At 38.3% G+C, this 72,089-nt stretch overlaps 1 protein-coding gene across 3 annotated transcripts; it reads left to right on the forward strand.

Annotated features, from left to right (window-relative positions):
* Positions 1 to 32,655: 32,655 nt before the first annotated feature.
* On the forward strand, positions 32,656 to 51,987 carry LOC149024262 (alpha/beta-Hydrolases superfamily protein). 3 transcript variants are annotated; one of them, XM_089144569.1, is made up of 7 exons: positions 32,656 to 33,288; positions 33,578 to 34,064; positions 34,786 to 35,125; positions 36,065 to 36,163; positions 36,265 to 36,385; positions 46,879 to 46,906; positions 50,801 to 50,921. In XM_089144569.1, the coding sequence occupies exons 1-7, from the start codon at positions 33,045 to 33,047 to the stop codon at positions 50,817 to 50,819; spliced, it is 1,338 nt and encodes a 445-aa protein (XP_089000695.1). In that variant the 5' UTR covers positions 32,656 to 33,044; the 3' UTR covers positions 50,820 to 50,921. The 3 variants fall into 3 exon arrangements, with proteins under 3 accessions (XP_089000695.1, XP_089000696.1, XP_089000694.1); XM_089144568.1 differs by lacking the exon at positions 46,879 to 46,906 and having other exon boundaries at positions 32,662 to 33,288; positions 50,801 to 51,987; XM_089144570.1 differs by lacking the exons at positions 36,265 to 36,385; positions 46,879 to 46,906 and having other exon boundaries at positions 32,657 to 33,288; positions 50,801 to 50,984.
* The last annotated feature ends 20,102 nt before the right edge of the window (positions 51,988 to 72,089 follow it).

Raw genomic sequence — 72,089 nt, forward strand, 5'->3', positions numbered from 1 at the left:
CAGTCATCCTTCCTTTAGCCAACTGCCTTAACTTCTGATTGATGTTGGCCAATTCCTGACCAATCTGGGTCGGGTGATCTTCAGCGATATGACCACGACCTCGATTAACATGATCATCACGTGCTATTTGATCATCACGAACAGCCCGTCCTTCCCGAACATTCCGCTCGTCGCAAACTGCTCGATCATCGGGACCGGTTCTTCTAACAGTTGGTGAGTGAGTTCTCACCCCTGTGTCCAACCTTGTATTTGAATCGGTTGTACTTTCTTGCGGTCTGTCGAACCGATCTTCTCGCCTAGGTTGATCGTCAATTCTCCTAGGTCCTCGGTCACCTTCACGAAAGTTCTGACCGATATTCCGGTCTTCAGCCAATCTTTGATCACGCGGTAATACGCGCCTCCCTGGATCGCGATGGTCAGGTTCTTGTGGTAACACCACTTGTCTGGTGAGCATGCGGAGTGCTTGGCTCACCTCCAAGAGTTGAATCTTTACTTGATTCAAATGATCTTGGAATGTACTAGGAGGATTACGTCCTCCCTGACCACCATCTACTTCGATAGGATTTTGGCTTCCCTGGGGAACATCTGGATTATTCACTCTAGGGATCTGAACATCGGAATCGCGCTGTGCAGCGGCTGTTGCTGATCTAGTCACCATGGCTTTACAAGTCGTTTCCCATAGACGGCACCAAATGATGCGTCCAAAATCTGCTCAACCATTAGATCTCCTCGTGATGACTTGCAAAAACGAAAGCGTCAGATGTGGTCCGACCGCGGGGGTCGGGAGTCCACCTCCGAAGGCTAAGTCAGTTGATGAACTTAATCACAAACGGCTCTGCTAGAAGCACAGAGCTAAGGAATAAAGAACTGGGAAAGGTGATCTAGATCGTAAGCCTCTGATAGTTTACGTCTATCAGTATGTATCTGAATCTGAGTCTGAGTCTCAGATTGTATCCTCCTCACCTCGTATGGCAGTGAGGTTTATATAGAGTGTACCTTCGAATCTCCTTCATTGGATGCACTTGAGCCTTCTTCGAGTAGTCGTTGGATCTTAACAGTTAGATCCGTTGAGCGATAGACTTCTACTAGTTTGGACTAGTAGAGGACTCCTGAGATAACCTTTAGGTTATGCGATGATTATCCCTTTGATAATGATTAGCCGCAACCGTCAATTTGAATCTGCCATCATTAGGGTAATTAACCTAATTCATCAGTTGAATTAGGGCGTGCTCGTAGCTGAATAAGTTTTCTTCCTCAACAAGCCATCTTCTGGATCTGGTTCGCTCGGGAGCGAGTCGGTTCCCTCTGTCTCGATCGGGGTCGAGGGTCGAACCAGGTATGAACCCAGTCCGATCATAATTTCTCCATATCACTAGTATATGTATTTTGTAAGTTTGGGTGACTATTACTAAAATGTCCTGTGTTACCGCATGTATAACATTTTAATTGTTTACTTTATATTCTTTTTGGATCATATCTCCTAACATGTTTATCTTTATCTAAAAATGGTTTTTTAGACATAGATTTTCTTATAGAGCAATTAGATTTTCTAGGGTTATTTTAACTATTATAGCTTCTTTGTGATCTTAATTCATATTGAGTGTTTCTCATTTGTTTATATCTTTTTGCTTGTTTCCGATGAAAATGTATATTTCTGTTGTATTGTTGTGGTACATACATTATATCACAATAACTATTTTCTCCTTTTAATTGTTTTTGTGCTAATTGATCCACACATTTTGCTTTTCATATTTCCATTATATATTCAATTTTTATTCCTAGACCTCGTATATCAGATCTATTTTTTCTTTGTTCATCTAAACCGTCATAGAATTTATTCCATTCTTCTAATATTTGTTGGCCTAATACGCCTGGTCGTTAAGAAATAATTTTGTGCTAATGTCCTTGTCAAAATATAATCCTGCTTTTACAATATGATACATATAATTATTTAATATATTTATAATATGTTAATAACATTTGTTCTATTGTTTTTAGGGCATCTGCTTGTTCAGCAATATTTCCTATATTTGGATCTTTTCCAGTTATAATCTGTCCTATATAATTTAGGAAATTAAATGGATTATTTCCCATTGTTAGTAAATGTTAGTATTCAGGTTGAAATTGTTGTTTATATTTTTCCTAAATTGCTTTTGCTGAATCGCCTAAATAAGTTTCTAAGCGTGCAAACAATTCTTCAGAGGATAAGCGTTCTATGTCAAAAATTTTATAAAGATCATTTACTACTAATTGTTTCCATACATTAATTACTGAGTTCCATTTTTGTGGATCATGATATGTTAAATTTAATATTGTTCCTTTTCCCATATTTTGGAATTGTATTGGTTCATCTGTTGGGTATCTTATTCCTCTAGATTTCCATTGTAATGATGTGGGGTTACTATTTTTATATGCTGGTGACCAATATACATATGTGGGTTTAGCAGATGGTCTAGGTAAATTTGTTCCCAATGTTCCTTGTTGGGAATCATAGGTTTGGTTTTGTCTTACTCTACTTTGAGTTTCTTGTTGGTCCATATATTCATTATCATGTTGTACATTATTTAAGATGTCTTGTATGTATTCGACTTCAATGTCAATAACATATTCATTATATGGTTCTAGAACAGACTCTGTTTCTATGTTTGTTTCTATCATTTTTTCTTTTTGTAATCTTTTAATTCTATCTTGTTCTATTTTTCTATTTTTTTTTCTATAATTTTAATACATATTGCTAAATTTTCTTTTATATTAGAAAAGTAATTATCCATTTTTTCCATGTATTCATCAAAGTTTTCCATTATGTCTACTTATTTATTCACTAACGGATTCTGTATCTGTATCGGTTTTAAAATGTGATACGGTTTTATAATTAGTGAATTTGATTATTGTGTCTCCTTTAGCTGTTTGATATGTAGAATGTTCTGAAGGAGTTAATGTTGTTTGAGTTTCATTTTGTATTATTTGTGAAATATTCCAAGGTAATCCTGCATATTCGAATGAATCTATTTTGGGTGGTGTTATGGCTTTAACACCTTTACTCGCCATACTTTCAACTATATCTTGTGTATTTATTTTATAATTAGTTGTCGAGTTTTGCATTCCTGCTCTTAAAAATTCTGTGCAAATTATGAGATTATTTCCTGTAAATCCTTCATATCCTTTAGTTTGTATTCTAATTTGTATATTATTTATAAATGTTTATTTATCTATTAGCATATCAGGTGTGAAGAATACTAATCCTACATTGTTGTTCATATCTACTTCCATTAATTGTATTATTGAATTTCAGTATTTTTCCATCTTGAATCGTATATTGTTATTAAGGCTTTTGTTCCTAAATGTTTTCTTGTAAGAGATTTTATTCTAACCACAAATATTCCAGTGTGTATTAGTTTAATATTCTTTGATTTTAATAATGTTTTTAGTTATTTGTCTACTAATGGTAGTCTAACTGTTTGTCCTTCAAAACAACTTATAATTTCTTCATTTTTATGTTTTATGAATACTGTATCTCTTGAAAATTTAGCCGTGTTATATAATGTTTTGGGATTTAATAGATTTAATGCATTATTCCTAAAGATTTCTATATTTACATTTATGCCTATTATTTCAGTTATTTTCTTTTCTTGCGGACTTTCATATGTTTTAAATGATTGTCCAATCATATTATTTTTTATGGAAAATGTTTTTAGCATTTTGCTCATCTTTTTACTATTAAGAAAGTTGCTAATTTATTTATTTGTTGGCGTCTAGATTCTCCTATGGATTTATTAATATTTAAATTTTGCATTTTTGTAAGTATTTCATTTATATCTTTTTTTTTTTTTTTTTTTTTTGTACGGAGTGTAATTGGAGAATGTCTTATTGAAGTTGATCTATTTCTTTTAATATTCATATCTATCATTATCTTCATTATGAATATGTGTATTAAATTCATTTTGTTCAGGCTCTATATATTTTTGAATATTTTCATAAATATTTATTAAATTATTAATTTGTTCAAATAATTTTTGATTACTTCTTTCAATTTTATTCATATGTTTTCTATCTTTTTCAACTATTAATTCATGACCTTTATTCATAATATTATATATTATGCTGTAATTTTGTTGAATTCTTATTCTTAACAAAACAAGTTCATTACCAATATTTTTCTGGTTTTAGATTTCTATTTTGAGTTCATGTTTTTTTATTTCTAATGTTTCAGACATGTTTAATATTTTATCATAAGGATCAAATCCTATTGATGAGGGGCTTTTATTTATCATTCCTTTTATAAGATCATACCAAGGTAATTCTGTTTCTTTTTTATCAAAATGATTTATTGATATATGCATCCAATATATATGTCTTTGTCTTTTAAACTTATTCCTTAATTGTTCTTTTTGTTCAATAATATTGGTTGGTCGGATAGAAGATGCTAACTTATCAAAGATAAGTTCGCGGATTTCTATTGGAAGAGTTAGTCCTTGTTCAACATATGGTTGTGGGAGTTCTAAAATATTCACAATAGACTTATAATATTCCAATAAACTACAAAATACATCCCTTATATGTGAAAATGTATTACAATTATGCAAAAAATAAATACAAACAGTAAAATTATCAACTACGTCCTTCATTATGTAAAATGTAAATGTTTTCTAGAAAAACTTGTAAAAAAGACTATGCATGATTATGACAAGTCAAAGGTGAATAGTAAGGTGAATAGTGATCATGAATAGTAACTTTTACTAAAACACGTATAATAGAAATATCAAAATATCTATTTTGTGAATAGTAAAGTGTCTATTATGTGAATAGTAAAGTGTCTATTGTGTGAATAGTAAAGTGTCTATTATATGAATAGTAACAATTGAATTGTAAAGCAACTATGATCAAAAGTCTAACTATGAATAGTGACAAGTGAATAGTGAAAGAGAATAGTACCTTAATAGTGAGTGAATAGTGAGCAGAGAAATTTTATCGTGAACAATAATTTGTGTATTCCTACTCAGTACTACCGTCATAATTGAGATGAGATTTCATTGGCCTTGAGTAAATGCAAATTTACTTTATATGAATGCAAAGATATTGAATGAGTGACTTTCTCATGGTCATTACTGGCGTTTTAAAATAAAATTCCATTATAACGCTGTATACCAAGTAATTCTCAAAGATCCACACTTATTGCTGCGAACAGCTGGAGGTGCTACCGCTCTTTGAAGCTTTATGCTTGGAATCTAGTGATTTACTTTCGGACTGCATTCTAAATGGAATATAAACCATAATTTCCAGAGTTTGATTTTAAGAGAAATATTACCTTCATAATATCCGGATGCAAATAGATGCATGAAATGATCGATAAAAACCACGCTCTGATATAATACCCTATCCACATGGTCTTTATCAAATATGACATGCCCTCTCATATTGATATGCTTCTTGGACTACAATTTATCCTCCTTAAGATCTGGTATACTTCTTACCAAAGAAACTCTTCTTTTCTTTGACAGTTCCACCCTTACTCCCACAATTTCTGATAAAGAATTTCTTGCATCAAAGTCCGCAGCTCTTTGTGGTGGAATAGTAACAACAACAACCAAACGTCAAAAACCCATACCACAAAACACTCAAACTCCAAACTGTGCATGTTCTCGAAACCAATGTGGATTGCCTCCACTACAACTACAATCTAATGAACACATTGAAGAAACCTTAGAAAAAGGAACAATTGATGATTTTTGTATAATAGAGCTTGAACACTTTGAAAATTTAATTACTGGAAAATCCTTATACTATAGTATAGAATCAAATAATGAAATACAACAGATAATTAGAAATTTAGAAAAAATAGAAATCATAGGAAATGAGAATCCTTTAAAACATTGGAATATATCAAAACCAATATGTAAGTTAGATATAATTAATAATGAAATGAGAATAGATACAAGACAAGATAAATATACCCCAAAAGATAATGAAGAATTTGAATTACACATGAAGGAATTAATAAAACTTAAATTAATTCAAAAATCAAACTCTAGACATTCTAATGCCGCTTTTATAGTAAATAATCATGCGGAACAAATTAGGGGAAGAACTAGAATGATTTTAAATTATAAAAGATTAAATGACAATACTCATGAAGATTCGTATAAAATACCTGAACGAGATTATTTGCTAAGTTACATACAAGACTATACAATTTTTAGCAAATTTGATTGTAAATCAGGTTTTCACCAAATAAAGATGCATAATGAATCAATTGAATGGACAGTTTTCTCAACAACCTTAGGTCATTTCGAATGGTTAGTTATGCCATTTGGATTGAAAAATGCTCCATCTGTCTTTCAAAGACAAATGGACGAAATATTTCTTAAACACAGGAAATTTGCTATAGTATGTATAGATGACATCTTAGTCTATAGCAAAACTCCCCAAGAACACATAAGCCATCTGAAAATAATTTTTGCTGAATTTATGAATAATGGCATAATCATTTCTAAAAAGAAAATGGAAATAAGAAAACAATATATAAAATTTTTAGGAATGGAATTAGGCAATGGAACAATAAAATTACAACCACATATTGCCACAAAAATAATAGAAATTTCCGGACAAGTTAACTTCCATGACACAAACTAGGTCATTTTTAGGACTAGCAAATCAAGCTAGACCTTTCATTCAAAATTTAGGAAAATATTTAGGACCTTTATATCATAAAACATCATCAAATGGAGAATATAGATGGAATAATCAAGACATACTCTTAGTGCAAAAGATTAAAAATCTTTTTACTAATATATCATCCTTACGTTTACCCACAGATAAAGACTATAGAATAATTGAAATTGATGGTTGTGAAAATGGTTGGGGTGTCATTCTGAAGATTAAATCATCTGAACAACATCCTAAGTCTACTGAAGAAATCAGTAGGTATAATTCTGGGAAGTTTAGTGTGAAGACATTAACTTCTATTGAATATGAAATTGAGGCCTTATTAAAAGGACTTGATTGTTTTGAAATATTTTTAACAAATAGATCTTTTACAATTCGAACAGACTGTGAAGCCATAGTCAAAGCATACCAAAATTTGAATGAGCGAAAAATACAGCATAGGAGATGGGTGATTTTACGAAATCACTTTTACAACAGAGGATATAAAATTACAATAGAACATATAAAGGGAGCAGATAATAAAACAACTGATTTACTATCCAGGATACACCAAATTTTACAGGATCTTGGTTAACTTTCTCTATTTTATGATTACAGGAAGACGACATGATCCGTGCTATTGTAGAACGGAGTAATATAACCCCTGAACAATCTCCTACAGCATCTCATATAGCTGAAACAGAAAATCCTCAACCTTCTCTTGTTACCCCATCTCAGTTAGTGAACAATTCACAAATTTTTGCTCCACAAACTCCTTCTCAAACCAGAAGACTACCTGCTAGCATAATGGGCACTTTCAACAATATCAGTGCCAATAGAACATTCCCCTCTTTTTCTCCACAAAGAACACCATCACCACTTGAAACCATTAATTTTGGACATCATGTTTTGTTTCGAAATGCAAACATGAAATTCGACAATCGGAACAATTATTTGATAAACGATGAAAACAGATTTGTCTTGATAATATTTGGTACACAGCCAACGGAAACATTTCTCAACAAAAGCCCATTCCTGGATTACCCAATGCAATCCATGCTGCTGCCTTTCTCTTTGCACAACTTCGAACAAAGAAAGGTAAATTCAAATTCTACGTCGTCTCTCAAGGGAACAAAACAGGAATATTCCTTGACTGGGAAGATGTCATAAATGCTTTGAAAGGACATCCTCACCCCCTCTACAAGGGATACGAGACACTTGAACAAGCTCAAATATTTGCAAGATCCATATTGGGAACAAACTACTATGTAGATCCTAAACTACGTGGTGCACCTCCCCAACAACCATCTTTCTCAAATATGGCTCAAAGGAATTTATCGTGTCAATAGTGTGCAGCCAAAGACAGAGCCAATCAACAATTGGAGGCACAAAACAAAAGCCAAGTGGCTGAAATACAATTTCTCAAAGCACAAGTTGCTTCATCATCTAGAATACAGAAAAACAATAATATTCCGACTACACAAGAAGCATCTCAAGTTGCAAACACATCTATGACAGAATTCAAGAATGAAATATTGGGAGATGTTCAAAAGCTCCAACAACAACAGTTTGCACAGTTCAATGAAATTCTTCAACAACAATTAGCACAGTTTAGCGGAAGCCATCATGGGCCCATAAACTCACAGGCTATACTTGAAAGAACAATGAATCCATTGAGTCAATTAGAAGAGATTGATTCTGATTTGAATTAGTTTGTTGAAGAAACGGAAAGGCTTCTTCTTCATCTCATAATGAAAAGTGAACAAAGGGGTGATTCCTTCACCATCCGTCTCACAGCCATATGACGTAAAACTAAGGCATGGTTTTAGTGGACCTTAGCAAAACCACTAAGATTTTGGCCCAATCTATAAAGGACCACATGGTTCATCAGACGACCATGTAAAACCACATCTCTGTCTGTAACCCCGTGAGGTGGGAAAGAATAGACTCCATGGTAGTACCAACCATGAAAAATATTTGGTAAACTTTGTTGGATAGTAAAAACCAACCCAGTAAAAACCCTGCTGGATAAAATCGAGTTAACCCACTGAATCAAATCAATGAGGAAAACAATGAATTTAATATTCACATGGAATGCCTTGATGAGACTCTAGAAGAATGATGCTACAACAATAGAATATTCCACGCATAATGGTCTCTACATCATCACCTGCGTCAGCACAATTAGTGACAAGATGAACAGTCACAGGACATATTGGGATATTCTCTCAAAAAGAAGAAATCCAAACAGGAACAAGGAATCAAGATAGAAGTCCCGCCACTTATGTACTAAAGGAATAGTAAAAGTCTTTTGAATAGTCAAAAGATACTTTGTCTCTTATGAATAGTTTCAATAAGGAAAAGGATTACGTATATTGTTTGAAGATTGAACAAGAAAAAGAAAAAGAGGACTTTTGTCAAACAAGAAAAAGATAAAGATGACTTTTTGTCAAACAAAAAAAAAAAAAAAAAAAAAAGATGACTTTTGTCTCTTCTAAGGAAATATTCTCCTTTATCTATAAAAGAGGCTTGTAACTCTCACACAACATATGGAGATAGAGAAAGAGAAGCCTTGAGAGAGAAAAGATCTTACGTCTTGAGAACAAGCCTTGAGAGAAGAGAGAGAAAAAGAAAGATCAAGAGAGAAGTAACCCTATGTAACCTTCTGTAACCTTATGTAACCTTCTATAAGAGTGAAGTTTTAGTTTTAGTTTTCTGTAATGGTTAGCGAGGAACCTCCACCTCTGCTTTTGTAATATCTTTGCTTATGATATAGTGAACAATCTTCTTGACAATAGTTAGTACTTCTTTTCCTACTTAGTTTATTTACAGTTTTCGGGAACCCGAAAGGGAACCCTGAGTAATTGAGATGTAGATTCTTGGCCTGTTTCTGTTCTTTTTATTTTATTCTTTAATTTAGTAGAGGAAGGATTTGAGGATGAAAGCCTACAGTCGTGCTTCTATCATCTCTATTAGGCCCCTCTGCGAATTTTTGCACTTCATGCATCAATAGTAATAGTTGCATCTGTAAATTCTTTTCTTGTAATTATTTCCGCCGCTGATCTCTGTTTTTATCAAGTTTTGATCTTTTAAAGCTAAAGATGAAGTTTTAATTTCTGTTATAAGGATAAATCTGGGCATAAAATCCCTCCTATAAGGCCTGAGTACTGGCTGATTTTTGAACAATACAGATATCTGATGTGCCGGTCCTAAAGTCCTGCAAGTAAGTCCCGCTTGCTTTGTGCTAAAGGGCAACGTAGGTAGTGGCTGGGCATTTGATTCTGTAAAGTTCTTAGATTAGAATCGAAAAGGCATGTGATGGTGCCACCGAAGGATTTTGAGTAACAGAAGTTTAAATCAAATATGAGGATTTGAAGTTTTTAGGACTTGATAATTTAAAAGTGTCACCACATAGTCCATCTGGTCACTTGACCTTCACATCCTTTAGGCAGAACCCAGTCACCCACGCACTTATACTATAGTATATATATATAGCACAAACAACAAGTATATGACAGTATTAAAGCGAATTAAACAACTACAGCAATGTACATGAGTAATGAATAATATAGGAAACTTCTTATTCATCATATACATATCATTGCATATAAACAAGATAGTGTGTCCTTACCTATAATTAAGTAAAAACATACTGGAATGAACTCAAGCTACAATTATAAAACTTCCAGTAAACTCAGAGAACACCTAAACATAAGGTTACAAGAATGTATAAGAGTCATGAGTTAAACCAAAGTAAAAACCAAACTCACACAACCACTGTGACCCAGCTGGTGGCTTGGGCCAATCACTTGGGTCAAGTGACCGCCTTGTGCAACCACCCCAGTTACAGACAACTTCCAACTCTGAAATTCCGACTTTTGATCATCCAATTTCAATCTGGTTTTAGGATGATCTTAATCCAAATTCCAAACTTAATAAATCTATAACCAAGGAGCAAACCAGAAACCTAAAATGGACAAAGATCCAACACCCAAATCATCTCCCTTGATTAGATCCATCCTTTATTCGAATGCAGGGATTCGTTTTCGGACAGGATTCTTTCAAGAACATTGAAAAGGGGATACAACCAATCACAATTAGGTTACCCCAAAAGGAGGAGATTGATCTACATCAATCCAAAGTTGAGAATTAAGTGAAGGGGATTCACTTACCTCAAAAAGATTTGCAAACAAATGAGGGAAACCCAATATAAAGGGGATTCTCAAACTACGCTTTCTTCACCTTCCAGCACGTGTCTTCTGCCTCCTAACCGTCCACAATAGCAATCCCGAATATAATAGTGAGTTAAAAACACAGGATTGACTATTTATAGAGGACAGGGGGCAAATTAGGTCAAATTCCTACAAGTAGACCATGGCAGTCGCTTGGGGCGGTTGATTGGCCCAATTGACCGCCTTAAGAAACCGCCCCCTAGTACATTGCTACACTTGGGTGCTTTGCTCAAGGGGTTGACTCCCAACCTCAGCCTAACCCTAAACAACACATGGGGGAGGTGTCACATCCACCCAGCCGGTATCCTATCTGGCATACCCAGGATGTGATCCACAGCCCGAAGATCCATATCGAGTGGCTATGCCTCCCACATACACGATAACATAATCATGAACAATATAATTAATGTTTAAAGTAAGCAATAAATAGATCAAATGAATAATAAAAGATAATCAATAAGAGTGCGGAATATCAAGTATCAACTTCTCATAAAAGAAATCTCAAGGGGAAAGAGTGATCAGAAGTCACCCCTTCAAGATAGCAGAAAAGTGGTTATTCAAACTTAATTACAAACAGTATTAAGAGTCATTCCATCAGAGTTAAAGACAATATATCCATAAGTTTTACAATCATCCAGGGAAATGGGGCACTACGCAAAGGTTTCTACTATCCTAATGAATGTTTCTTCGTAAGTGTGGATGAAGTGAACCTAGCGTGGCCGCTCCCTCACCATGGTGGGGCTAACCTTGGTACGAACCATAATCCTCCTCGGCACAATAATCCTGACTCTCATCGTAGCCATCACCCGAAGGGTAGTATACGGGATCATAGCTCAAGTCATAGAGTGTGCCATCAGAGTCGTTTACACCTGCAGGATAATCTAACAAATTGCACGAAAGGAATGAGTTCAAAAGAACTCAACAAGGCAAGTCGTTTCATAATACACAATCCATCCGATACAATTCATGATATGATGCAATATGATATGAGACAATGATGATATATGATTCTAACCCTAAGTATGCTAGTCTCTAAGGTAGACATGCTTTAAGCCATAGCACCATACTTCTTTAGGTTGTCTGTCACTCCCCCTCAATCATACAAGATATCTTGGGTCTACCGGGGTAATTGGGTAAAGACCTCATCAAACCATGGCTGGGGGTTAAGTCACCACTCTCTCACATCACCATTGGTATAAGTACTGGCGCATGTCACGGCATAACCTAGCCCAATGCAAGTCATCTACTCAGTCGTATCATGTCAGATCCGGATACTTTCCCTATGGCACTGACCAACTCGGTTCCGTATCCTTCACACTAGAGTCAGCGTATCCTATGGCACCGACCAACTCGGACTATGGACTCATCAACCCTATTGGTCATCCACAAATGGTAAACGGGAAGCTCTCACGTCCTCTCACGGGTTGGTTACTGGTCTTGAGCGCTTGTGAGCCCAGGTCTATCCATTTGCAACCCTACCAATAAATGGCCCCTTTCAGGTATCCGCAGTATGGTCCAAGTCCTCTCACGGAGTGGATACCGGTCTTGAGCACCCATCAACCATACTCTACCACGGGTCGTTTGGTCTTAATACCCTTCCGATTCGGGTCTGATACGACAAGGAAAATCCTAACCATACACCTAGACCATCCTATGTATGCCATCCAATAACTCGGGAAAGTGTCGATGGACACCTTCAGAGAATATCCCATACTATTCCCTCCGATGTCCAAGGACAGAAGTGTTGGAAGGACACTTCCCAATCCCAAGTCATACGTAGTCAATCACAAGCTCAATCTCATCATATCGTTCACAATCAATAATTCATCATATAAACAAAGACATATCATAACATGATTGATCATATATGAAATCATGAAGTATAATTAAGCATGATATTCCAAATGACATGTCACATACTATTATTGACAAGAATGCATATAAAAGTCATGCATAGTAAAGGAGTACACCTAGGAAGTATATTTACTAAATTCTCAAGGTATAAACATGATCACATAATCAATGTACTTGAGTTAACGACCGTCCTTACCTTAATCGAGTCGTAAATAAAATCAATGGTCACCAAGGATAGTCCCAAAAATCAGTGTTGGTACCCTAGACAACATACAAGTAACATCAGAGAAGAAAACAATCGAATCGGGGGTCAAATGGATCAATTCAGCCAAGTACAGGATCATATCTTGGTTGACTGGCTTGTTCGACTGTTAGTCGACCAAGCAGTTGACCAAGACTTGTTAACCATGGGCAGAAATGAAGACTTGATCCAAAATTGGCCTTCCGGTGCTCTGATCGACATGAAATTTGGAGGGCATGATTATAACAATATGAGAATACTACACACTAAGTTTCATGACTATCCAACGGTCCAATTAAAAATACCCAAATCGAGGCTTTATGTTCTATATGATAAATATCAAGAATCGAATTGGAATTGATTGAAATTGTAAAGAATGATGGGAATCAATTAATTGAATGGTAAGAATCAAATTAGAATCCTGAATTCATAGTAATCTAGACCTATCATGCATTTACATATCAGTTTTGAATCAAGACAAGGTTGAAATGGAAAGAATCAAAGTAATGAAATGTAAGCAATCCTAATTGAATCATAACATAGCAAGAAAGGGGTGCTAATCATGGGATTGAATGGGGAAAACTCATGGTTAAGTGTTTGCAAGGTTGCAGCACTTCAACCATGGTTTTAAGATCATAATTTGGTAAAAAATGAATAGATTAGAAGAAGAATAGAAGGACTCATACCTTGAGTTGATGATTGATGTGCAATACTAATGATTGGAGTCAAAAATCTTCCTAAACACCAAGAAAAGCCCAAGAGAGTGTCCCAACTTCGTGCTCTGGAGTGCAAATGATTAGCTTAGGTCCTCATTCACGAGTTCCAAAAAGGTAGGGGCAAAATGGGAAGTGATTTTGTAAAAATTCGAATTCCATTACTGTTGGTCGACTGGCTGGTCGACCAAGGCATGACAGCAACTTAGAACAGGGAATTGGAAGGCCAGACAGATCCGAATTGAGTTGGGTTTTCTCCTACAAGTCAATCAACAAGTCTAGTTTCAAGAACTACCTTCAAATTGATCACGGGGGGTCCAATAAGTGCTTCAACTAATTTAATCTTCATCGATGCGCAGATTTTCACTCAACACTCATAATGTGCTCAGGTAAGGGGCATCATTGTCAATGTCCATAGGCTCTGGATCAAGCATCGAATCTTCAACTAAGAGGGCCCACAAGTCTCTTCTACCACCACTTTGGGTCTTCGGACCTGCAAGAGTATAAAATCCTGGCCGGGTCAGGGTTAGTATAAGGCCGGATTTTACAGGAGGTCTTACCTTCAATCTGGAAATCTCCAAACACTTCTTGACCCTGGCTGGAACTCCACTCTCCCAGCAAAGTAGGTTCTTCATCAAGAGAATCCAGATCCAAGGGTTCAAAGTATGGATCATCGATTTTTATCCAGATTCTCCACAACTTAATCTGACTTGACCTTCAGGTTATTAGACTTGCAATATGGATTCCGGTTAGAAATATGGGGGTTGTTACATCCCTCCCCCCTTAAAAGAAATTTCGTCCCCAAAATTACAACGTACCTGTAAGTCCAAAAAGATGGGGGTATTTGGTCTGCATCTCATCTTCTTTTTCCCAAGATGCTTCCTCAAATGAATGTTTCTTCCATCTGATCTTCACCAAAGGTATGGTCTAATTCCTCAACTGCTTATCCTTTCGGTTCAAGATTTCTGCCAGCTTTTCATCATACGTCAAATCCACACTCAAACCTTTCGGTTCATGCTAAAGTAACTGCTCAGAGCTTGCTAGCATTGCCTTAGCATAGATACATGGAATACACAATGCAAACCAACAAGAGATGAAGGAAGAGTCAACCTATAAGCTACTGGTCCAACCTTCTCAGTAATCTCAAAGGGACCAATATACCTAGGGCCGAGCTTCCCCTTAATATTGAACCGCCTGACACCCTTCATTGGCGAAACCTTTAAGAATGCCCTCTCACCAACTTGGAATTCCAGATCTAACCTTCTTTTATCCGCAAATGACTTCTATCGAGACTTAGCAATTTTGATCCATTCTCTAATCATATCCACCATAGTACCCATGGTTTCAATTAGATCAGGGCCAAGAACACACCTTTCCCCAACTTCATCCCAATACAGAGGAGTTCTACAAGTCTTTCCATAAAAAGCTTTAAATGAGGCCATTCCAATTGCAGACTGATAACTATTATTATCTGCAAACTCCACCAAGGCTAGGTGGTCATCCCAGTTACCACTCATATCAATGACACACACTTGAAGTATATCTTCCAAAATCTATATGGTCCTTTCCGATTGTCCATCGGTCTGCAGATGATGAGTAGTACTCAAATTCAACTGAGTACCAGGGGCTTTCTGCAAACTATTCCAAAAATGAGAGGTGAACCTTGGATCTGTATCCAGCACAATGCTAATCGGCACACCATGCAGTCTCACTACATTATCAACATACAACTTGGCCAATTTGTCCATAGTATAGGTGATCTTCATCGGAATGAAGTGAGCCGATTTGGTCAGTTGGTCCACTACCACCCACACTGAGTCATTCCCTCTGCTAGTTCGGGGTAGACCTGTAACAAAATCCATAGCAATGTCCTCCCACATCCAACTAGGTACGGGAAGAGGTTGCAAAAGACAAGACGAAGGCTACTGAACAGCTTTCACCCGCTAATAAGTTCCACACTTAGCAATGAAGTCTTCCGCATCATTCTTCATGCCGGGCCACCAGAAATATCCCTTCATATCCTAATACATCTTTACACTTCCTAGATGAATAGTGAAGATGGACTGATGGGCATTAGTCAATATTTCATTTTTGAGTTCTTCCACCACTGAAACACAAATTAGCACCATCAAAGGCTAGGGAAAAATCTGCCACTTCCTTAGTCTTTGAGGTAATCAAGTCAATCTTCTTCTTCAATTTCGGATCAGTCGATTGCAAAGCAACAATTCTATCTCTCAGACTCGGTCAAACTGATACAGCTGACAAAACAGCATTGGAACCTTCTGACACAATCTCAAGCCTAAATCTGACAATAGAGAACAATAAAGGCTTACTCAAAGATGCCAGAACCACACTTTCTCGATTGCTCTTTCTACTCCAAGCATCAGCAACCACATTAGCTTTCCCTAGATGATACTGAATATCACAATCATAATCCTTCACTAGTTCTAGCCATCTTCGTTGTCTCATATTCAACTCCTTCTGAGTAAAGAAATACTTGACACTTTTGTGATGTGAAAATTTCTATCTTCTCACCATACAAATAGTAACGCCAGATCTTCAAAGCAAAAACCACAATAGAAAGTTCCAAATCGTGAGTAGGATAGTTATGCTTATAGTTCTTCAACTGCCTAGAAGCATAAGCTACTACCTTCCCATGCTGCATTAGCACACAACCCAAACAAATTTTAGAGGCATCAGGGTATACTGTCAACCCTCCAAAGTCATATGGTATTGTAAACACTGGAGCGTTAGTCAACCTTTTCTTGAGTTCTTGGAAACTCTCTTCACAGGCTTCATTCCACTCAAACTTGATTCCTTTCTTGGTAAGATTCTTCCTAGGGGCTGATAATCTAGAGAAATTCTCAATAAAGCGCCTATAATAACCAGCCATACCAAGAAAACTTCGAATCTCGGTGACTGACTTGGGTCAGTCCCAATCTGCACCAGCTTTCATCTTCGCAGGATCAACTTTAATACCATCAACAGAAACAATGTGACCCAAAAAGATAACCTTGGACAACCAAAAGTCACATTTGTTGAATTTGGCATATAGCTTCTTCTCTCTCAATCTCTGCAAGGCAAAACTCAAATGCTCAACATGCTCTTCCTCGCTCTTCGAATATATCAGAATGTCATCGATGAAATACTCGATTCATCAAATCCATGAATGTTGCTGGAGCATTAGTAAGACCAAATGGCATGACTCTAAATTCGTAGTGCCCATATCTGGTCCTAAATGCAATGCTGCACACATCACTAGACTTTACTCTCAACTGATGATATCCAGATCTCAGATCGATCTTCGAGAAAATAATGACACCTTTCAACTGATCAAACAAGTCATCGATCCTAGGAAGAGGATACTTATTCTTGATTGTCAACTTGTTCAATTCCCGGTAGTCTATGCACATCCTCATACTACCGTCCTTCTTCTTCACGAACAAAACCAGGGATCCCCAAGGTGAAACACTGAGTTGGATAAACCCTTTATCTAACAATTCGTTCAACTGGGTTTGGAGTTCTTTCAACTCAGTTCCCGACCCGGCCCAATTAGGGCCAATTAGGGCAGGAATGGGCTTGGCCTTGTAGGGCTTAAGGCCAGGGACAATAATCCTTGGCCCTGAACTAGGGTCAGGGCGACAATGGGCTCAGATTAGAACATATAGGGCTGGGCTTGGGATTGCAAAAGCCCGGCCCAGTTGCAGCCCTACTAGGTTTGATTGGTACCGACTAACCAAACCCATTGCATAACAAATATTTGGCCTAATACACATCATAGCGTACATAAGGCTACCCACTGCATTGGAATATGGAACTCTTTCCATCTTGGTTTTCTCCTCTGGAGTCTTAGGACCCATATCAAGGTTCAAATGCAAACCCTTCTCCACTGGAGTATCAATTGGTTTGCAATTGTGCATTTGGTATCTGTTCAAGACTTTGTCAACATAGGTTTCTTGAGATAAACCCAGTAATCTCTTTTGCCTATTTCTGACAATCTTGATACCAAGCACATACTTTGTTTCACCCATGTCCTTCATATCAAACACGGAGGACAACCATTTCTTAATGGTTTCCAATAGCTCCTTGCTATTGCTAGCCATGAGTATGTCATCTACGTACAGTGTCAGAATGACATAATTACCATCAGATCTCTTGGTGTAAACACAATGGTCTTCCTCAAGCATGGAAAACCCATTTTCCATCATAGCTTGGTGGAAGCGCACATTCCACTGCCTAGATGCTTGCTTTAAGCCATATATGGACTTCTTGAGCTTGCACACTTTGCGCTCAAGTCCATTAGCTTCAAAGCCTTAAGGTTGATCCATATAGATCTCTTCCTCAAGTTCTCCATTGAGAAAAGCAGTTCTTACATCCATTTGATAAAGCTCCAAGTCCAACTGAGCAACAATGGCTAGTATGAGGCTGATGGAGGCAAACCTAACCACAGGGGGAAAAGTTTCCTCATAATCAACGCCCTCTCATTGGGTGTAGCCCTTAGCCACTAAACGAGCCTTGAATCTCTCAATAGATCCATCCGCCTTTCTCTTGATCTTGAGAACTGTGAAACCCGGCCCTAACCTTAACCCAGATACTCTTTGATTGTATGTCCGAAGACCCGAAGTAGAAGTGAAAGTCAACTATGGGCCATATTGGTAGAAGATATAGTGTTTGACTCCGAACCTATGGAGATTGAAGATGATGCCCCATACTTGAAGACAGTGTTGGATATAGAGAAGAGACAGCACCTTGATGAAGAGAAGATTAGTTGATGACCTTAGAGCTTGGTGGGATATGATTTAAAGCCATTTTCCCATGCTAGGTATGTTATAGAATATGTGTTTAAAGTTTCGTTTGATTCCGAGTAGTGGAAGACCCTCAAATCCCTGTCTTTGGCTTTGCTGTCAGCCTGGGTCGAGTGCTTGGGTCGACTGGGCCATGCTACCCAGCCAATCGACCCAGAGATGCTGAACTCAAACAGAATCATCTGTTTTGAGTATCTTGCTATATATACCCCATGACTTCGTGATTTTAGTATCCCTAGCCTCCATAACACTTAGAGAACGAAGGGAAACCATCTCCAAGCCTCCAAGAGTGAAAAAGAAGACCTAATCTTGCAATCTTGCAAACTCTCTCTCTTGTTCTTCAATTAAAGGTTAGTATTCTATCTTTTATGTTAATGATTTATTCTTTCCATGATCACTCTCATCTCTGAATTGAGATTATGATGAAGATGCTGCAACCTTGTAGTCATATCTTTACAATCTCTTTTCATTCTCTTGTGCTATGATCATCTCATTCATTCTTGACATGATTCTTATGATTTCTTCTTAAACTATGATAATATTCCTATTTTGATTCATTATAGCATTATAGATGCTTCTCTATGATTATGCATACCTCTGATCTACTGAGTTCTTGTACTATAATGAGATCTAATCATCTCTAGTTCATCTCTTTCATTCATAGCATGTTTCCAATGAAAACTATGATTTTTACCAAAATAGAAACTATGATTCTAAATTAGTAAGTAATGTTTTAATGGTGGTTTGATGTCTAAATTATGCTTTTTAGTCTTAGACTACTGTGTTAGACATTCTCTCCAAGTTTCGTCGCATTCCGGTTTGTGTAGCATAGGTTTCGGATCAAGATTCTCTTTTTATTTTCGGATTTGCTCTTGGGCAGATTGCCTAGGTCGACTGGAGCACTCAACCCAGCCAATCAACCCGCAAGAACAGAATCTGTTTTCTTCGTTCGATTCGATTCGCTTCATGCTTATTCTTTTAGGACTACTTCCTAATGATTGTGTGATGCTATTCTAGGGTTTATTTGCTAACTTTGGATTCATCCTCTTGTCCGTCTGGAATACATTCGAATCTATTTAAGGTAAGGAAAGTTGTTACCATATTAACATAGATTTGCATAGGTTTAGTTTCTAATTTGGGAACTACTTAGATTTGCTACTGTTATGTTAGTTTCTATTATGATATTAATGCTGCAAGTACATTAGAATCTTATTTCCTTATTTACTTTATGTACTTGATTATGTATGAATACTTACTCATGTATGTTTTCTTATTTATTTAATCTTGTCTTATTATACTCTTTCATATGATGAGATATCTGTCGTGGATGATATGACTGAATTATGATTGTGATTGTTTAGGTATGATTTGGGATTGGGGAATGTCCTTTTGACATTTCTGTCCTTGGACCTCATTGGGAGTAGTATGGGATATTTCCAATGTTGCCCTTTGACACTTTCCCGGATTATTGGTTTTCATACCTAGGATTTGTCTAGCAGTGTTTGGCTAGGTTACACCCTTGTTATATCAAACCTGATTCAGAAGGGTATTGAGACCGAACGACCCGTGGTAGCAATGGGGATTCATGGGTGCTCAAGACCGGTGAGTTATATCCGTGAGGGGACATGAATCACATTGTGGGGGCCATTTATGGGTAGAGTTGCATATGGTTAGACTTGGGCTCATGGGCGTTCAAGACCGGTAACCAACCCGTTAGAGGACATGAGAGCTTCCCGTTTACTATATGTGGATGACCTATAGGGTTGATGAGTCCGTATTTGAGAGAGTCAAATACGCTAACTCTAGTGTGAAGGATACCGGAAAGGATTCCGAGAGGGGAGGAATGGACGTATCTGGATCTGAGTTGATGTAACTAAGTAGAAGACTTGCATTGGGCTTGGCCTTACCTTGACATGCGCCAATACTTAGACCAAACGGTGATGTGAGAGAGAGGTGACTAAACCCCTAGCCATGGATTGTTCGAGATGGATGAAGGACCCTTTGCCAACCGATGATGTGTGATTGAGACCTACCCAAAGAAATATGGTGCTATGACTTAAAGCATGTTTGCCTATAGAGACCAGCATACATAGAGTTATACTCATACATGCATTGTTGTCTCATATCATATTACTTTATGCTTTGTTGTGATACTATGTTATTTATGCTATTATGGAACAACTTGCCTTGCTGAGTTTCTTTTGAAACTCACTCCTTTTTGTACAATATCTTTTGTTAGACTATTCTACAGGTTTTGATGGCTATGAAGTGCAATATGAGGAAGCGCAAGATGAAGAAGCGTACCATACGCAAAGTGTTGGCGATTATGAAGATTACTGTGAGGATCCCTCAAGTGGTCTCTCTTGTTACCAAGATTATCCCTACTGTGGAGTGGGAGCGTCTGAGCATAATCGATGAAGTCTATGTTTATGAGGACATCCTTTATGAAGTAGAAAAGACTCTAGTTTAGTTAGATTATATCTTTCTTTCTTGTCTTTAGAATCAGTTGTAATCCCATTTGATTTTCGAACTACATTCCGCTGTACTCGTGGAGTGAGATTCCGCCTCACTCTACTTTTGATTTATATATCTATTGGTATCTTTTCCGCACTCTGATGATTATCTCGTTACTTTACTTTGATTCATTTGAATAATATTGTTAACATTGATTTAGTCTTGTTCTTGATTATATTGTTGTGAATGTGGGAGGTTGATTTTACTAATTACTGGATCTTGTGGACTGTGGATCACACACTCGGGTATGCCAGATAGGGTATCGGCTGGGTGGATGGGACAATAATCCTTGGCCCTGAACTAGGGTTAAGGCAACAATGGGCTCAGATTAGAACATATAGGGATGGGCTTGGGATTGCAAAAGCCCGACCAAGCCCGGCCCAGTTGCAGCCCTACTAGGTTTGATTGGTCTTGACTAACCAAACCCACTGCATAACAAATATATGGCCTAGTACACATCATAGCGTACATAAGGCTACCCACTGCATTGGAATATAGAACTCTTTCCATCTTGGTTTTCTCCTCTGGAGTCTTAGGACCCATATCAAGGTTCAAATGCAAACCCTTCTCCACTGGAGTATCAATTGGTTTGCAATTGTGCATTTGGTATCTGTTCAAGACTTTGTCAACATAGGTTTCTTGAGATAAACCCAGTAATCTCTTTTTCCTATTTCTAACAATCTTGACACCAAGCACATACTTTGTTTCACCCATGTCCTTCATATCAAATACGGAGGACAACCATTTCTTAATGGTTTCCAATACTCCTTGCTATTGCTAGCCATGAGTATGTCATCTACATACAGTGTCAAAATGACATAATTACCATCAGATCTCTTGGTGTAAACATAATGGTTTTCCTCAAGCATGGAAAACCCATTTTCCAGCATAGCTTGGTGGAAGCGCACATTCCACTACCTAGATGCTTGCTTTAAGCCATATATGGACTCAAGTCCATTAGCTTCAAAGCCTTAAGGTTGATCCATATAGATCTCTTCCTCAAGTTCTCCATTGAGAAAAGCAGTTTTTACATCCATCTGACAAAGCGCTAGTATGAGACTGATGGAGGCAAACCTAACCACAGGGGGAAAAGTTTCCTCATAATCAACGCCCTCTCGTTGGGTGTAGCCCTTAGCCACTAAACGAGCCTTGAATCTCTCAATAGATCCATCCGCCTTTCTCTTGATCTTGAGAACCCACTTGTTCCCAATTGCCTTTCGACCTAGCAGTAAGTCAACCAAGTCCCAGACATGATTAACTTTCATTGACTCCAACTCTTCCTCTATCGCTTTCAACCATTCCTTTGAGCTTGTCCCTGCAAGAGCTTCCTACAAGCTCTTTGGTTCATGCTCATCGACTGGAGTCATCTCAGAGTCGATCTGTTCAAGAGTTACCATGTAGGCTTCATCCTCTATGTCGAAATGTCAACGAGGAACTAGCCCACGCCCACTACAGCGCAAGTGCATGTAAAATTGCTCACCCTCTGAGGTAGATATCACATCTGCACTCCCACTCCCACTAGGATCTTCTGGATGAACCCTAGGTTCATTATCCAGAGTTTGAATCCCTGGAGTGACAAGATCACTATCTTGTATCTCAAAGAATTTCGATGATTCTTTCTTAACTCTTAAAAGAGATGAAAAATCATTCTCCAAGAATGTTGCATCCCTAGACTCAAGTTCCGTTCTCCTCTCACTCTCATCTAGTCCAATGAAGACATGGCCCTTTGAGTGTTCAGAATATCTTACAAAGATACACTTTCTTCCTCTGGGTCCAAGCTTCCTATATTGGTGAGAAGTAGAGTGAACGTATAATGCAAATCCCCATGCGCGCAAGTAACTCAAATCTAGCTTCCTTCTGGTCCACAACTCATATGGTGTGGAAGGAACCGATTTGGTTGGAACTCTATTAAGTATATAGGCTGCAGTCAGCAAAACATCTCCCCAATAAGAGATAGGTAGGTTTGCTCCATCATGGTCCCCATGTCTAGCAGGTCCCCTCCGCAACCCCATTTTGTTGTGGAGCCTTGGAATAGTAAGTTGCCTAGATAGGTAGGTTTGCCTGCACCATCATGGATCTCACCATGTCTAGCAAGGTTCTATTCCTCCTCTCAGCAACCCCATTTTGTTGTGGAGCCTTGGAATAGTAAGTTGCCTAGATATCCCCTTTTCATCACACAACCCTTTGAACATATCGAAGAGATACTCTCTACCTTTATCCGTTCTAAGAATTTTAATTCTTTTATCTAACTAATTCTCAACTAGATAAATATGACCATATTGTGTATAGTCATCTATGAATGTGATGAAATAAGCCTATCCTTTTCTAGTATGCACATTCATGGGTCCACATACATCTGAATGAATAAGTTCTAGAGGAAGAGAGGCTCTCAAAGCCTTTTTGAATGGTTTGTTAGTTGCTTTTCTTGCTAGATATTACTCAGGTTGGCAAATCAGATAGTGAACCTTGGCCTAAGAGAGCTTCTCTTGCCAACCAGTTCATCCTATCGAAGCCAATATGTCCTAGTTTAGCATGACACATATTATAATCAATACACACAGTATTTTGGCAAACAAAAGCATTACTATAATAGATAAATTATCAATTGTATCCAATACAATAAAACCATTCCGAAGAAAATCATAACCATAAACTGTATCACCTAGATACAAAACCAAAGAATCGTTCTCAAATACAACTCTAAAACCATGTCTCATTAGAAAAATAACAGAAACAAGATTTTGCCAAATGTCTGGAGCATACGGCACATCATGGAGTAACAGTGTCCGGCCACCTCACAAAACTAATTTGCATGTGCTTATGCCATGAACCTCCACACTTGAGTTGTTCCCCATCGTTATTCTTTTGCTTCCTCTTAAAACACGACGATATTCCACGAAGCTCGAGCGTTCCCTTGTTATGTGTTCTGTCACACCTAAATTAACGATCCACAAAGGAGTTAGTGCAGTAGGCATAATAGAACTTGTTACATAACAAGATCAGGTATAACACACAGTACATACCTCCTGCTTAATGCAATCACGAGCAAAATGACCAAGCTTTCGGCAGTTGAAGCAAATCAAAGGTGATTTCTTCTTGCCATCACTAGTCCCCCTTGAATGCTTGGGGCCACTCTTGTTTATGTTCCCACCTTGGTTACTTTTCCTAGACAGCTGAGGTTAAGTACTTCAGTGTGAGGGGCATCAGCCAACATCCAATCCTCCTCCAGCTCAAGGTGCTTGGCAGCCTGATCAAAAAGTCTTGACCTCATCAGCATGAGTCAAGAAGATATTTATATGCTCCCAAGCTTTAGGCAATGACCTGATGACTGTAGAGACTTGCTCCTCATCAGTCTTTTGGCGCCCACATGCGCTTAACTCACTTGTCATGTTGGACATGATGGTTATATGTTGCCTCATGGTGTGACCTTGGTGCATCTTATAACCATCAAAAGTGAGTTTGAGCTAGCAGCTTCTTGTGGTAGCCGTCCCTCCATATTGGAACTTCACAGCCTCTCACAAAGACTTTGCAGTACTATGCTTCTCAAACCGAAGCATTAGGTCATCCCTCATGGAGCTTAGGATAGTAATCCTAGCTACCTAGTCTTTCGTCTTCTAGGCATTGTAAAGCTCAAGGTCCCTACGATGCTGTGCAGTGGTACCTTTCTCAGATGGGGACATGGTATAGTATATGGTTTCCAATATGTCATGCTCTTCCAGGAGATCCTGCACCTTTCGGTGCCAGAGGTCATAATTCCTCTCATTCAATTTATCTCCTTTCGTGAGGTCAACGACTATGCTCTTTGTAGCAGCCATTAAACTAGAGACAATATATACAAGGATGAGTTCAACTATTCTAGCATAAACCACAACACAAGCAACAACAAATCACACTAGCATAATCAACCTATGGGATAAGCATTTAAACCAAAAGAGATGCTAACAAACATTCAATCAAATTCTCATGCAAACCCACATAGACTTATACACTGGTTTCATTCTGTACTAGAACCATGATTAAAAGACCCATAAGCAAAACAGTTTTAATAAAATAAAACATCCAATCATGTTTATGCTATAAGGTGGTTCAGACAAAACGCGTCTACCTCACTAGCTCCCACTAGGCCCCATTAGGCTCTCAATGCCCAAACATCACACAGATTGTCGGGCCATTGGTGTCCAGTAAGTTAGAAACACATTCTGAACTGGACAGACCAAGTCTAAAAAAAAATCCATCTCTCAGATGGACTTCCGTCTCCCAGGACGAACAATCTGTCTGGTCCTCTGTGACCAGACGGACGACCGTCTGACCAGATGGAACTTCTGCTTGGTCCTCAATGACCAAACATCGTGTTTTCCCTTGAACGAATTTCAGTTCCAATAACGGAAAAAAATGACTTTTCTTCAAATTTTCCCAAAAAAAATACATGAAAAAATCCAGCAATCATTAAACAAAAACGCATTCTCATGAATTATCAATTCATCCAGTTTTTTTACAGAAGGGAAATCACAAGATCCTCCCACTTGGATCCGAACCAAAAAATTAGGGTTTCTTAAAACCCTCTCAATTCTCCCATGGGTTTCCTGTTAAACCTTGGATTTTTCGCGGGTTTTCTTTAAACCCTTGATTCTCCTATTGGATCCATTCAAAGAAGCACAAACAATAGGGAGGAACTGAGAATCGTGGGAACCATGGCTCTGATGCCAATGTAGGTTATATTCTATATATCTATATACGAAATAGAAGGGAGAAATATCCTTACCTGGATTCGCTTTCCCAAATATAGAATATCTACAACGGAAGTAATTTGGATCCATGTCCTCATTCCTCCACAATCTCGTCACCATTTTGAAAAGGGGATAAATTCCACAACCCAAATGCCGTGTGGAAGAATGGTATAGAGATCCAAAGCAAGGGGAAGAAAATTTCTCTAAAGATATCTCCTTCCTGCATTTTCTTGGAGAGAGGGAGAGAGAGAGTGAGGGAGCCATCTTTCTTTGGAAAACTCACGTAATGCAATCACCCTCACTTATGCGGTGGTTACCAAAATATATAACCCTATATTTTATAACCGCCCTAAAAGTGATTTTCCAGTTTTGTCTTTGGGCATATAATTATATTAATAATTAATAAACCTAACACCTTTTATCGTCAAGTTGTATAATAAACCAATGGAGCTCCCACTAGGAAACATACTTCTTAGGAAGGAATTCAATCAAGTGTTGTAGTAGTAGAACAACATAGAAGTTATCTCCTTCAAGAACAATCCAGTTGCATAAATTTTCTATATCTAGAAGCAGAGCTTCCGGACTGCTAGCTAGAAGCTAAAATTTAACCATATGTCTAGATAAGAACAAAATGTTTGTTTTGCCAATATTCCAATTTTAAAGGCTCACTTCGGTTATTGAATCAATTTGTCTCCAAGATTTTTGTTTCGGTAAACATCGGGTCCGCCTTCTGCTAGTAACTAGACTAGATGCAATTCCTTTGATGTGATTGATATTCTCCTATCTTACTATCATGCTATCATACTATATTATACTACTATTATAAAAGTACAAACTCATGGAACATGACTATTTTTCTCTTCCAAGAATACCCTACATTTATAAGAAAGATATAATTAATTATGTTCAAAATTGTAGTTTTAAATTCTCACTTAATTATACTTAGTTCTCGCTTTTATTTTTCTGCTTCTCATTTTGAAAAAACATATATTAATTATTTGAGATCTTCCATTATTTCTCTCTTTCTCATTTCTTATATGTAATATTTGATAGAGCAAATTGCACTGGCACCCCAAAATGAAAGCTTTAAAACATTGACACCCCACTTTATGTTTAAAAAGCATAGAGACCCCAAAATTAATTTTTCATTGAATATATTTGTCCAATTTATCACTGAAAACCTTTCAGACACTATTTATTATAGGGGTATTTTTGAAAATAAATAGTAATTTAACTGTTTTCAATGATAAATTTGATAAATATATTCAATGAAAATTCAATTTTGGGGTCTCTATGCTTTTTAAACATAAAGTGGGGTGTTAATGTTTTAAAGCTTTCCTTTTGGGTTTCCAGTGCAATTTGCTCTATTTAATATGTTCTCACGATTATTTATGCCTTTTCATTTCTCAAATAAAATATTAATTATATGATATCTACTTTCTTTCTCATTTCTAAAAGAATTTAATTAGTTGATATCTTAAATTCAATGTATCATTTTTGTAAAAGCAAAGGTCTCTCTTCAATTAATTATTAATAAATAAACTTTTTTGTATTATTCTCTTTCTTCATATAAGAAAAGTAAATTAAAATTACTAATTTATAAGAGAATTATCGTATAAAACATTGTATTTAAAAAATAAAAAATAAAAAAAAAATAAAAAAACCCCCAACCCAAACAAAATTAGAATTAAAAAATAAAAAATTAATTGATAGCTAATATAAAAGGCAATTATTAATAAACAAGCTACACTTAATCTTTAAAATAATATAAATTGTTTCAATTTAACAAGTTCTAACTTGTTCATGTTTAGCTTAAAAAATGTGTAATATAAATATGAACTGTATTAATTATGAATTATTTGTATTCTCATGCGTTGGCACGTTTAATGTTATCTGACCACATCACCCCTACAACGGAGCTGGACATCTATCTCAGAAGTCCTCTTATTTCTAGTAAGCTAAAGAAGAAGCACTGCACCACATTGCTTTCTAGGGTAAATAACAAGCTTCAACATTGGAGGGCAAACTATCTCTCTTATGTGAGGGAAAAAGTCATCATCCAATCCACCTTAGCTGCCATGCCCACTCATTTTATATCATGCTTCCAGCTCCTGACCTCAATTACCAATTCACCTAATAAGCTCTCTCGGGATTTCTTCTGATCAAATGGTACTAAAGGGCATGTCCACTCCATATCTTGGGATTTCATCTGTCGCTCGACTAGAGAAGGCGGCCTTAACCTCAAAAAAATGCTACTTTTAACCTCATTCTTATGACTCGGAAGGCATGGAATTACTTAACCCCTCTACCTCGATGTGGTGTAGAATGATGAAACACAAGTATTTCAAGAACGACACCTTTCTCGATGCTCCCTCCCCCTCTTCTGCTTTGTGGGGCTGGAAATCATTGATCAAAGCTAGGGATCTTTTACGCCAAGGACTCCTCCTTCAGATTGGGATGGATCACAGGCAAGTCCATGGAACCTAATTAGGTCCCAAATCATCCCCCAGATTTGGGGTGCTTTCCAGCAGCTTCTCTTCCCCTTACAATTTCAGACTTCATCAACATCGAGACAACTTCCTGGCATAGGGATAAAATTCTCGAATGGTGGCCTACTGACATCGTAGCCAACATTCTTAGCATTGCAATCCCCCTGTTTCCCCAAGCTGATTGCTTCATTTGGAAACCCACTTCCTCAGGCAAGTTCACTGTCAATTCGACTTACCAATTGGCAACATCCTTGCCCTCCCCTCCCTCCCCATTACCAACCTTAATTGGCTCCATCTTTGGCACCTCCCCCTCCCACCTAGTGTGAAATCCAGCCCTAGCCTAACCCTAACCTTGACCCAAAATCCTTGATGTTTGTAGGTCCGAAGACCCGAAGTGGAGGAAGAAGACAATTGTGGGCCCTCTCAGTAGAAGACATGGTGTTTGGTCTCGAACCCATGGACATTGACTATGGTGCCCCTTACTTGGATGCATTGTCAGTGTTTGATAAGAAGTTGCACCTCGAAGAGGGGGAGTTTAGTTGATGTACCTAATGCACTTCCGGACTTGATTTGAAAGTAATTCTCTGACCTTAACTTGTTGATTGAGTTATAGGAGAAAGCCCAAGTGAATTTGAGTTGATCTAGCCTTCCATTTCCCTAATCTAAGTTGCTATCCTTGCTTGGTTGACTTGGCCAGTCGACCAACAGATTATTAAATACGAAAATCCTTATTTTTTTGATTATTTTATGCCTACTTAAGGGAACCTCGTAGTTAGAACCCTATTCTATTCCTAGAGCCTCTTGAGAACGTGGAAAGAGCCTCCTAAGACCTCTCCTTGGTAGTGGTGAAGTATTCTTACAATAATCATAGTCTCTCTTCTCAAATCTCTTCTACAAGGTATGTATTCTCTCATTCTCTCTCTAATCTACTCTCACTTCTTCTCTTTCTTGCTGTTGAGACTATGAAGATGGTGCTACAACCTTGCAACCACATCTTCATGTGTTCTCTCCTTGCATTTGTATAAACCTCTCTCAATCTATCTATGCTATGCTCCCCATTTTGATCCTTAACCTTGCATTATCATGATTTTCTTCATAGCAACATGATTTCATAGCCTAAACTGATTTCTATAATATGCTAAGTCTGATTTCTTGTTAGTAATTGATTCTAATCTATTGCTTATCATTCCCTTAATTGATTCCCTAATGTTCCTTGCAATTGCAATTGATTTCATTGAAGAACATGATGTTTAGCATTTAGAAGCTAGGGTTTCAAATTGGGGATTCTTAATTAGACCATCGATTGATGTTAAATCTTTGCTAAATAGTCTTCATTTACTATTCCTAACATTCCTTTAAAATTTCAGAGTGATTTGAGCCCTGGAAGAAAGGTTTCGGATAAAAAATCTCAATTCAGCCCCAACACTGTTCACTTGGTCGACTGAGTCAGTCAACCAGCCAGTCGACCAACTGAACACAACTTTGCTGCATTTGCCCGATTTGATCCGTTTGACCTCCGGTTTGCTTGATTCTTCTTCTAATATTGCATCTATGATTGTCTATGATGCAAGTACTAAACTTGGGACCATTCTAATTGATCTTTGGATTATCTTTAATTCAATTTAAGGTAAGGATGGTTATTATCATAATTACATAGATTATGTGAATCTTGACGCTATGTTGGAAACTTAGTAAATTCACCTTCTTTGTTGTATCCTTAACATCATATGACTGTTGTATGTACATCAAGACAGTAGTACCATATTTATATATTCTTTTGTTATCATGATATTCATTCTTGTTAATTACATATGTGATTGATCATGTTATGAAATATCTTTCTATATGATGAAGTATCATTGTGTATGATATGATGGAATTGAGAATGTGATTGGATAAGTATGATTTGGGATTGGGGAATGTCCTTTCGACATTTCTGTCATTGAACATCGGAGAGAATAGTATGGGATGTTTCCGATGATGCCCATTGACTCTTTCCCGGATTATTAAATGTCATACATAGGACTTGTCTAGTGGTGTTGGCTAGGATGTCCTCGTTGTATCAGACCCGAATCAGAAGGGTATTGAGACTGAATGAGCCGTGGTAGTAATGTGGATTTGTGGCCGCTCAAGATCAGTAACCAATCCGTGAGAGGACATAGGTCACATTGTGGATACTCGTTAGAGGCCATTTGTTGGGAGGGTTGTAAATAGCTAGACTTGGGCTCATGGGCGCTCGAGACTGGTGAAATGATCCGTGAGAGGACATGAGAGCTTCCCGTCTATTATTTATGGATGACTAATATGGTTAATGAGTCTGTAGTCCGAGTTGGTTGTAGCCATAGGGGAAGTATTTAGATCTGACTAGATACGACTGAGTAGATGACTTGCATTGGGCTAGGCTTTACCGTGACATGCGCCAATACTTATACCAAATGGTGATGTGAGGGAGCGGTGACTAAACCCTAGCCATGGATTGTCCTGAGGGATGCATGACCCATTGCTTACCGAAGCCAAGTGACTGGACTTACCCAAGAAAGTACGGTGCTATGACTTAAAGCATGTCTACCATAGAGACTAGCATACAATAGAGTTAGATTCATACATGCATCGTCTGTTTCATATCATCTTGCATCATGTTATGTTTTGTATCACATATCTGTGTTATTATGGAATAACTTGCCTTGTTGAGTTCTTTTGAACTCACTCCTTTTTGTGCAAATGTTTTGTTAGACTATTCCACAGGTATCGAAGAACTGGATGGCCAATTCTATGAAGCGCCCTTTGGTGAGTCACACTACCATCAAGGTGCTGGTGATCACGAAGACTACTGTGAAGATCCCTGATTGGATTATGCTGTCTACCTAGACTAGATCTTCTCGGGAGAGGATTCAGCCATGTCTCATGTCTTTGGTTTATGTTTTTGAGGATATTTTGTATAAAACTAAGGAAACATTAGTTTAGATGTTTATCTTTTATTTCTCTCTTTTGAGACTTGGATTGTAACCCTTAACTGTGATTCGAACTACTTTCCGCTGCGATTCAGGGAGTGATTTCCGCTCATTCTCTACACTCTGATTATATTTATGATTGGGTATCATTTACTTCACACTCTGATTATATTGTCTTCTTATCCTTATTTTAATCTCATTGTTTATATGACATTATATTGATTATTTTGTGTTCATGATTATGTTATCGTATATGTGGGAGGCATGGTTCCTCGATACTTGATCTTTGGGTCACATACCCGGGTATGCCAGGTAGGGTACCGGGGGTGGATGTGACACCTAGAATTCTCTTTTTCTTATGGAAGGCTATTTTGGGCAAGTTACCTGTGACAGATCTGCTCCTTGTGAGAGGCTGTAATGTCCCATCCCATTGTAGACTCTATGGTCACCTCACTTTTTCGGCACATCAACTCTTTACCCTATGCCCTTTTTCCAGCCACCTATGCCATTCTCTTAACCTTCATCAACTTCAAGACCTTATTACCCAATCAGATTGCTCTTCCCCTCACAGACAATAGAACTTCCGCACCCTTATCGTCGCTGTGGGCTTTTTGGGGATATTATAATTCCGTTATCCACTCTTCTCAGCCCCCAAAGCATCAAGATATCATGTTGCGTTTGCAACAGGCAATCCACGAGTTCACCCCTCTGCCCCCTCCCCTCTTCATTTCCCTAGCAAAACGTCACCACTCATCAGATGGGAACCGCCACCACCAGGCATGATCAAACTTAATGTGGACGGCTCCTCCTTTACTAATCCAACACGTTCAAGAATTGGTGGAGTCGCATGTGATTCTTCTCGTCAGGTGGTGTTTGCTTTTGGCCAAAGCACAGGCTGTCGAGCCTCTCTTATAGCTGAGGCACAGGCGATTTGACGAGGCCTGAGCCTCGCCCTCGACTTTCAGATCTCCTATATTTAGGTGGAGAGCAACAACCAGTCGCTTGTTCTCTCTCTTACGCATCCAACTTCTTGTAGCAGTTGGAAAGTCTTGTACCTAATATTAGATATCCGTAGGCTCGACACATCACTTACAGAATGTTCCTTCTCTTACATCCGTCGTGAAGCAAATTTTGCAGCTGATGAACTTACAGAAGTAGTGGCCCTTTCACAGGATGGGTTCATGTACCACTTCTCCCCACCCCCTTTTTATCTTGGATTTTGCTCTTTGACTCTTTAATGTGTAAGATCCCGCGAGAATTTCAGTTAAATAAATAAAGTCTTTATTTCCCAAAAAAAAAATTATCAGATTTATAAAAAAATAAAATTAATATTAAAGAGCAACTCGAGATACTATGAAAATTTGCCATAGGAAAACCTGCCAAGTGCCGATTGACTAGTTTCTAATCCCCTTATACCAAAGAAGAAAAAGACTTGATTCTAAGCCTCATGAGTCGGGAGAGATCTGATTCTTCTGAAAAAACGGCTGCCAAGCAGAGTTGTGGAATCATCTCACCTGCTGGATTTCATCTGTATCACATGGTCTCGGTCAAGAAACATAAATCTCCGCACGTGTCTCAATCCTTTGGTTTGCCGCGTTTTTACTTAACAATGTCATTGGTTTATCTTCGTCCAAGTAAAACGAAGAGAAAGGATTTCGGTTTATCTTTTTCCAAGAATCTCATCGTCTCAGGCGTCCTGCAGTGCATTCTCTGCTCGTCTTCATTTCGTTTTTCACTGTCATATGGCAGGACATGGAACATGACATTGGGCAATCTGCCCCGGAAGAATGTAACTTTTATGTATCACAACCTGAGGATTGACTATATTTCTTCCCATTCCTTTACAGGCTTCAGCAAGAAATCATAGTTAAAAAAAATGAGTTCCATAATAGGTTTTCAGATTCACCATGTCTGCTGTGCCTCCCAGTACTCCCTCCTTCACTTGAAATCCGCTGCTGTCCATGGTGCTGGTGGCCCTTGCCCTGTGTCTCTGCCTCTCGTTGTCCATGATAAGCTTCAGCGGAAACATGTACTAAGCTTCAATTCCCAAAGAACAAATGCCTCAAGGAATTTTCTACCAAGAGCTGCTTCAGTTAGCGGCTCCGGTGCCGAATACTCCGGTAAGCTCCTTGTTCCAACCCACGTCTCTCTAATTTCGTGGATGATTTTAGTTCAGTAGAAGTAGTCCCTGACGCATGAAGCACTTAACCTCTAGGGACCTCAAGTAGCATGAAGAAGTTAATCTTGATAATTCTCATGAATAAGATTTTGATTTTCAAAAGAAAAAACAACCAAAGGTTAGAGTTCCTGGCTCCAGTTACCTTGTGGCCCTCGGAAAGTAATTCAGGTGTTGGGATCACCGAATTAGGACCCTTTTTTTCATTATTTTATTTTATTTTTTCACTACAGAGCAGTTGTTGGGAACTCAAAAGGAGCGACAAGATCAGAAGGTGGCTGGGACGGATCAAAACGAATTACTGGATCCACCTGCTTTGGCTGATCCAGATAGTTGCTTTTTTGAGTTTAAGGGGATTCAGATACACCACAAGATATGTGAGGCACCAGATCAAGCTGAGCACTCATTTCAGGAACAAGCACCTTCCCAACTTAACAACCAAATTAACAGATTTGCACTTCCCATTATCTTACTACATGGGTTTGGAGCTTCTGTTTTCTCGTGGGATCGAGTTATGAAGCCATTGGCATCTCTAACTCGTTCGAAAGTTCTTGCTTTTGACAGGCCTGCCTTTGGGTTGACATCGAGGGTGAGTTATTCAAGCCTGAGCACCGATGGTGATGGCTTGCAACTTTTGAATCCATACTCGACGGAATTTTCTGTTCTAGCAACCCTCTCTTTCATTGATCTTTTAGCTGCGGAGAAGACAATCTTAATGGGGTATGTCATTTTTCTTCTTAAAGTTGTGACTCACAGCAACCCCAACACCACTAAAGGTGCTCAGCTGAAACATGGGCATATATTATAATGTGTATTTCATATTCCGTTTAGATGTTTACATTGGTGATATAATATACAACAGGCCTAGCCTTGAAAGAGCTGGGGGCAGCGGTTGGCCAAGGGTCTGGTTCAGTCATAGACTGGTACATGTATTCGTGTGATAACAGTCCTTTCCATGCTATCTATGAGAGTATTTGAGACTTGAAAACAATCTGTACCAGTTCTTTTGTAGCCCTTTTCTTTTTCTTGCTTCTAGAATGACTACCACATATTATTGGAATCTCCTTCCAAGGGCTATACCTACTGACTGCATTGTCCAAAATATAGACCATTGAGTATAAATTTCAAACAACTGCATGTTCGCCATGCATATGGACATGCTGTTGGGTCGATCATTTGTATGCCTTGCAAATGAGGAGATGAGTACCTCAGTTTTGTTAGCTAATGATATTAAACAGTAATTGGTTGCATCACAATTATTCTGATAGACTGTGTTTAGTTGAGATATCCACTTCAACCTTTATACTTATATGAAATTTATGGGTAGGTAGCATCATGTGGTAATTTCTGAGATATCAATAGAACTCAAAAGTCCTGTTGCAACTTTTTTTCTTTTCTGACAGCTGAAATCTGTCCAAACTTTGTAACAATGGGCTCCCAGGCACTCAGCCGGTTCTCTTGTGGCAGTTAATACATACTTTGAAGCTCCTGAGAGGGTTGCTGCTTTGATCCTTATTGCCCCAGCCATTGTGGCCCCAGTTGTTCTACCCAAAACCAGCAAAGGAAATCGAATGAAACAAGGGAACCAAATTGATGATGGAAACTCCAGTTTCTCCAATATAACCAATCCACTTATCAGGATTTCGAAGACTCTGTCAAAGTTTGGCAAATTCATTGTGCAAGCAATAATGAAAATGCTTAATCAGATGGTTGGTATGATTAGCTCTCTGTATAAGAAAGCCTTAACAGCGATTCTACGTTCAGCCTTTGCAGTAATGCTGGTGAGTTGGTTATTTCTGGATCCTTTGGACCAATGGTATAATTTGAGTCTATTCTCAACTTGGCATAGTCAATTGATTTTCTAAATCTAACAAATCATAGTCAATTTTGTGTTGTATTTAGGCTGTGTTGTAAATTGGCTGAAGTCCTTATGTTGGTGCATGAGAATCTGACTTTACCAGTTCAAATGACTTGGAGATGTACTTTTTAACTAAGCAAAAGTTCAACCAGTAATATCAAGTGATACATTTAGTACAAGGGTGTGAAACCAGCTAATCAGACAGATCAAATTTTCTGGGGTACACCTGAAACAGTTGGCAAAATTTTAATTCTTACAAATGAAAGTCAATTCTTTGTTGTTCTTAAACTGTGTTCTACATTAACTAAAGTTTATAAGTTTGTGCAAAAAAGCCTGACCCTACCAGTTCAATTGACTTGGAGTTGTGCTTTTTGACCAAGCATAAGTTAGATTTGGTAATATCTGGTGATACATTTTGCACAACTGCACAAGGGTGTGAAACCAGCTACTCAGATGAATAAAATGTTCTTTTCTGTTGCTCCCTTCATATTTTGGTGTACAACTGAAGCAGTTGGGAATTTTTTTTTTTTAAATTCTAATAGATCAAGGCAATTCTTTGTTGTTCTTGAACTGTGCTCTACATCGGCTGAAATCCATAGGTTTGTGCATGAGAACCTTACACTACCAGTTTAAATGACTTGGAGTTCTGCATTTTGACCAAGCATAAGTTTCCATTGATACATTTAGCACAAAGGTGTAAAACCAGCTAATCAGATAGATCAAATGTTCTTCATAGTTGCTCTACTTATAATTTTGGTGTACAACTGAAACATTTGACAATTTTTGGTGGACGACCAAATCAGCAACCTTTACCTTCAATTTTTCTCCCTGTTTAAGTTCAACTGGCTAGTTTGATATGCAGGTTAGGATGATAATTGACAAGTTTGGTGTGGCTGCCATCCGGAATGCATGGTATGATGCAAATCAAGTTACACCTCATGTTCTCAATGGGTATACAAAGGTAAGCTATCACCTTTTTCTTCTCTGTTTTCATTCAATCTGGTATCCTTAGGAGCTATTTGTACTTTTACTGTTGACAATGATATAACTACACCAATGCAGCCATTACGAGTCAAGGGTTGGGACATGGCTCTTGTGGAATACACAATAGCCATGCTTACAGATTCTGCGTCTGAATCAAAGCCGCCACTGGAAAAAAGACTCAATGAGATCTCCTGCCCAGGTAATTACTGTGAACTGAAATTCTTCAGCAATTTTGATTGAGAAGAATAAGGCATTAAGAAAAGGTGGGGTTGGGGTGTGTGACATTAGGGTTTCTATTTCTAGAACCAACCTTTGTGAATGAACATTCAGTATAGGTGTCTTTTGTGAATCTCTGTGCAAGATCTGAATATATTACACTTGGAGACAAATGACATTTCAGGAGAGAAACTCAAGTTATCTGTGACAGTACTTTTCTGTTGGGTAAGATTAATATGGAAAAACATGGTTACCTAGAAAAAAATTTCGTTGTTTAGGAGCAGCCAAATCTCTCCACCATCTCTGGTGTTTTCATCCTCTGGTTCTATGCTTGCCTGTCTCCCCTGCCCACCACAGTAATGTCTGATCCTATCCCATACCTTCCCCCAATACTTGATGCAGCATCATTCCATCCCCCCCCCCCCAACCCCCCCAATTTTCTCTGACAGATTTGATGAAGAGGATACCTTCATAGTGGACAAAGAGAGTGAAGATCACATTTCCCAGCATGAGGCTCTCATATTAGCTGGCTGTGTTAGCGGGGAGACTGTATGTCAAGGAATCTGTGTTACAAGAACTAGTCTCAGCATGATTACCATAGCTCAGGTTAAAATTTGGACATATTATGGATGTCCAAGATGCGCTAAGTGAAACACCATGGTTGATTGCTAGCAGTATTGTAACTCTAGAACCCTAGTAGGCAACACAATATTGGTCTTCCTTTTTCATTGAGATGTTGGTGCAGTTTCATGACCTTCCAGATGAACTTGATGATTACCAATTAGTCCCAAAGTTGGTCCGATGATGTATCATGATTATTATATGTTAATGGAGTTAAGGGCAAATCAGAGAGTTTGTTTCTACTGTGATCATGCTCGTGTAGACATCTAAAACATCAAAGTGTTCTTTGAAGGTTAAACACAAAAGTGGATTAGGATCATTTGGTTAAACTAAGGTAGAAAAGGTTATCATTATTCCATTATTATTGTGGTCATATAGGCCATGATGATCAGTAGTGCCGGACAAATTACTGGATTATATTCAAGTGTGAGAAAAAAACTTGTTGTAAAGCAGATTTACTTTCCATATTGAGAGTTTCCTTATTAAGGGTGGATTTGCTAAGATCTTTTTTAGGATCTTTTATTTTCTATGGTAATATTGCCACACTTAGGAAGATTTGATTTGTTATATATTTGGAAAGTTATTAATATAAATAAAGCTCCTGCTAAGTCCTTTAGACACAAGTCATATTTTCTCTTAGTCTTTCAACATGGTATCAGAGCCAACTCTGATATGAAGAAACCTTAGAAAAATTTTTTGAGCACCACCACACCTCCGCCTCTCTCTTTCTCACCTTCCACCACCTTCTAACCACTCCTACCTCATTACACCATTATCCTAAGCTGCCTTAGGACCAATATTGCTATTTCCGTCTGGTCTTAGGACCACCACGACCTCTCTTCAGCCTATTGCCACCATTGCAGCACTATCTGTACCCATCACTAGCCTCTCTTTCCTTTTTTTTTTTTTCCCATTACAACACTCTGCATCTCACCTAGAACCACCAACATGCCCTTTTATAGTCTAGTGACACCTCCTAGGGTATTGCCTTACTCTAGCGATACCCCTTGGAGTGTTGATCTCTTGTTTTCCTCCTTTCAACCTGTGTTACCTCTAGGAGCCATTGCCTCTACTCAAAGAAGCTCTTAGGAGTCTCGATCCAGGCAACCAGCGCCTCTAAATCCCTCGTAGTTCCTTTTTACCCCTCTTTTTTCACCTATGATTGGCTCTAGGCCTCTCGCCTGTTCCTTCGGGTGGACTTAAAGCCATCACCTCCTTATCCCTTATGTTTTGAGAATTTTTCTCCAAAAAGTTACTTTTTCATGCCTTGTTTTTGGTGGTGCGCACTTTTCTCTTACCAAGCCTTTTTTTTTCCTTAGTCTATGACCCTTTTTTTTCCTGCGATGGCAATCCAGTTACCCTTGCTTCTTCTGGTACATATGTTATTGAGAATCCTCCCATTTCTTTTGTTTCTAGGGGTCGTGCTTTTTCTCCTTTTCAGATGACCACTGTGAAGCTTAATGGGATTAATTATTTTTGTTGGTCTTTATTTGTTTCTTTTGTGGTTGGTGCTTGTGGTTTGACAGACCATCTTTATGAAACTTCAATTAAACCATCTTCCTTTGGTACGACTTAAGATAAGTGGGAAACAAATAAGTGCTTGGTTATGGGATTTCTCTTTGATTCTGTTGAACCAAATGTTGTAGAGAATTACCTTCTCATTCTTGATGCTGCTATAATATGGAAGGTTGTCAAGGCGACATACTCAAAAGTGGGTTATAATGCATAGTGCTTTGAGATTGAAGGAAAATTCATCAGCTGCAATAGGAGTTTCCCCTGTGTTAGTACTACAACATTCTTCGAGGCTATTATCAGGCTCTTGACTTCTATGGCTGTTTTCTCCATCCTATGCTGCGAATGTTGTTGCCTATCTAAAGTGGGAATACAAGCTCAGGGTGTATGGTTTTTTGGTAGGGCTTAATATTGAGTATGATCAGATCCGTGAACATATTCTCTTACAATAACCTTTTCCTTCTCTAGAGCAAGCCTATATGATGGTTGACATGGAGAATAGTGGTCGGATAGCTATGGTACATACTCAGACATTTGATAGGTCTACATTGGTGACTGGTTCTAGCAAGAATAAGCCTATTACTGATGACTCTTGGGCCCCCAGTGAAGTGCGAGTATTGTGGAAAAGGGCGTCATACAAATGACAAGTGTTGGAAGTTGCATGGTCAACCAACAAATTCCCGTGGAGGAGGTAGGAATGGAAATAGGGGCAACAGTCAAGCATTTCCATACCAACCAAATTTTGACACCCTAAGTACTCTAACACCTCTTTCCTTTGATGAGCTCGAGCACCTTCACCAGTTGATGTCCAGACTTAATGTGTTCTCTTCGGCACCGACTTTTAGTGCAAGTGTAGCATCTATCGTTGTTCCCCCTACTGATTCACAATCTTCCATAGGTATTTTTGGTTGTTTAGTGTCAATTCGACTTATCCCTCATGTATAATCAACTCTGGGGCAACCGACTAGATAACTGGTTCATCTTCCTTGTTTTATACTTAATCCTTTATTCCTTTGAGGGGTAGAAATGGGTGATACTTTAGTAAGTAAATTAATGCCTTAGATGGTGAAAGAATCATTGTATGCTCCGGAAGATAGATTATTATGAGTCATACTTGGCATTCAGGTTCCACTATTCAGGTTGTTTGAATGGCTGATGGATCTCTTTCTCCTATCTTTGGGAAGGGATTTATTATCTGTTCGCCTTCTCTTACCTTGTCTTCTATCTTGCATGTTCCTAAGTTTTCGGTTAATCTTATTTTATTAGTAGCCTTACTCGTGACATGAATTGCAAAATAGCTTTTTTGCGTTATCATTGTGTGTTTCAAGACCTGGAAACGAGGTGTACGATTCGCAGTAGTAGACAAAAAGGGGGGCTCTACTTGTTAGATGGGTCTCCATTAGTTTTTTCGAGGGCCTTTAGTTTTACTTCTCCTGCATTTTTTACCTTATTATAGCGGTATTGTTGTCTTGGCCACATTCCTTTACTTGTTTTGTCGAAGTTGTTTATTGATTTAGTTAAAAGGTGTAATTTAAATAATTTTCATTGTGAGGCTTGTATCTTAGCTAAATAAACTAGGCATATTTTTCCAATTTTAGATCATCGTAGTACTGTTCCTTTTCTGTTCTCCACTGATGCGCTGGGTCCTTGGACTGGGTCTCTCTGGGCATAAATTGTTTATCACATTCATTGATTGTTGCACTAGGACTATATGAGTCTACTTCACCAGAAAGGTGATGTTTTCCTATGTTTCTAAAATTTCCATAAAATGGTTAGGACAAAATTGGTGCCACATTCAAAATCCTTTGTACAAATAATGGGATTGAGTATTTGGGTGTTGCATTCCCATCTTACCTCACTGACCATAGCATCATACATTAGACCAATTGCATTGACGCTCCACCTCAACATGGACATCTTATTAAGGTAGCATGTTTCCTAATGTGTAATATGCATATGCCTCTTAGGTTTTTGGGGTGGTGCATCCTTATTGCAGCTTATTTGATTAACCGAATGCCCATCTTGAGTCTTGGGGCCAGCACTGCCCCTTTGAGGTTCTTTTAGGCATATCAGCCTTTTGAATACCATCTAAAGTTTTTGGTTGTGTTGCCTTTGCACAAAACCACCATGTTCATGGTAAGTTGGATTTATGTGGGCTACGGTGCATTTTCTTGGGTTTATGGTAAGAAATCTCGCTCTTGACACTATCTTGCACCCTAAAAAAAGAGAGATCTCGCTCGAGCGAGATCTTCCCTTTTTTTATAGGCCCACTCAATAAAACTCAAGGTCCCATCTCGGGGAGTTTCAAGGCCTAGGTTGGGCTCAAACTTGGTAGTTAGCCTAATTTAGGCCTTTTGAACACATTGGTGGCCTTAGATTTGCGAGAAAACAACCTAAGTGTGAGTTCTAAATCGACCCTAAGCTTGAAATCAAAATGTTGTAGGAATAAACATATAAGGTTATAAAACATGAAGTATAGAACTTTTAATACAGATAAATGAAAAGCAAGTGCATTAAATACATCAAATAACTTAAATAGCAACAAAATTCCATCCATATGAGTACAATACAACATCACATTCTTGACTATCAATAGGACAATAATACAACCGTTATAAGTTTAATATATATCAAATGTTCATAATATAAGTGTTGGGTACGTCTCATGCTTCACATTTTGTTGCCAACGACCTTCCCACGACACGCATGGGGGTCCTTGTAGAGGCCTTATATCATTTCGGGCCTCAAGATTTCCTTTGTAGTTAAGGCTTGGGCCAATGAATAGATGTTGTGGTGTTGGTTGAAGAACTCCTTCAAATGGCCTTGTTTGATCTTCCTTTCTTGACGTAGATGTGCTAAACCTTGCTGCAGGTGAAGATCTGGTGTCAATCAGAAAACGACAGGCTTTGGAGTAGTTTCGACAAGTTTAGAGGGCGAGAGGTAGTGAGGGAGAGCGAGACAGGTTGAGATCTTAACCTGTCTTGCTCGAGAGGGTGGATTTTAAGTGGCTGGGTGGACTGAGATCTCGGTCGAGTTTTACAATTCTTAACATCATCTCAAATCTCAAAAAAAAAAGGATGATCTCGCTACATCTTATATTGTGCTTGGATTATTCTGCTACACAAAAGGATTATAAGTGTTGTTATCCTAGTTCTTATCGTTTGTTTGTCTCTATGGATGTTGCATTCTAGGAACATGTTTCTTTCTTTTCCCTCACAACTCTTTAGGGGGAGAGTTTTAGTGAAGAGGTTCTGGTTTTTGAATATATCGTCCACAATTGACATTGATTCAGAGGTCGAACATATGGAGTTTGTGATTCCTCCTTAATTTTTTGAAGAAAAATCTCCCCACCTCGAAGGTTACATTCTAAACACTTGTGAGATGCTGGTGTATTGTTTTCGGCTGAAACTAGTTATGGCACTTGAAACTCATACTAAATTTTACGAAATTCATGGTCAATTTTTGTTCTCAACACCGATAGAGTTGATGCAGTTATGCATTTCCAAAATGGTCATTTGAGCTTTGAGATACTCAATTTTGGCCCGTGAGTGGATTATATAGACACTACGATCATTATTTTTGGGTTTATTTATTTAATGAGCCTAATATATAAGCCTATAAAGTAAGGGTAATGCTAAGATTAGAAGTTAAAGTCAGTGTTTGAATTAGGTTAGGATACTTTATAGTTGATGGAATTCTGTATTATGTTAATTTGTTATTCAGTCTTTAGAGTAAAATTCAGGTATCCGATCCCATTTAGTTGGGATAAGGCTTCTTGTTGTTGTTGTATTCAGTCTTTTTTTTTTGTCAAATTATATTCAGTCTTTAGAGTGATTAGAATTCATTTTTTGAGTCAAATTATAAATTTTAGAACCCCCCATCAATTAGAGATGATTTGGTTTCTATTATAACTTTTTATAAGAATTTAAGTGCTATTTGGCAGTGCATATGGGATTGCTATCACAATTTTAATTTCTTCTCTTCTCTTTTCTTTCCATAGAGCTCCTTCTAAACTTCTAACTGAAATCCTTCTTCTTCTTCTTCTAACTTCATAAATCCTCAACCCTGAATTCCTTTTCTTCTTCCTATTTTCGTACTCCCCCCAAAAAAGCCTGATTTGCAAACACTCATCTGCACCAATCTGATCGTTATAATCATCCCAAACTTTAGGAATCATCCCTATAAATCATTACCTAACTTCTCTCCAAGTTCTATTCCCTTCCAACTGCCATAATATATGTTCTTGTGAACAAAATTGTCCTAGAATCCTAAAATGTAAAACCTATCCTTTCAATTGAGATATATCCTAGATTCTAGAATGCTAGCCCCTAGTTGAACCTCTTCAATCTATGGCTACGTAAAATCCTATCAGAAGCCAGGTTGGGGATGATTCCATCTCTTCCCTATCTCATCCCCTACTTTTTTCGGTGGTACTAACTATGTCAGGAGGTCACTTCACCAACACTGAGCTACATGGGCTATTCAAGGATTTGGTTATGACTTGAAAGGAGAATGATGCAATGTCGGGGACTAGATTGAGACTAATGATGCTTGAGAAGAATGAAACAAAAAGTAGACAAGTTAATCGAAGAGTTGTAAAGATACTGAATTTCTTAGAATTATAAAGATAATTAAAGCTCAAACTAAGTAGGAGCTTCTAACTCATAGCTCAAATTTTGTGTGATGAACACACCTTATATGATATCATTGGTTTTCAAGATTCTATTCTTGAAGAGGTGGAGTTTGTGTCTCAAGTCTTTGAAGAGTAGGTTACTTCCATCGAGGCATGGTTGGAGAGCATGCTCTTGCCAGCAATCTTGCCATGCCGCAAAACTGAAATCTTGACTATTATGGCGAGATCTTGATTGAGATATGGGAATTTTGATCGGCCAACTCAAGGGTCCATCTCAAGGGCTTTTAAGGTTCAGATTGGGCTCAAACTTAATAGTTAGCCTAATTTAGGCCTTTTGAACACAATGGTGGCCTTATATTTGTGAGATAACAGCTCTAAGTATAAGTCTAACGTCTAAGTCAACCCTAATATTGAAATGAAATGTTGTAGGATTAGGAACAACAGGGTTATACAACATGAAATATAAAACCTTTAAGACATAAATAAAAAGCAAGTGTATCGAATACATCAAATAACTTTAATATCATTAAAATTCCATCCATATAAGTATCACAATCTTAACTCTCGAGAATAGAATAATAAAACTATATAGCCATTAAAAGTTCTACATAAGTCACGAATCATAAGTTCATAAGACAAGAATGGAATGAGATAAAAATTCAATCAAGCCATAGCTTGACCACCAATTCTAGCATCAGCTCCACCACTTGCTCCAGTTGCACCACCACCACCACAACCACATCATACTGACGGCTCCACATCGGCTCTCCAACTCGATGAGGTGGTCTTCCATATATTCCCTCATAGGATTATGGAAGCAAGGCACATGGGTGTATCATGGTAGCCACCAGCCAAGTGTCGCTTGAACTGACATTTGCCTCCATTGAGGGCTTTGCTACAGTAGTTGCATGTGATGGCCCTGTGGATCTACAGGGACTACATGTTGCCAAGTAACATCGTTGTCCTCCTTGATCGAAGATCTACTTGAAGTGGGCTTGATTGATCTTCCTTTAGTGTTGTAAATATGCTAAGAGTAGTTGTAAGTGGAAATCTACCTGAAATCTACAAGAAACCCAGCGAAAATTGAGAGTCCTGCGAGATCTAGCGAGATATGGCGAGAGTTTAAGCAAGTTGTGGGGACTCTTAGACCTCGCCCTTCATCTCATCTTGCTTCTCTAAAAGAGCAAGTCGAGCAAGATCTCGCCGAGGTCTCAAACCATGCATTGAGGCATGAATATACTATTCACAGTTAACATCGATTTAGAGATCAAGTACATGGAGTTCGTGATTCCACCTGAATTTTGTGAAGAAAAAGCTCTTGTGCCAGAGAATTGTTTTGGGTTGAAATTGAATGTGCACCCCATCAAACTCTTAAATTTTATAAGATTGATGGTTGGGTTTCTCCCGATACCAAGAGAGTTGATGCAGTTAAGAATGTTCAAAAAGGTCAATTGGGGTTTGAAATACTCAATTTTGGCCCATTGGTGGGTCTTATATACACTAAGGTTCTTACTTTTGGGTTTATTGATGTAATGGGTCTAGTTTATAAGCCCATCACTTGGGGATAATGCTGGTACTTGGGACTGGCTTGAGTTAGATTCAATACTTAATAGTTGTTGGAATTGCGTTTTTATTTTATTTACGATATTGATTTTTGTAGAATGATTAGGAATCATATGTATGTAATGCATCCTTAATTAAGTAGAGATGGTCTGATTTAATAATATGACCTTTTCCTATTAGAGTTTTGGTTGGTATTGTTGGGTAGTACATGCAGGATTTCTTCTCTTCTCTTCTCTTTTCCAACAGCTCCTAATCTTCTAAACCAAATCCTTCTTCTTCTTCTAACTTTATAAATTCCTTAGCCTGAATATTTTTTATTTTTTGTGTACTCCCAAAAATTAAAACTTAGGTCTACACCAATCTGACTGTTAGAATTGTCTTGAACTTCAGGGATGCATCCCATTACCTTCTCTTTAAGTTTCATCCTCATCCATCCACTATAAGCTACGTTCTTGTGTGCTCCAAGAAACTGTCCAGAAATCCTAAAACCCTAAATCTTGAATTTTGGAGTAAGTGAGATCTGAGAATACTACCCCCTAATTGAATGTCTAAAATGTAAGGCTACATCGGACTCAAAAGATGGTTCTCAAGTGCACTAACGGTGAACTATGAAGATGGCCTATCTAAATGCTTGGGTTTGCGAATTGAATTTGGGAAGTCAAAAAGAGAGGATTAATGTGGTGAAGGAGAATGCCTAGATTAAGCTCCAATTCAAGTGACACTAAGACCCATTGAATCTCATGTCAAAGGTTATGTTGTCCTTAATCTCATGGAGGCCTTGACTTCAAAGATAAAAGAACTATGGAGTGAGGCTATACTAGCAAAGATTGCTTGGAGTAGGAGTACAAGTTTGGCCTTTGTTGAAGTATATGCATGTTTTGGGCTTTTCACTGTTCACGTGAACAGTAGCATAAACAGTATTTTGCTTGTGATGCTACTCTACTTTCTATTTCTAATGTAGGAATCTTGCTATACAAGTTTTGGGAGTTTCTAGAAAGCATAGTTTCTATTTTCTATTAGTTACTAATTTTAAAACTTTCCTTTTTCAATACTTTCTATTATAGACAGAGTTTAGGAGTTAGAAGATTAGAAAGTTATGTGCATAAGTTGTACTATTTATTTCCATTTTTAGAGGGCAAGATGGCTTGCTTCTCAAGTTGTGATCTAGACTATTGATATCTATAAATAAGAGGCTGCGATTCTAGGAGTTCTAAGCTAGAATTGTAGGCTTATATGATTCCTATCCATTCTTCTTTTCTTATCTTCTTTTTTCTCCTTCTCAGTTCTTGTTATTGCATTGTTTTGGTTGATTAAAGTTTATTTTCTAACATGTTATCAGAGCAATAAATATCTGAGCCTGTGTTCAACCACAACTTGAGTTTGAGAGTCCTCTTTAAGTCCTTCTTACCTATCGCAACTCTTTCTGCTCCCATGTTTGCTTCAGAACCAAACAGACAATAAAGTGAAATAGTTCATCTTCAAGAGGTCTAATTCCAATCTATTTATGGCTTCAAGGTCTGGGCTTTCATGCATGGAATATTGTTGTTTCAAGCCTACCTATTTGTACTGAGATCTGCTAGCTGATGGAAGGCCTTGAAGCTTACTTATACCTGTGATGCCTGTCTCTGATTTATGTTGATAAGTGCTCTCTGCTACGGCTGATGACACCACTAGTTGAAGTTTTTTTCCCTCCTCCAAATTCTGCTGATCAGGTGTCACTGTTCTAAGCTACTCTACCTTAGTTATTTAGAGTTTGTTACTCTCTGCTACTGTGTTTCTTGGCTGTTTACATTTTTTTTTTTTTCATTCAGTTATTGACCCTTAGAATTTGGTTTTCACAGCTGATTCTAAGGCATCTCCTGATATGTTGAATGTGCTACCCACATGTCTTGATTTCCCTACCTAAATCTGCATTGCTTTTCTTTTCAGATTGAGTTCTTCATCTGGTTCTAGGTCTCTTGTGGCTAAGTTCTCTGTTTTAGATTCCTATATGTTTTTGCTCCATTTGGAGTTCACTTCCTTAATTTTCTATCTCTGCAACTGAGAATACAGTTTTTGAACCTCCGTAACGTGCCATCGTCATCTCAACCCCCTGATCCTTCTCCAATACTTGCTGCTGATTATTTGATCCCTTTGTTGTCTTGCAGACTTCGTCTCCATGAGGAAGAAGATGAGGTTTGTTTTGAAACTGCTGGTTCAATGTTTTGGGTTCAGTTTGAGTTTATTTTTATTTATTTTTTGAAAGAAAAGTAAACTGTAATGTTGAAGTATTTTCATGATTTGGCTGTCTATTACATCCTTCATATTTAATCTATTTGTTTTTTTTGTGTGTGTCAATACTTGCCTTTAATGGTTACCCATCTCCCTCATATATATTAGAATCTTGCCATTAAGAATTTTCCTTCCAAGTCTATCCTCCATTTATAAATCTAGTTCCTTTCATGTCCATCGCTTCTTTATTTACAAATAGCCTCTTGAAAAAATTGGTTTATTATAATGTTGCCATTATCTTAATCTACCATAGGGAGAGTTTGGAAGATGTTTCTTGGACTCAGATTTGCTAAACGAATGAAGATTATATCTACCATAAAGGTTTCATTGAAAATTGTTGCTTGGGGTATTTTTATACTAGATATTAGTTGTCATTAATTGTCCACATGTAATGCTACACGTGAAGGGGAGAATGATACCCTATTCTATATCTACTCAAGGTGTGCTGAAAGATATAACGTGTGAAGATCTTTGTCCTCCTAAGATGGGATTCTACAACAATACCTTTATCTACCTACTATTACCTATCTACTTGGTTTGTAGTAACCTATACTACTTTTACCTCCTTGATTGTGGTCCGTAGTAACCTATACTACCTTACCTGATTCGCATTAGCCTATAATGGTTTTTATTTATCTACTTGGTCCGGAGTAACCAATATTGTCTTTTACCTATCTACTTGGTCCGGAGTAACCAATACTGTCTTTTACCTACATACTTGGTCCACAGTAACCAATGCTGTCTTTTACCTAACCATACTTTACTTACTACCTCCCTTTTACCTAACCATACTTTACCAACTACTTGCCTTCTTGCAAAGTGCTTATATAAGCATTGGAGCTACAATTTTGAAGAATTAGTGTGGATATTCCTCCCTACTACTAGCATTATTTGGATAGTGCCTTTGATGCTATTATATTTATGGATCGCCGATTGTTCTCATTATTGGTGGTTTGTTTGACATCAAGAGTTAAAATTTTTTTTTTTTTTTTTGTTGGTGTTGATTATCTCTTGGGTGAAGTTCTCTCAGTGTTTATCGATGTCTGCTATTGCTACACATTCAAGATTGGTGCTAACTTTCAAGTTAATTCTTATTGTGCAAACTGAAGTTTGCTTTGTGTATACTCTAACTTGAGGGGGAGTGTTGAAGTATATGCATGTTTTGGGCTGTTTTACTGTTCATGTAAACAATAGCGTGAATAGTATTATGCTAGTGATGCTACTCTACTTTCTATTTCTAATATAGGAATCTTGCTACACAAGTTTTGGGAGTTTCTAAAAAGCATAGTTTCTATTTTCTGTTAGTTACTAATTTTAGAACTTTCCTTTTTCAGTATTTTCTATTTTGTTCAGAGTTTAGGAGTTAGAAGACCAGAAAATTATTTCCATAAGTTGTACTCATTATTTCCTTTTTTAGAGGGCAAGATGGCTTGCTTCTCAAGTTGTAATATAGACTATTGATCTCTATAAATAAGAGGCTGTGATTCTAGGGGTTCTAAGCTAAAATCACTAGAATCACAGGCTTATGTGATTCCTATCAATTCTTCTTCTCTTTTCTTCTCTTATTTTTTCTTCTTCTCAGTTCTTCTTGTTATTACCTTGTTTTGGTTGATTAAAGTTTATTTTCTATAAGCCTTGATGTCCCAAACTCTTGTGGCTAGCCTTGAGCCCAAACCTGGTTTGGACTCAAAATTTAGCCTTAAGGGTAGTCAGAATCAGCATATCCTGGCCTTGGATTTGGGTCAGGGTTAGGCTTTGCATGGTCAAGTGTTTGACCTTGTTCGGCTCCACCAGACCCTACCAATAAGATATTTTTATCAAATGTAGGACATAATACTAAATAATGAATTGTGCGATTTTCTTGTGGTAAGTGTCTGGTTCAGAGTTAGGGCCAAGGCTAGGGTCAACATTGAGTTTTGATTTGCCCTAGACAGGCTTGTGGCCAATAGGGTCAAGTGAGGATACTCAGTTTCATGGTCACAGTCAGGGTTTTAGAAAGCCTGGCATGACCCAACGTTATTGCAGCCCTCCTTAGAAATTGTGGTCCTCATCGAACATTTCTAGGTTTGATTCTTAAAGTCCATTTGTTTTTCAAATACAGACTTATTGGATGCAAGATTAGGAAACCGGCCTTCTTGGGGGTGGGGAAGTATTCTAGAAGGTCTGATTCTACAAACAGGTTTGTTTTGGAAGGTGAGTGCTTGTTTTAAAATTGACATTTGGTCCAAGTAATGGGTTCCCACTTTTGCTAGGTCTTGAAACCCAAACTCCGAAACTAGCGAACCATGACATTTCTTTTGAGCCTGAATTGATAGATCAGGGAACTGGTTTCGGGATGTAAATGTCCTCCATCGAGATCTTCAACAATCTGATGTTGAAGAAATCTAAAAGATCTCCCTTAGATTGTATGTGGGAGGCTGAGCTATTTTCAGTAGAGTCAGAGACACTTAAATTTTTGTAATAGTCCCCCTATGAAATGCTTGCAAACTAGCAGTAGTGGCATTATGTTTATGAGCATCTATGTTGAGAACTAGATGGTGCGCGCAAATACTAGAGAATGATTGGATAGAATTGAATGATCTAGGTCCTATCGAGATTGAAAACATCATTTGGAGGACTTGCATGAAAATCCTGGTACGGGTATGGGTTTCTCTATAGGGAATGAAGATTCATGTGTACACTGTGGTGTTGTGATGGACTCTTGAGATCATGTGCTTTTGGAATGCCTTTTAGCAAGGAATGTTTGGTTTGAAAGCTCCCTTCAATGTGGTCCTCCATCACAAATCACACTATCTCTTGCTAACCCGTTTCTGCATTGGGATGAACTATTCTGCAGAGCTAAAAACACTTTCAAAAGCTCATTCAATTTGCTGGTATCTTTAGAGGGCTTTTTATGAGCTTAATGGGAAGAGGTGGTCTCTCACGATGGTTATAATAACGGTGGAGAAGGCTCACCTAGAATTTAGGCAACAATGGCAGTATCTGTAGGTGGTGTTAGCAAAACAGCATGCATATGCATCACTAACACTGAGAACCACTTCTAATTGGACTCCTTAAGATCAATTGTGTTATGTCTTGACAGAGAAGAGTTCCAAAGGAGGTCTGGGCATAATTGTTAGAGATGACACAGGTTCTCAGCAAGCAATAGCCTTTATTTCTGCTTGTTGAAATTCAAACTAGCAAGGGGAAATCCTAGCAGTCAGGAAGGCCTTCATGTGGTTGTAGCTATGAGCCTCAAAGATATCTAAGTTGACAGTGGCTTTAAGGAGGTGGTGGAACTCTTCCCTGACTGAAATCAAACCTCTAACAAACTCTCTGGTGCTGTCAGATGTTCATGGTTCATTCTTTCCTTGCCATCTTTTCTAATTTTGTTCCAAGGCCCATGAATTGTACTTACATTTCATGGCTAGAATGGCCGTGTTTTATGTGAGATAGATTGACAGCAATTCCTTTTCAAGGCATCGTGAGATTACAAAGCCATTGATCGAGTATGCTCTCATGATGAAGAATTATCTTTCCTACCAAAAGCAAAAATTCATATTTGGGGGATACCTATCCACAAGGTTAACCTTCATCAAGAATGCAACTTGTGAGCATTTAAAGAAAGTAATATTGGTTTTCCTCTTTTTTTCTGTTCTTGATGTGTTTGACTGCATTTCTTATCATCCATCCAGGTTTGGTCCATTAAAATCATGTCGCTTTAAGTTTGTTTTCTCTTTTGTTTTTTTTTATTAGCCATTTCCATGGAACTGATTATTTCAAGGTTACATTTCCCCCCCCCTGGCCATTGCTATACAGTGCTCATTGTCACGGGTGATAGCGATCGACTTGTCCCTGCATGGAATGCCAAGAGGTTGTCACAAGCGATACCTGGATCCAGTCTTGAAGTGATTAAAGACTGCGGTCACCTGCCTCATGAAGAAAGAGTGGAGGAATTTGTTTCAGTCGTTGAGAAATTTCTCAGAAAAGTTTTTGGTGCTCCGGAGGAACAACTTCTGCAAGTAGCTGTATAACATGATTGACTTTTATCATAGGAATTGTGGTTATTGTTTTTCTTTGTTCTTTTTTCAGATAGCCGATGCTGTGTTCTTCCCCATTCTAATTTCTAAGTCAGCGTATGATATATTCCAAGGAAGTGTTTGATATTTTTAATGAAAACTTACATAGAAATGCTTCTAAACGAGACAAGTTTGCCATTCGTAAGGTTGCTCCATTTCAACCTAGTTGTCACAGTTTCAAGTCGGGTTGCTTCATTGCAACCTAGCAGCCACAAGTTGAAGTTGGGCTCTCCAAATAGGAGAGGTAAAGCTATACATATTATGACCCATCCCCGGATCTCATTGTGGTGGAAGCCTTGTACAAGGGTATGCAATTTTACCACTAGCAGTGCAAATATGCAGAAATTTGCCATTGCCAGTGTACAATGTTCCATCCTCACCCACGATTACAGAAGCATAAGCCATTCATATCCGGTTTGTTTTAACCTAAAATAACTAGAAAAGGAAACTTACTGTAAAGTATAGATATCTAGCCAAACTTTTTTAACATGGTTTCCAATTCCTAGAACCTTTCAGTTTCAAGCACAAACATTTTCTTTTTGAGGTAGAAAGTGAATTTATTCAGGAGCAAAACTGTAGAAGATTGATTACATAGATCAATCAAAGACAGATCGGAATTGAGAATAATTGCCGCACCAGGGACGACAATGCCCTCCTAGCTAGGGAATCTGTTACTGTATTAGAGAACACACAAGAAACAAAGTGGGCCTTCAAAAACTATCCTCTAGGATGGCCTGATAGAAGTATGACCAAGGATATGGGCCTTTTGAAGTGGGTTCAGCACCTCTGCATTAAGATTTACATATGACATATTCCAGCCCATTCCCTAGTGCTTCCAACGGAGAGCCAGTGCCTCCCCTCTGCTATTGCTGAAATTGCAAATACTGGTCTTCTGATGGAGTCTCTACTCTCTACGAATCACTCCAATACGGCAATACCCCCTTGCACCTCGCAGAAATCTTCAACCACCCTTTATTAGGACGTTGCCAAGTCTCATTCTCTTTCTTGTCTACCTTCTTCCTCATGGGGCAGTTGCTTCAGGCCTTTCACTCTGTAGAACTCTTCAAAAGCATTAACAGCCTTGTTATCACCTCATCATGAGAATCTTTCATACCCAAGAGAATCAAAGAGTTTCTTGAAAGCCACATTGCTCCATGCACTGAAGGTAGCAAGGCAGTTCAACATTGATGCTTGCACCTTTCCAAACTTCTTCCAATTTTCCCATGACAACATCCACTGTTGCAATGTAAAGGAGGAGGTAGCAAAGAGGGCAACCAAACCATGTAGCTTGGGCAAACGGGCATTTTAAAACTATATGGTCCAGAGATTCTACCTTGCAATTACATCTGGGACACGGTGCTTGAGCTGCTAACATTCTGGTAACGAGTCCTTTACCAGAGGCTAGTCCACCACCACATGCACGCCATAAGAAGGATTTAATTTCGGGTGAAGAGAGACAATTCCAGACCAAAGGAGTTATGTGCCTTCTACTAATTCTTGGGGCCGATGGCTGAACTGCTTATTCTTCTTGTCTCGAGCATAAAATATGCTGATCTAACAGAGTACCTCCCATCATTGCCAGCTCCCAAGTTAGAATGTATTCAGTAGCAAATCTTGGGATCTGAATTTTGAGAATTCCTTGTGCCTCAATATGGATGAAAAGTGCTATTAATGAGGGCTTTATTCCATTCAGCTGTGTTCAAATCCACTAAATCTGAGATTTTATCAACGGAAAAGGAACTCTGAACCTGCTGCTGCACTTTAAAACCCATCAATGATGGCACCCACTTATCAGGAAAAAAATCGTTTACTGTGCACATCTCTCAGTGCATAGCAATGCGGCAGCAATGAGTGACACGTGGAAAATCCAAATTGAATGGCTAAGATTAAAAACCCCTCTAAACCTAGAGTTGAAATGGATCTAGTCATCTACCCGCCCTAAAAACCCGATTTAACGCGCTCGAACCGAATTTGGTTTTCTATTCTATGCTTTCCTGCTTCAAATTTCCACAACCCCATTCTCACTAGCTTCTCCTCTCTCTCTCTCTCTCTCTCTCTCTCTCTCACGGATTGAGTAGCAGTGGAACCCTTTTCGAAGCTTTCTCAACGACGGCAACAACGACGATCAGGCAACGATCAACAACAGCAATTGGAACCCTAAGGTGTCAACGATCTGCAAGTTGAGAAAGCTTCGATCAACAACAGCAACAGCAATGATCTCCTCAAAATTTCTCTCTCTTTGCTCATCTTCTTTCTCATTTGGTTTCTTCTTCTTTACGATCTGCCGGCAAGGTTTAATCTTGGCCTGCTCAGTGACTGCCGGCACCTGAATGTCTACACCGATATTTGCCCTCACGCCCCAAACAGGGGACTCGGTCAGCCGACCCAACATGGATGATGGAACAATTGTTCTACGATGCTGAAGCATACATTTAGGTAAAAATGAAGATTTTCCATAACGCTGAAATTGACCACCATTAGCCTTTTAGAAATAACCACAATGCCATGAGAAAGCCTTATAGAAAATCTAGAACGCATCGAACTATTCCGCAGACTACACATGGTTAAATGGCTACAGAGAAAGTCTTTCCATGGCCGGAATCTGCTTAAATCAGAAAATTTTGCCGGACAATTGTTATCTGGTAAGGGAGAAACAATTATCCGGCAAAACAGAAGCACAAATCTTCCTAGAGCATTCAAAATGGAGAACAAAAGGCAAGAACATATATATTCAGTAGCGACTCTGCTTTGCTAGTATTTGACGGGGAGAGTTCATCCCGACAATAACGAAAAGACTCGGGTTTTCTGTTTTGGGTAAAGATATCCGGTTGAATTTTTATAAAATGGGTTTAGATCTGAATAATTTAGGGGTTTTTAATCTTAGCCATTCAATTTGGATTTTCCACGTGTCACTCATTGCTGCCGCACTGCAGAGAAATGTGCACAGCAGACAATTTTTTCCCCACTTATCATACCAAACTGAGATTTGCTCACCATTTCCCACTTACCATATGAGACCCTCTTTCGAAACCTTCAATCCTTCAAATATTCTTCTCCAGCCCCATGAAGGAGACCTCTCTAGTCGAGCATATAGAACATTAGAGTCAGAGAATACACAGCTTTCATCAGTCTTACCCAATCCGTATTTGGCTTATTGAAGAGCCTTCGTGTTGCCTTTGAGAGCAACGCCAAATTTTGCATTGTTGGGTCTCTAAGTCCCACTCCTCCTCAGCCTTACTTTGAGTAATTTTATTTGAAGCCAGCCAGTGGATTGCACTTGAATCTTCACTCCCTCCCCAGAAAAAAATTGCCCTTTCTAAGGAAGCTTGAAGTGCATGCCTATGGAGTTTGACACAAGTTGAGCTGAAGCCTTCACTTAAATCCCTCTACTAGCATGGGTCAAGTAGCTCTTTTCCCACCCCTTTAACTAAGAATATTGTCTCTCTAGGATAGCAGCTTGCTATAAATGTGCCACCTCTTCTTCGTTTTCTTTTCTGTCCAAGGCGATTGAGTGGAATGAATTCTGCTAATGTGCACGGAGTTTAGATGAAACCAGGGTGGACCTTAGGGCTGCTTGGAAAGCTTCAAGCTTCCCTTCATTCGCTTCACGAGAGCCACACAACACATAGCTCGAAGTCAAAGGGCCCGTACTACCTGCCTAACCCTTTGCTCCAAGGGACCGTAAATCGGAAAGCGCCTTCTAAACCACTCGGCAGAAGGGAAGGGGCCTATGTATTTGCATGGCCCAGCTGCTCCAAGGAAAAGAATAGAAGAGACATTTGTGTCACATCCTCCCAGCCGGTACCCTAATTGGCATACCCGAGAGTGTGATCCACGGCCCCGAAGATCAAGTAATGAGGAAATCATCCTCCCACATATACAATAACATAATCATAAACAGGAAATAATCAAGGTTTAAAATATTATAAACAAAAGATTAAAGTCAAGAAATGAATAATCAATATAATCAGAGTGCAAAAATGATACCAGATGTAATCACATCAAAATAAGTAGAGTGAGGCGGAAACTCACTTCACAAAATACTGCGGAACACAGAATGTAAGTCTAAAAGAAATAATATCTAAAACAAGGAACTAAGAGAAATATCTAACATCAGGGTTTTCTATTCTATAAATAACGTCTTCAAAATAGTGGACTTCATCAATCCATTTGAGACGTTCCACATAAACGTTGTCTTTAATCGTAGTACGCAGCTTGATCAACTGAGGGATCATCAGAGTAATCTTGATGGTTGCCAACACCTTGCGTGTAGTACGCTTCATCGGCTTGCGCTTCATCGTACTGTTCACCATAGAAATCAATACCTGTAGAATAGTCTAACAAAAACAATGTACAAAAGGAATGAGTTTCGAAGAAACTCAGTAAGGTAGTTAATCCATAACAACATAAATAACATGGAAGCAAACCATAACAAAATGCAATGCAATATGAAACAAGTAATGTATGTATGCATCTAAACTCTATGTATGTTGGTCTCTATGGCAGACATGCTTTAAGTCATAGCACCGTACTTCCTTGGGTAGGTCAATCACACAACGCCTTTTGGTAGTGGGTCCGGCATCCCTCAGGACAAACCATGGCAGGGGGTTAAGTCAACACACTCTCTCACAACCATTTGGCATAAGTACCGGCGCATGTTAGGGAAAAGCCTAGCCCAATGCAAGTCATCTACTCAGTTACATTAACTCAGGTCCAGATACTTCCATTCCTTGCCCCTGGCGATCCTTTCCGGTATCCTTTCCACTAGAGTCCTAATAGTCCCTGACTACGGACTCATCAACCCTATTGGTTATCCACATACGGTAAACGGGAAGCTCTCACGTCCTCTCACAGGTTGGTTACCGGTCTTAAGCGCCCATGAGCCCAAGTCTAGCCATATGCAACCCTCCAATAAATGGCCGCTTTCGAGTATCCACAATGTGATCCATGTCCTCTCACGGATTGGTTACCTGTCTTGAGCGCCCACGAATCCCCATTGCTACCACGGGTCGTTCGGTCTCAATACCCTTCCGAATCGGGTCTGATATAACAGGGGTATAACCTAACTAAACACTGCTAGACAGCCCTAGGTATGACAACCAATGATTTGGGAAAGTGTCGATGGGCAACCCTGGAAACATCCCATACTATTTTCGATAATGTCCAAGGACAGAAGTGTCAAAAGAACACCTCTCAATCCCAAACCAAACTTAATCAAACACATTCTCTGATCAGTCATGACATACACAACCAGTAGTTCATCATATAAAAGAGAATGTAAAAGAAAAATCAGATTAAGCAGTAATAAGTAATTCATATAACATGAATAATGAAAAAGATGATATAAACAAGTGCTACTGTTCTCACAGTAGGAGATCAGAATTAAAGTACAACAACAGTAGGTGATCTCATAGTTTCACAAAGTAGGAACCAGAGAACAAGTAATCTATGTAGTTAAGGAAATAACTGTCCTTACCTTCTAATTCGTAAAGGAACTTAGAGAATCAAGTAAGACCTTGACTAAACCTGAGAAAAGAGTCTTAAACAAGTGTATACTATGAGTTAGGAAAGATACATAGAAGAAAAGATTATAATTCAATCAAAATAGACCAAGAATGGGGTTGCTGTACCCATTGGTCGACTGATTGGTCTACTACCCCAGTCGACCAATGAGTCGACCAACAGAGACAGTAGCCATCAAAAATCAAAATTTTTAGAATATAAATTCGAATTTGGTGGTTCAAAAGGGTACAAAATAAGGGGGAAACTTTAATGGAAACATCTAAGTCTATAGAGGACAACAAACCATTAATCAAATCAAGTTTCCAGGTCACAACTCAGGAACCAGAAAGTTAACCAAATTAGGTTAAACATAGATCATGAAGGAAAATATAATATGATCAAGGGTAAGGAATTAAAATTAATAGGTTACAATTCTAGTAAAGAAAATAAAAGGGAGAGTCTTCTAACATGATCAAAATAGGAGTTCTTGATTTTACCCAAGAAATTAGGGTTTCACCCTTTTTGGTTCCCATGAAAAAGGTTGAGATCGCAGGAGGGAGGGAATTAATGATAGGCCAATTACAACAAGAAGAATTAAATAATATGAATTTAGATCAACCTCCACATTACCCATGAGGTTTCCCTCACATGGGGGTTTACCAAAAAGGTTCTCATGATGACCACACAAGGTTAGGGTTTCAAAAGTTAGGGTTTCCAGGATTCAATTGGCAAGGGTTGAGATCATGATGATGATCATGGATCTCAAGGAACATGATGAGATCATGGAATAGATGGTTGCAAGAATGCAGCATCATCTTCCTGATCTCAATCAAGAACAGATTCAAGAAAAGAAAATTAGAGATAGAGAGGAAAGAGATCATACACATACCTTTGATGCAGGAGGATGAAGATTGCTTGAGTTCTTGCAAGATATCAACCAAGGATGCAAGGGAAGCGATTAGACTAGGGTTCTAACTCGTTCCAGAGGCTTAGGAGGCAGATGAGGCGGAGTATTCCCGAGATTAGACTTAAATAGAGTAGCCACGATTCAAATTTCAAAAACAGAATCAATTGGTCGACTGGTCCAGTCGACCAATGAGTCGACCAATCGAACAACAACTTGACTTCTTGTCTTACTCGGGTTGCTGGACCTACAAACAACAGGGTTTCCAGGTCAGGGTTAGGGTTAGGTTTCACAATTTGACTCCTTCATGCATGCTCCACTTGGCTCAGGGGATATAGCTCAGTTGGTAGAGCACCGCTCTTGCAATTGGGTTGTTGCGATTACGGGTTGGATGTCTAATTGTCCAGGCGGCAATGATAGTCTCTTGGAAAATTTTATGGCTCAATTCTTTAGTATTCTCTTATTTATCACTTGTGTCTACTATTTAGGCAGAATGCCGTCACCTATTCTCACTAAGAAACTGAAAGAAACCTCAGAAACGGAAGAAAGGGGACAAAGTGAGGAAGAAACAAATGTAGAAATAGAAACAAAGGGGACTAAACAAGAACAAGAGAAGAACCTTTGATTTGTTAACTTCAAGTTCCATAGGAACACCAAGGTATTTTGCTGGCCTAGCCCCGTACTTCACCCTGAGTTTTCAACCAAACCACCTCTTTATCCTTGATGATGAGTTCGAGCTGAATATCATCATTGACTTTTGGTAGTTTACTTGTTGGCTGGAAGCTTTGCAACATAAATCCAACACACTCTTCCAATCAAATACTTGATTTGAGGTTACTTCTGAAAAGAAATGCTGTCATCCACAAACAGTAGATGAGAAATGTGCATCGACTTGTTTTGATCCTCAACCATTTCAACCTTCGTTTTTGCTCTGCTTGTCTAATATATGAGCTCAAAGCTTGGAAACCATCACAAAGAGGGCAGAGGATAATGGATCCCCTTGTCTTATACCCCTTGAAAGTACGACTAAGCATCTTTATTCCCCCCCCCCTCACCAAAATATTGTATTTGAATGTGGTGACTAATTCCATAATCAATTCCTTCACCTTCCTTGAACATCCCATTTTCCCTAGCAATGCCTCCAAAAGGGTTGAGGGTTTATCTTTGCTGATATAGCTTTGGTGGATTAGAGAAGACAAGGATTAAACCAAGTTGGAGATATGGAGTTCAACCTTGGAATCAAAAGGATCCCAAATAAGTAAAGCACAGATGCAGCATATGGTGTGTAACTTTAGTTGTACTACGATGGACAATGAGGTAGTGAAAATTGACGAGAGTGAGATTCCACAAGGTGATTATCTTTGGTTTATGAGCTCAATCAAGAATAAAGAATATTATACAGAGGATGATGTTTCACAAACAACTAAAATAGGATTGATGAAGAAGTTGTAGGTGTGTTTGTAGTGTTTTATGATTGATATACCCTTTAAAAAAAAGGCAATAGGTTAAAATTGTAAAAACAAAGTCTGCAGATTACCAATCCCAGTAATCAAGTCAATCCATGTTACGTTTGTACTCCTTTGATAGTTGAGGTAGCTCCTGATGGTACTTTTGAACAAACTTCTCCACAAACCTATCTTCATTCAATGTCAACACAGTAAAAATGCTTTGTTTCTTCATCAACCCCTCGGAGAGAAGAACTTGAATAACAAGAATACTGGGAATGGTTTTCTTCTCCATGCTAAGAAGCAAAACAACTGGGTTCTTGTTAATTTCTACAGCAGTGAAACTTTGCTTATTCATGAAGAAATCTAATCGTATCCTAAGAACTTCCAGTGAGCGAGTCAAACAATAAGGTTGTTTTCTGAACATGCATAAAATCTCATCCTGGGACCACCCAAAATTCCTAAAGACCTCCTGCTTTGCTTCAATATTACTATCTATCTGTGACAGCGTGTGTATGGCATGGACAAACATCAAACTTGAGGGGCTAAACCCAATTTCCTTCGCTTTCAGGACAACCTTATTAAACCGAGTTTGCGTCAAAGTAAGTGCTTGAGGGCACAATATAAGTATTTTCGAAATCACATGTTCCAGCACCCCTTGGTTTCGCAGGAACTCAATATTGGGTCCTATCCTTCTTTTAAACCATGTAATCTACCTCAACTGACTCAAGAACATAAGAATATCTTTACTATTCTTGAGGAAAACTGTTAAGGAACTCCATGGAAGGAATAATTTGGTTTCTCAAGCTTGCATCCGCTAGTGCGACTGGGTCCTTGGAGAAGAACCTTGCAAGGTCGGGACTTGAAATCCCCATATTTAAGAGATACTGAGTCTTGGATTCAAATTTCTTAGGATCCCCAGAGAGTAATCTTGGCTGGCTACTAATAAGCTTCGAGATACAGGGTTTGGGAAATCCATAGCTATTGAGAAGGATAAGAACTGAATCAGCTTTTTCGGTGGATTTCATACTGAACTTTTTGGATGCTTCAAGAGCAGATTCTTGGGTTAACCCTCATCTTTTTATCAAATATTCTACCGTGAGAGACCGTTGTTCTGTGGCATTTGAAATAAGCCTAATATATGAATCTAGAATGCGAAGGAAACACGTTGATGAATGACTTGAAGACTTCTATTAAGAAGTTTTCTGCTACAGAAGCTAAACATTCTGGGAGAGTGTTAAGGACTTACAAGGGTGCAGGATCAAACAGTTTTCAAGAGCACAGACGTTCCGATCACTTTCTCGTTTTCTCGTCAAAACAAGAGGGCAGAAAATGTAAACACAACGGGTTTGAAATTATTATAATTTTCTTTTTCCGTCAAACGGGATTTGAATTTAACAAGCATTGGATGGAGTCGGAATCCAAAAATAAAATCCTCTATTTTATGGTTTTTTTTCTCTTTCGGAATAGGTGCTTTAAACCATACGGGTGAAGATGTTATATTCCGTCCTCATTGCCATTTTCTCCCTTCAAATTAAGTGGACACACAATTACAAGTTGACCTATGAGATCCGGCGAAACAAGAGTGAGATTTTCCTGAATCTAGGTTTTCTCCGAGCCCAAAGAAGTTGATTTCGGTGTTTGGAGCTGCTGTTGGATGCCCTTCCTGCGTTGATAACTTGTTGGACACACTATATGGAGTTCAGATACTTCCCCTATGGCACTAATCAATTCGGTTCTGTATCTTTCGCAACTTATGAATGAGAACCTTCATAGACTGACTACCGTTGTTGGACTCCACTCCCCAACTCTATGATCATCCACATATTATTGGGGCGGAGGCTCTCATGACCCCTCACGGCTTCCTGGCCACTCTTTGGATGTCCATGAGCCCAACCCTAACATATGCAACCCTACCATTGCATGATCAACAGTTGACCACTGAATCTCCGCACGGACTGGTTACCGCTGTAGGTTGAACAGAGTCAAGTCACTATTATCACGGGTCATTCGACTTCAGTTTTCTTACCGAAAGGGTAGCATGTAGGGTATCTAGCCATGCAATCTAGACTCCCTAGGTATGTCATCCAGCAATCATAATAGTATTGGGAGCATCAATGAGCATGTGTCTCATACCACAACCTCTGATATTCCAAGTAATGGATACCCAGTTGGATACCCTTCCATCACAACTACATCACATCATTCACCATCACAACATAATCATTTGTTCAATATCATAAAGTGATAAAATATATTAAAACATCATATACAACATGTATTCAACAATATAACAATGACTTATATAACTACAACAAGTTAAATGATTAATGAATAATGTAAGAAACAATTGATTCATCATATATCATGTCATTGTATATAAACAAAAAAGTGTGTCCTTACCTGTAATTATGTAAAAACTTACTAGAATGCAATCAAACTACAATTACAAGACTTCTAGCAAACTCAGAGAACATGTAAACATAAGGTTACAATAATATATTAAGGACATGAGTCAAATCAAAGCAACAACAAATCTCACATAGCCACTGTGACCCAACCGGTCGCTTGGGCTGATCGCTTGGGTCAAGCGATTGCCATAAGCGACCGCCCCTGTTATAGATAATTTGTAAGATTCGAAATTCTAACTTTCAACCATCCAATTTCAATTCAATTTTAGGATGATTTTAGTCCGAATTTCAATCTTAATAAGTTTATAACAAAGGTGCAAATCAGTAACCTAAAATTAATATAGATCCATAACTCAACTCATCTCCCTTGATTAGATCCATCCTTTATTTGAATGCAGGGATTTGTTTTCGGATTGGATCTTCTTAAAATCATAGATAAAGAATACAACCAATCACAATTAGGTCACCACCAACATGAAGGAGATGGATCTACACCATTCCAAAAGCTGAGGGAAGAGAATGGAGTGATTGGAGATCACTTACCTCTTCCAAATTCGCAAAACCGATGGGGGATTGGATCCAATTCGCAATCCACGCTTCTCTCACCTTCCAGCACATGTCTTCTACCTCCTAATCGTCCTCAGTAGCAATCCCGAATAAATAAATGAGTTAAAAGGTCAAGGTTTGCTATTTATAAAGAACATGGGGCAAATTAGGGCAATTTCCCGAAGCCAGACCATGTCAGTCGCTTAGGGTGGTTGATTGGCCCAATCAACCGCTCTCTAGTACTTTTTAGTACATGGGTGCTTTGCTCAAGGGGTTGATTCCCAACTCTAACCTAACCCTAAACAACACATGGGGGAGGTCTTACCTTCAATCCGGACATCTTCTAACACCTCTTGATTTCTACTAGGGATCTACTTTCCCAGCAAAGCAGGTTCTTCATCAAGAGAATCCAGATCCATGGGTTTAGGATATGGATCGTGGACTTCAATCCAGATACTCAACAACTTATTCTAGCTTAACGTTCGAGTTGTCGGACCTGTAATACAGATTCTGAGTTAGAAATACAAGGGTTGTTACACCATCCCTGCCTCCTCCACGTTAAAGGTGCTCGAGTTAGGGTCCCCATCTTTGACTGAAGCCACCAATCGAATGTGGAAACCATCTGTGTAGCCAACTATTCACCCTTTAAATCCATGTTAAAGTACTCAAAAACCCAATTAAGGAGACAACCGAAGGAGAGGTTGACCTCGTAGGGGTTATCCAAACTATCTACCATCACCCACATCAAAATAAGCCAAGTGGAGGGCCATACCAACTTATAAGGCATAGGTAATCAAAGCTTGCATCAGTGAAATCTCGTCCTGGTTACTCACCTTTGAATAGATGTTGCAACCAACTATGCATGAAAATACACGAGCTAATGGTAACAAGTGGGCACCTTGCCTCATGTGTGCGATACCAAATGGTTTGCTAAGAAGAATAAATTTTGGTGTGCTCCCGCTAATCAATGGACTCACCAAAACTCGAACTAGTAGGAATCCATCCTTCTCACCTTCAAGAGAGAGGTGGAGGATTCCTGCCAAATGATACTGAGTGAAAGCAATAGCCCTTTCCTTCACATAACTCTAGATGATGAAGTTGCCACGGTCCCATAGATACCAAATTGTTGGGGAAAAGCCATGTTAGCATTGCCACATCAATGCCACATCAACCTCCACTATTTTTTATGATAACAAAAACAAAGTACTAATGTTTAAATTGAGTTATGCATGTTTAGATCAAGCCAAGAAAATCAACTGAAGAACATGAACAATGGCAAGGTTGATCAAAATACCAAAGATGACCCAACTCATGATGAATAGTCAAAGTCCCAAGCAATGGCCTAGTCAAGTTGGACATGAAGACAATGTCAAGTTGAACACAAAAGACTAAAGCATAAGAATATTCAAGAGTAAAGATGAAGATCAAATCAAGCTCAAGGAGAAGACTTAATACAACTAGGGCCTAGGACACCTCATATGCACATAAAAATGTATTTGCATTCATTTTCTTGTAAAACATGTGCATGATGTCATTAGGATGACCTAGGACATGTTAGGAGAGGTCCTGTGGACATAGGGTTTGTTAGGAAGACCAAAAATCCCATGAACATGCAAGTAACCACTTGATGTCCCAAACAGCACACCTTTTGAAACAATGCATCAACACAGCCCAAACAGCGTGCTCTGGTATGTGATTGCAATTTACTGCAATCACAATGAAAAATGGTGTACCTTTCCTAAAACGACACATTGTATGTCCCAAATTGTGAAATCCAACCCAAACCTAACCTGGACACCCTATCTATTTTGGGTGAAGAATGGCTCGTTTAATGTTTGGCATTGAAGTTGGACCTTAAGTACAATGTTGTTATCTTTGGAAGGTCCTAGGAAGTCAAGTCAGACCTCACCCTTAATGTAGATCCAAAGACCCGAAGTGAAGAAAGAAGACTTTGTGGGCCATCTCAGTAGAAGACATGGTGTTTGACCCAAAACCCATGGATATTGATGATGGTGTTCCCTTATGGAAACCTTACTTGATTTGGAGTTGAACTGCACATTGAAGAAGAAGAACTTGGTTGATGAGCCTAAAGCCTAGTTGGACCTGGTTTGAAGACATCCCTCCATGCTAAGTAAGTGAATAGATGTGTTGAAAGAAGCCCATCCAAAGATATTGAAGTTAGGCCCATTAAATCCCTGTTTTGGAGTTGCTTAGATGGTTGGTCGATTGGTTGGTCGACTGGCGGTTGACTGATTGGTCGATTGGCTAGTTGACCAACCAATCGACCAATAGGGTCAGCAAGGTTAAAATTGGAAATCCTAGTGATTTTAGGACTTTTATGCTATTTAAAGGGGGGGGGGGACTCTTTGTTTTTCACTCATAATTAGTTCTAAGTTTCTGGAGAACGTGGGAAGAACCCTAGAACCTCTCCTCCAAAGCCAAGGAAGATCCTCAAGCATCCGTTCAAGTTTCTTCATCGGTTCTTCTTTTAAAAGGTTTAATCGATTCGTTTCTTCTTTGTTTTATTCTTATACTTTTGATTTCTTGATTATGAGAAAGGTATTACACTACTGTAAATGCCTCTTCTTTGATTCTCTTAGCCATAGAGTGAATCCCCCATTCACTCTATGTTTCTTGAAACCATATGGTGATGTTTTATGTCTATGATCATACCTGAGATCTTGATGACTCTTTCCATAATTTTCCTACCTATCTTTATGATTGTGGGGAAGGTCTCATACCATTACCATGACCTTCCCTTGTGTCCTCATGATTGAGGGGTTGATCCCTAGTTTTCCTTGGACCATGGAAACCAAAAAGAGGGTGATTTTGTGAGAGTCGATTTTGGGTAACCCTCATGAGAGGTTTCCAAATCGGGGAATCCAAATCCACTTTTAATTCATTGGATCCTCCCCAAAACCTTTTTTTATTATGTATTTCTACTCTTGTTTTCCCTAGGGTGAATCTTTATTCTCCCTAGTCTTCCCGTGGGATACATGGATTCTAATTGGTAAAACCTTAATTGTATGATTAGAATTTGTTTCCTTTGACTATGTGAAACATTGTTTTCTCTCATTGTTAGACCCTACCCAATACCTTTCTTGATTTTGAAATACTATTCTTTCTTTCTTAGAGTGAATTCCCCAATTCACTCTATGTTCTTGAAGTTCTTGAAACCATATGGTGATGTTTATATTTCTTGATGTTCTTGTTTCTTGATTTTACCTGAGTTCTTGATTACTCCCTTGTTATTGTTTTCCTACCAAAGTTGGTGATTGTGGGGAAGGTCTCATACCATTACCATGTCCTTCCCTTGTGTCCTCATGATTGAGGGGTCGATCCCTAATGTTCCTTGGACCATTGGAAACCAAAAGTAGGGAGATTTTGGGAGGAAACCCTTGGGTAACCCTCATGAGAGGGTAATCAATTTGGTTAAAACTATTGTTTATGTTAACTTGGTGGATCCTCCCCAATGCCATTCTTGATTTTGAAATACTAAATCTATGTTTCCCTTACCCTCTATGAACCTACCTTAGGTTATTTTGTGAGAGTTGATTTTGGTGACCCTCATGAGAGGTAACCAAATTAGGAAACCCTAATCCTTTATTAATTGTTGGTTCATCCCCAAAGCTTTTCTTGATGTGATTTCTTATTCTTTATTTCCCTAGGGTGAATCTTTATTCTCCCTAGCCTTTCCATGAGAGCCAGGGACTATATATGATGAGACCCTAAATTGTTATGGCTCAATCAAGATCCTATCTTTTGACTATGATTTGATGAATTGACCTTCTTAGAAAGTCTTAATATGTTTTAGGAAGCTCCATTTCTAATTTCAGAGCAATCGGACTTCAAACGAAGAAGTTATGACCAAATTAGGGTTTTATACCCCATTGGTCTACTGGTTGGTCTACTGACCCAATCGACCAACCAAGCTGCCAATCGTAACAGCAGGTTGTTTCTTCGTTGATTCGATCTACTTCTAATCTTCTAGGGCTTGTTCCTAATTATAGTTATATGCTTGTTTAGGTTTTAATTGCTAGTCTTGATCAACCTCTTCCTCATTATTCTACAAAACTCTTTAAAGATTACAAAAAGGTAAGGATGGTTGACCTCTAATAACCTAATATGCATGTTTACTTGTATTCAATTTAGATTACATGATCATATTGCTGTTATATTTAATTTCCTATAAATATATTATTGCCGTAGTTCTTCAACTACAGTAGTACTTGTTCTTATAATTCAATTGTTATTTCAATTATGAATGATTATTTACTTATGTTTTGTATTATAAGTTGTGCTTGTAAATGAATGATTAGGAATGTGATTGCCTAGGTTGTGATTTGGGATTGGGGAATGCCGTTTTGGCATTTCTATCTTTGGACACCAATGGAGGTGGTATGGGACATTTTCCTATGGTGCCCCTTTACGCTTTCCCTGATTACTGGTTGACATACCTAAGGCATGTCTAGAAGTGTTTGGCTAGGATGTCCCTGTTATATCAAACTCGATCGGAAAGGAATTGAGACTGAGCAACCCTTGATAGCAATAGGGATTTGTGGGCCCTCTAGATAGACGTTAGTTACATCCGTGAGAGAACATGAATCACATTGTAGATACTCGTGAGAGGCCATTCATTGGTACGGTTGCAGAAGTGGAACGTGGGCCCTGGAACTCAAGACCGGTAACCAACCCATGAGATGAACACGGAAGTACCTGTTAACTTGATGTAATTGATCAATAGGGTTGATGAGTTCGTAGTCCGAGTTGGTTGTAGCATAGGATACGCTGACTCTAGGGTGAAGGATACCGGAAAGGTTCGCCAAGGGCAAGGAATGGAAGTATCTGGAGCTAAGTTGATATAAATAAGTAGAAAGCTTGCATTTGGCTAGGCTTAACCCTGACATGCGCCAGTACTCAGACCAAACAGAGGCATGAGAGAGTGTTGACCTAAACCCCAGCCAAAGTTGTCCGAGAAGGTTTCATTACCCATTGCCAACTAGAGAACCCAAGATGCTAGGAAGGCTGAGGGAGGGTGATTTAGGCAAAGGAAAAGAAGATTCATCTGCTTGTAAGACCCATCAGCACCCATGTAATTTATCCGAGATTACCATAACACCCCAGTGAAGCTGCTCTCTTATGTCACGTCATGAGCATACTCGGTAAATAACACACTTGGCCTTCGAGGCGATGCAAGATTAACCAATGATGTTCTACCAAAAAATAAATAAATTAATCAATTGATCTGGAAACTTAACGCCGTCAAGCAACTTTTGAAAGTCCTGTAAAGTCCGATACGCTTTGTTCCAAAATATTCCGAACCGGGTCACCCGCAAAGGCATAAACTAGGTCATCCCCTTCTTTGTGGAACTAAGCTTCAAAACCTCATTTTGTAAAACCAACGACTGCTTATCCTTCATAGGAAGGATCAAGCATTAATTCTTGTAGCCTTCGGTAATTTAATTATTGTGATCCGTTAAATTCAAATGGCATCTTGATTTCGTTTTATTAAAATCTTGTGATATGTTAAATTCAAATAGATTGTTGTTGGATCTATTAAATTCGAAAGGCTTCTTGCTTTCATTTTTGTGCAATCTCATAAAATTAAGGTGTCTCTCATGATTTGATCATCAATTTAGTGTAATCTTGTAAAATGTAGGTCCCTTCTCATTATTTGAATATCCTTCCCGTGCAATCTTGTAACACTTGAGTCTCTTTTGATGATTTATGCATCATTTTAAGGAGAATTGGTTGGATGATGATGTCATGGTCTTTTACTCTTTTAGAGATTAATTTTAATCTCAATTTGAGCTCCTGCTCTGATACCAATTGTTAAAGCAACCTAGAGGGGGGGTGAATAGGTTGCAACTAGTAGATTTACCAATTTTTCTATTTAATTGCAAATACAAGATATATTGTAATTTTAAATGAAATTAAGACATTGCAATTAACCACAAGACAAAAGATTTTATAGTGGTTCAATTTTACAAGTCTACGTCAATCTCCTCTCTTGGTCTTAAAAAAGTATTCCACCAATGATTTTCTTTCAAAATGGTGGGTAGAGATCAAACATTTACAATATATGTTCTATAGGACAAGAGTACTCCTTAGAATCTTTGTTCTATGTAGGGCTAAAGTATCCTTTACAATATTTGTTCTAGGGCAAAAGCACACTTAACCAATTTTAATCAACCTAGACTATAATTAAACAAACACAATACAAGAAATGAAAGATGTTACCTAACAAGGGGTGTGAGACTTTACCCCTTATGTGAGTGTGATACAATGAGAATGAAAGCTTGGAAAAAAATGGATGCACCACAAATGAGACACCAATGGCCTTTAATCACCTCAAGCTTGGCTCTAACGAGTTTGCTTAAACATCTTGGTATGTTCTTCAAGGTTGATTGAGGATGGAAGGCAAGTAATAAATAATTCTTCACAATCTGAGAGATTGAGAGTTGAAAGGGAGTTATTGCTTAATAGGCAAGGTAGAAGCTATTCAAATAGGGCTAGTTAGGCTTATAAAGATGGCATCCAATTGCTTGGCCCAATCTCCCAACGAATAAAAATTTCAATGAAATTTTAATCTAGATGAACGTCCATCTTAAAAGTTACCATTAAAAAATAGCCGTTAGGCTTATTTTTAACCAAATGGGCGTCCGTCTACAGCACAAAAAGCCCAGTATGTCCAATCATAGGGACTCGGGGGGGGGGGGGGGTTAGGGACTTCTAGCCAATCCTAAGCTTCAAACACTCTCCTAATATATCCTAGGTCAATCTAATGACACGATACATGTGCAATCAAGTGAGTGCAATTACATGTGGGTGTGCATGAGAGTGTCCTAAGTCTTGAATTTTTTAATTCTTCTTGCTTGAGCTTAACTTGATATTCTTGAGTCTTCTTGTGCTTCTATCTTCTTGTTCATTTTAACTTAGACTTCTTGTTCAAGCTTGGTTTGTCTTGACTTGGCTTCGAACATTCAGTGAGTTGGGTCCAATAAGTTGGATTAGGTCCACTTGCTTTCATATTGAACTTGACAATCATAACTCAGTATAAACATTACTACTTCATATTTGTCATCATTAAAACTAATGGAGGCTGATGTGGTAGTGCTGATATGGCATTTTCTGACACATTCAATTTGAACATTCACTCATATTGCATCACTCCTAGGGGAAAAGTATCACGCCCCTTATTAGGTAATCTCTTACCATACTCTTGTAATTGATTGTTTTTTATTTAGTCTAGGTAAATTAGAATTTGTTAAGGATGCTCTTGCCATAGGATAAACGAAGATTGTAGAGGGTGCTCTTGCCCTATTAGAACAAAAATTGTAAGGGGTGCTCTTGCTAACCAACAAAGATTTGTAAGGGTTTGGTTCTCTACCCATTATATTGAAAGAGATCATTAGTGAAAATCTCTCTTGCGATCAAGAGAGGAGTGGACTTGGACTTGATAAGTTGAACCATTATAAAAAAAATACTTGTATTGTGGATTGATTGCAATTTCTTAATTTAATTCAAATTTGTCAACTTAATACTAAATTTGTAATTAATCGAAGAATTTGTATAATCCACTAAACGTAACATATTTACCCCCCCATGTCACTTTAACATACTCTTTTTTGGTGAGAATGTTACTTTAACATACATGTTATGGTAAAAGTAGTGAACTAGGCATGAATATTAAGGCTCATTAAGAGAAAACTTGGGACCCGACCAAGAGCTACAAAGTGATCTGACACACGATACAGAGCAATGTCAAGTAACACAATGTCACGCCATTGCTTAATACGAGTGCAGTCAAAGAGGTGTAAGTTAAAAACCACAGCACCTCATCCACGACCACATCCTCCAAGACCTCATAAAGACCTAAGATAACAAACAAGAGAATAGGAAGATGATGAGACACCACAAACACACAACCTGAGGAAGATTTTGTACATGCATTGTGAACAGCACGCACATATTTAGAAAACAAAACGTGAGTCAAAAACCTAACAAACTGAGAAAAAACCAAGAAATGAGTTTGACAAGCAAGGAGAAAAATATTATATGCAATAAGATATCCATACAAAAATTCGAGCAACGATGATCATGTATGTTTAGAGAGTCTATAGGAGTGCATATTTGCCAAGGCAATACGACATGGGAGGTCTTGAGGTGAAACTAGGGAAATAAAAGTAAGGTGGTGCATAAAAAGACTAAGCCACTAATAAAAGCTGGTCGTCGAGGGTGGTCAATGAAGCATCGACCACCTTTCTTATAAGAGCATCTACTAGCTTATTTTCTTGCAAAAACCCTAATTATAGTGTACCACCAGTTTGATGAAGTGCACAATGGGACTGCCAACCCTTCGACTAGGTAGCGCACTAAGCATCTACTATCTTATTTTCCTACAAAAAATGCATCCTAGTATGGTACCCATCGACCAGGTGGTGTCCGAAGCATCTGTCAGACCTCACATTGGGCATGCCGACTCAACCCGAATAACCCAGAGTCTCATAATATGGATCCCTATCAGACCAATGGATACAATACCATAATCAAGCATCATTTGTAATATCCACACCATAAAATCTAAAAGTAAGCATCTATTCCATAATCATGTTAAAAGTTAAGAAATGTTTCTAAGAATGCTAATTATCTAGTAATATTATTACATTCATCCATAAGGCATTCTCATAAGAATCTATCAATACATAATCATCCCCAACAATATGAAATCAGGTACATCCCCCTACGAAATGTGTGAACTATGGAAACAATTATAACAACAACACAAGGCACCATGTAATAGTACGAACGGCTCATCAGCCTCCACATTAGCCATCTCCTCAGATGGGGCTACCTCCGATACAATCACCCACTCCATACTTGTGACATCATCTAAAAGAAGAGATCCCCTGCGAGGTGAGTTCCACTGAGCTCATGAGCGGAAACAATCACCTAGAATGCATGAATTGTAATCCTAAATGCAAAACGATTACGTATCAATATGTCAGTCTCTAACTAACCTATCTTGCCCTAAATAGAGTATCAGTCCTCTATAGGAGAGTACCTCTCATCAATCTCCATGACTTGGTGTTCTATGTAAGGTCCATACTCCGTACCATGACCATGGTTCATGGGTCTCTCAGACCACTCATAACCTTCACCTTCTCATCCACGAGTTTCCATCATCTTTTCTGTCCTTTAAAAATAAAATGCATGGCCATTGATATAGGGCTAGCACGTATCAAGGGTATACCTAGCCATGCAAGGCTTCTACTTGCATGTTATCCATGGTTAAGCGCTACCATTCCTCAAGCACCTATTATTTTAGTCCGTATCCCCCACCATTTTAGGAGTATTGATCCTCAAGCTCCAACTATCTTAGATGAGCATTCCAACAACTCTATGCCATCCCTCAATCCTCAATTGTCTTGATTTGACATGAATGATACACTAATGTGCTCAGTGTCCTCTCACGGTATCCCTCCGCTCGAGCGCCCACCAATACAACTACTCCACATCACAGATTGCCAACTCAATACCCCCGTTGATAAGGTGGTAGCATTAGGGTTTATCCTAGCCAATACATTTACATGTATGGGTGTATATGTTGTGATGCATGAGCATGTGGAGATGAATGAATAGTTGGACACAATGACCATTGCCATGTACCCCTTGTATATAATATTGAAATGCATCTCCCTACCCTACATGTCATTTTCCATTCATTGAAACATAAACAACATGAATCATAATTAAGATACATCACATCCACCCAATGCATGTATGACCTACTGTAATCATAGCATAAGAAATGTAATTTATTAAACTACACTTAAAATCATGATAGAAGATCTTGGTCTTGAGTGAGATCTTGCCAACCTAAAAAGTCGAGATCTCGGTTAAGATGTGTGATTTTTTTAGTGTCAACTCGTTAACCCATATCAGTAGATTTAGGGTCCCAGTTGGATTGAAACTTGATATTTAACCTATGTAAAGCCTTTTGAACTGGTGGCCTTGGATTTGTAAGAAAACAATCCTAAAAATAATTTCTAAGTCTACCCATAATAAAAATCAAAATGCAGTAGGATTGAAAATTGTAAGTTATACAATATGTAATATAGAATCTTTAAGGTATATAAATGAAAAGCAAGTGTATCAAGTACATCAAATAACTTAAGTGTCATCGAAATTCCATCCATATGATTATATAAGTATCACAAT

This window comes from Hakea prostrata, chromosome 2 (assembly GCF_041222555.1).
Source record: "Hakea prostrata isolate BN-2017 chromosome 2, UWA_Hpros_2, whole genome shotgun sequence".
Taxonomy (NCBI): Eukaryota; Viridiplantae; Streptophyta; class Magnoliopsida; order Proteales; family Proteaceae; genus Hakea; species Hakea prostrata.

Excerpts from the sequence above, each read along its gene's own strand:
- LOC149024262 (XM_089144568.1), top strand. The coding sequence starts at position 33,045 with ATGAGTTCCATAATAGGTTTTCAGATTCACCATGTCTGCTGTGCCTCC. Across the intron at positions 36,164-36,264 it reads TTCTCAATGGGTATACAAAG|CCATTACGAGTCAAGGGTTG; the intron begins GTAAGCTATCAC and ends ACACCAATGCAG. Across the intron at positions 36,386-50,800 it reads CAATGAGATCTCCTGCCCAG|TGCTCATTGTCACGGGTGAT; the intron begins GTAATTACTGTG and ends ATTGCTATACAG.